Raw genomic sequence first — 72,089 nt, 5'->3', positions numbered from 1 at the left:
AGCAAATAACAAATATCTTCCAAATTATGATCCAACGAAAGAGAGTTCTTACTTGATGTACTATGACGCGAACAACCTGTATGGCTGGGCAATGTCTCAGGCTCTTCCTTATGGAAAACTTAGATGGGTAAAGGAAAAAGACTACAAAAACGTTTTACAAGATGTATGTATCTCTACACAAAAAGAATTGGATGAAGAAAAAGTTGGTTATTATTTTGAAATTGATTTAAAATATCCAGAGGAACTCCATAACCTACACAAAGATCTCCCATTTGCTTGTGAGAAAGAAAGTCCAAAGAAAGAATGGTTGAGTGATTATCAACGATCGTTTGATATAGGTGAATCAACAGAAAAATTACTTACTACATTATATAACAAGAAAAATTATGTTCTACACCAAAGAAATTTGCGACAATATTTATCAAAAGGTCTAAGAGTAGAGAAGATCCATAGGGTTCTAAAGTTCAATCAAAGTCATTGGTTAAAGGGGTACATTGATTTTAATACACAAAGAAGAACAGAGTCAAAAACAGATTTTGAGAAAGCCTTTTATAAATTGATGAATAATGCGGTCTTTGGTAAGACTATGGAGAATGTGAGGAAAAGACAAAATATCTGACTATCAACATCTTGGGAACAAGCATCAAAATTAATTAATAGACCGAGTTTTACTCGAGCTGAGGTCTTTACTGAGAACTTTTGTGCGATCCATTTGATTAAAGAGAGTATTGAAATGAACAAACCTATTTATTTTGGAACATCAATTCTTGATTTATCAAAGTCATTAATGTATGATTACTTTTATAATAACTTGAGGAAGAAATATCAAAATGATGTTAATCTACTTTATATGGATACAGATAGTTTTATTTTGAAAATTAATACCAACGATGTTTATTCAGACATGAAAAGAGACATTAATATCTATGACACGAGTAATTACAGTCCAGAGAGTGAGTTGTTCTCTTCTAAAAATAAAAAGGTGATTGGAAAGTTCAAGGATGAATTAGGAGGAAATGTTATGAGTGAATTTGTGGGATTGAGGTCAAAGGCTTATGCTTATAAATACATTGTGAATAACGTTGAAAAGACTGATAAGAAGTTAAAAGGTGTAAAGAAAAATGTTATTAAAGAAACAATAAACTTTAAGGATTATTATAACTGTTTAACAACAAAGAAAGAAGAGTTTAGAAAGATTAATGGAATAATAAGTTATAAACATCAATTATATTCAGAAGAGATAAATAAGAAAGCATTGGGGGCTTTTGATGATAAGAGGTTTATTTTAGAAAATGGAATTGATAGTCTCCCTTATGGTTATATAAGTATATAAGTGATAAGATATATATAAGTGATAAGATATATATAAGTGATAAGATATACATAAGTGATAAGATATATATAAGTGATAAGATATATATAAGTGATAAGTTAAAAAGGGGGGGTTGGGGATTTTAATGGGCTACCGCCGCCTTTTTTACTATTATATAAATGATAGAACCAAGTATCAACAAGACTAAAGAGTGGAGGTGTAATCAACCTTGGTATATAAATGGAAAACATAATGAATGTGAAAAATATCAAATAGGTATAATTGAAAAGGCAACTGGTAAAAAAGTTCACAAAACAAATAAGAGAATTAATTTAAATACCGGTGAGTTGGGTAAAAAAGATAAAAATATTTTTGAGTGGACGGAAAACTTTGATGGTTGTCAGGAAAATCTATACATTAATTTTAAAATGGTATGTGGGAGAGGAGGCGCTCAGACAAGAACATTGAGGGAGGTTTATCATTTTATTTTAGCTCAGTTCAAATATCTTGATAAAGAACCAAACTCAAACATATTTTTTGTTAATGTATTAGACGGTGAGGAGAGTTGTAGGAGAATTAAATTATTTCCCACACATAAACAAATATTTGTAGGGTCGTTGTTTGAGTGGGTCAAAGATGATTCACCAGATGATATTAAGAGTAAAAGGTTAAAAGGTCCATAAGGTCAGAAGGATCACAGGTTCACACAGAAGGACCATTGTTTAAGTGGTCTAATGAATAAGGATAACATGTCAAAAGGTTAGAAGGTTCGTAAAGAACAGGGTGAGAGAAATAGAGGTGTTTAGGGGCAATGAGGGAATGGAAAAATTAACATGTAAGTGAATGGGGATTTGGGGTGTCCCAGAACCAACATTATTACACTACTCACAACGCTTTGGTTATCATCGAGCTCTTTATTCATTGCTCACTCATCCGCACTGGAGCGCTCCGGGCTGCGCACCCGGTGTATATCCCGCGGCCACGCCTACCCCTCGGGCGTGGCCGCCGCCCACTTGGTGCATGGAATGATGCCCTCACGCCAGTGAGCTTTCGTGTCCGCCACACGCGCCCCCCCAGAATTCCCACGCACCTGGGGGGCCAGTTTGCGGGGCAACTGGATGACCCGGCCGAAGCGCCCTCTGGCGACTGGCGGCATCCGGGGTGTAGGGATGCCTCCGGTTGCACCCGTGATGGGTGCAGGACCGGGGGGCGGCGTGCCGGCGGGCCTGGGCGGTGCCGGGGGTCCGCCCGCAGGGGGGCGGCCCCGACGCAGGGGCCGAGCCACCGGCGGTGGGTGGTCCACGTCGAGGTGGGCCGGCTTGAGGCGATCCACCGAGACGCGGTCGGGAGTGCCGCCGATGTCCAAGGTGAAATGTTTCACCCCGGTCTCCAGCACGTGGAAAGGCCCGTCGTACGGGGGCCGCAGTGGTGTCCGGTGGGCGTCGTGCCGGACGAAGACGTACTCCACGGTGCGAATCTCCGGGGCGACGTGCGTAGGCGGGTGCCCGTGGTGCGCCGTCGGCACCGGGGCGAACCTCCCGGCGGTCTCCTGCAGCGCGGAGCGCTCCTGCGCCGCGGACCATGGTACCGTGGGGTCGGGGAGGAACTCGCCCGGCACCCGCAGCGGCTGTCCGAAGACCAACTCCGCCGCGGATGCGCGCAGGTCGTCCTTGGGCGCTGTCCGGAGGCCCAGCAGGATCCAGGGGAACCTGTCGACCCAGCCGCCGTCACGGAGGGTGGCCCGGAGCGCGGACTTCAACGAGCGGTGGAACCGCTCGCACAGGCCGTTGGCCTGGGGGTGGTAGGCCGTGGTTCGGTGCAGCTGGACCCCGAGCCCCCGCACGACCGCCCCCCCAGAGCTCCGAGGTGAACTGGGGGCCGCGGTCGGACGAGATGTCTGAGGGGGCGCCGAACCGGGCGACCCAGGTGGCGATGAACGCCTGCGCGATGTCCGCCGCCGTCGTCGCCGCCAAAGGCACGGCCTCCGGCCACCGGGTGGTGCGGTCCACCATGGTGAGGACGTGGGTGAAGCCCCGCGAGGGGGGCAGAGGTCCCACCAGGTCCACGTGCACGTGGTCGAACCTACGTGTCGGCACCATAAACGGGGCCAATGGGGCCTGGGTGTGCCGGTGCACCTTCGCGCGCTGGCAAGCGAGGCACGTCCTGGTCCAGCCACGGACGGCCTTCCGGAGGCCATGCCAGACAAACTTGTCGGCGACCAACCTCTGGGAGGCCTTCGTGCCCGGGTGGGACAGGCCGTGGATGGCGTCAAAAACCTGGCGCTGCCAGCCTGCGGGCACGATGGGGCGAGGCCGCCCGAGGGAGCCGTCGCACAAGAGGGCCGCGCCGTCAAACGGCACCTCGGTGACGCGGAGGCCCATGACGGCGGTCCGCAAGGCCTGGATGCTGGGGTTGCCGGCCTGGTCCGCCGCCATCCGGGCATAGTCGATGCCAAGGTGGACTGCGTGGGCGACGGACCGGGAAAGGCAATCCTCCACCGGGTTGTCCTTCCCCGCGACGTGCCGGATGTCCGTCGTGTACTTGGACACGGCCGAGAGGTGACGCTGCTGCCAGGCCGACCACGGCTCGGCGACCTTGCCCATCGCGAAAACCAGTGGCTTGTGGTCGACGAAGGCCGTGAACGCACGGCCCGCGAGCAGATGGCGGAAGTGCCTGACCGCCAGGTGAAGCCCGAGCAACTCGCGGTCGAAGGTACTATAGCGGCGTTCGGGCGGGCGAAGCTGCCGGCTGAAGAACGCCAACGGTTGCCAGGCACCACGCACCCATTGCTCGTGCACCGCGCCCACCGCGTAGTCCGAGGGTCGGTGGTGAGGGCGATCGGTGCATCGGGCGCCGGGTGCGCAAGCATGGTGGCGTTAGCCAAGGCGAGCTTCGCGCCCGCGAACGCGGCGTCCATCTGCTCGGTCCAGGTAACGTCACCTTTGCCCGGCTTGCCCCGGAGGGCCTCGTGCAAGGGGCGCAGGAGCTCGGCGATGCGGGGCAGGAACCGATGGTAAACGTTTACCATGCCCAGGAACTCCTGGAGCCCCTTGATCGTGCGGGGGCGCGAAAACCCCTTCACCGCCTCCACCTTGGCCGGTAGGGGGACGGCCCCGTGCCTGGTGACTCGGTGCCCCAAAAAGTCGATGTCGGCGACGTCGAACCGGCACTTGGCGGGGTTCACGATGAGGCCATGCTGGCCCAGACGTTCGAAGAGCGTGCGGAGATGGTGTAGGTGCTCTTCGCGGGACGCGCTGGCGACGAGGATGTCGTCCAGGTACACGTAGACGAAATCCAAGTCGCGCAAGACGCTGTCCATTAGGCGCTGGAACGCCTGAGCCGCATTCTTCAAACCAAAGGGCATCCGAAGAAATTCGAAAAGGCCAAACGGCGTGATGACCGCCGTCTTCGGGATGTCCTCCGGCCTGACGTGGACCTGATGGTAGCCGCGTATGAGGTCCACCTTCGAAAAGAAGGACATGCCCACCAACCGGGCGGAGAAGTCCTGGATGTGGGGGACGGGGTAGCGGTCGGGGGTGGTGGCGTCGTTGAGCCGCCGGTAGTCCCCGCATGGTCGCCATCCCCCGCCGGGCTTTGGCACGATGTGAAGCGGCGACGCCCAAGCACTCTCGGAGCGCCGCACGATGCCGAGCCGCTCCAGCGTAGCGAACTCCGCTTTAGCTACGGCGAGCTTCGTCGGCTCGAGGTGGCGTGCCCGGGCGTAGACCGGTGGCCCCTGCGGTGGGGATGTGGTGTTCCACCCCATGCTTGACGGCCCCCGCCGAGAAGGTGGGCTGCGTGAGGGCCGGGAAACCCGCGAGGAGGCGGGTGAATTCGTTCGCTGCCGGAAGCGTACAGATGAACCTGGCCGGAACCGAACCGCTCAGCAAGCTACTCGGCGAGCCGCTCGATGAGCCGCTCAGGGAGCTGCTCAACGACGCGGGCAGCGCGCAAGCGAGCGAGCTGAACGTCTCAGCCTGGACAAGCCTTCTGTGCTTGACGTCCACCAGTAGACCATTGGCACACATGAAGTCCGCGCCGAGCAGTGCCATAGGCACGTCGGCAGTGACGAACGACCATCAGAAAACCTGCCCTCCGAACCGCAGAGAAAGGCAGCGTTTTCCGTACGTGCGAATGGACGTACCGTTTGCGGCAAGCAGCGCGGGGCCCCGGCCCGCGGACTGCTTGTCGGATGTACCGGTGGGAACGACACTCACCTGCGCTCCCGTGTCGCACAGGTAACGGCGCCCGGATAAGGTGTCCGTGATAAACAACAGGCTGCCAGTATGGCCGACGCTCATGGCAGGAAGCGAGCGCCGGCCTGGTCGTTTCCCGACCTGCCAAAAGTACAAGGCGGGCGACAGGACCTGGCCTTGTGGCCGAACCTGGCATGGAAATGGCACCAGGTCTGGCCCGGTGGTGGTCGCCGCACCGGTTGCGACGACGGTGGTGGGCGGGGCGTGGCGGCGGCCACGCACGGATCCGCCAAACCTACGCCGCGCTCGGAAGGAACCGAACGCCATGCCACGCGGCGATCCGTCAAACCTACGCCGTATTCGGGAGGATCCGAACGCCATGCCACGCGGCGATCCGCCAAACCTACGCCGTGCTCGGAAGAATCCGAACCACCCACGCCGTGCGCGGCGCCGGACCTACGACGGCCATGCTATATGCCGGCTGCACGTCGTGGGCTGCGAAGTACTTGTCCGCCTCCCTGGCCAGGGCCCGCGGTTCCGTAATGGTCGACCCGGCCAACGCGAGCCGCACCTGTACAGGCAGCGCGCGGAGGAAGAGAGCACGGAACAGGAAATCCGCTCGGCCGTCGCCGAGCAGGGCTAGCATGTAATCCATGCGGGCGGACGGGCGTGTGTCGCCGAGGGCGGGAAGGTGCAAAAGACGGTCGGCGCGGTCGGCCTCTGGGAGGCCAAACGTATCGAGGAGCAGCTGCTTGAGCGCCGCGTACTTGCCCTCGTCCGGCGGGTGCCGGAGGAAGGACACGACACGCGCGGCCGTACCGGAGCGAAGGGCAGCGACCACGTAGACGTACCTCGTGTCATCCGCCGTGACGCCCCGGAGCTGGAATTGGGCCTCGGCTTGAAGAAACCAGGTGTCGGCCTGCGTTTCCCAGAACTCCGGCAGCTTGATCGCGTTGATGGCCATTGCACGTTCGGGGGTTCAACTACGGTTGAACCAGTCGGAGGTCACCAATGTGGTGCGGGAGCACACACGTTGAACAAAGGTAGGCCACAACGCTTTGGTTATCATCGAGCTCTTTATTCATTGCTCACTCATCCGCACTGGAGCGCTCCGGGCTGCGCGCCCGGTGTATATCCCGCGGCCACGCCTACCCCTCGGGTGTGGCCGCCGCCCACTTGGTGCGTGGAATGATGCCCTCACACCAGTGAGCTTTCGTGTCCGCCACAGAACATTAATATTACTGTTTCTTTTCATGAGGACAATGAGAAAATCTGTGGGCATGTTTTTTTCTTGCAGCTCCTGAAAGTTAAAATCCAAGATGGCAGCCAGGATGGCCCCGGAGACTACGTATACTACAGCATAATATCGACGGTGAAAGCGTTGGAAAGATCAGTTGATGGATCAAAACATGTTTGGTGGTTGAGAAATCAGAGGTTGGCATATTTGGTTTGACATCCGCATGCCAAGATTGATTTCTATCTTCCTTTCTAAGCCACCCATAGTTAGGGTGCCGGCTTGGCGGTTAGAGTGTCGACTTAGCGGTTAGAGTGCCGGCTTAGCGGTTAGGGTGCCCGCTTAGTGGTTAGGGCGCCGGCTTAGCGGTTAGGGTGCCGGCTTAGCGGTTAGAGTTCCGGCTTAGCGGTTAGGGTGCCGGCTTAACGGTTAGAGCGCCGGCTTAGCGGTTAGGGTGCTGGCCTAGCGGTTAGAGTGCCGGCTTAGCGGTTAGAGTGCCGGCTTTGCGGTTAGGGTGCCGGCTTTGCGGTTAGGGTGCTGGCTTTGCGGTTAGAGTGCCGGCTTAGCGGTTAGGGTGCCGGCTTAGCGGTTAGGGCACCGGCTTAGCAGTTAGGGCGCCGGCTTAGTGGTTAGGGTGCCGGCTTAGCTGTTAGTGTGCCGGCTTAGCGGTTATGGCGCCGGCTTAGCGGTTAGGGCATCGGCTTAGCGGTTAGGGTGCCGGCTTAGCGGTTAGGGTGCCGGCTTAGCGGTTAGGGTGCCGTCTTAGCGGTTAGGGCGCCGGCTTTGCGGTTAGGGTGCAGGGTTAGCAGTTAGGGTGCCAGCTTGGGATCCGAGGATCCTGGGTTCGAATCCCGGTCGATCGCTGAATTAACACCAGGGAGGTTGACTCAGCCTGTCATCCTTCCGAGGTCGGCAAATTGAGTTCCAGCTTGCTGGTAATTTCCTGTGTCGCAAGAGGCGACTAACAGGGTTGGTGGCAGGAAGAGCATCCGCCCATAAAACATTGCTTCAAAAAGGGGACCATGGTGCCCGAAAAAGGCCAACCCCTACTCTGTGGGGAAAAATGGCCTCTAAAGGTGGTTCTGCTTTTCTTTCTCGGCCACCCACAATGATGTTCTGTGCCCGCTTTAAAACAGTTGAACATGTCTGCCATTCATGGGCTGGTTTAGGTAATAGTGGACGTGTACCAACCACAGTGACGGGTTTTGGGAATCAGTAATCAAGTTGTCAGATAACCATGTTGGTATGCTTTGTTGACTAACATCTAGCACTTCCTTTGCTGAAGCCACTAAATAATCTTTGGGCTCAGTATCTGCCAGCATCTCGTTATCTGTCGATTGGCATCTGCAGCAATCTCTCGTTCCTCGGCGGTGCGTACACTGCGCTCAGCGATGCGATACACATACAGGTAACGCTGAATGAGCAACCACCCAAGCAGTGTCCTTCAGATCATATGGAACCTGAACTGGGGTGTTCTCAATTTGTTTGAATGCCATGCCTCATATCCAGTCGAGTGGGACTTGTGAGTCACAGGTGTGCAAAATTGGAGAGGTTCTATTGATGACCGAGCTTTGAATGATTTCGCTCTTGCTTTCCCAATTACTTCAATTTGTAATGCTGCTTGCAGCACCGTTATCCTGCCATCTTTGATAGACGGCAGTCAATGTCCAACGTAATGTTCACTCACCATCTGGCATGTCCTCACGGAAGTCTGTGTTATCAATTGCAAAGCACATCAACTGTCGTTTTTATTACAATTGTAATTTTATTACAATTTTATTACAATTAAACTGCCAAAATCAAGACTCTCTATTCACCTTCGCTCTTTCATCCTTCATTCCTCTTTTCTCCCACCTCTGGAACAAACTCCCTCACTCTCTTCAATCCCACTCCTCCCTCCAGGTCTTTAAAACAGCTGTCCACCACCATCTCTTATCTTCCCCCTTCCAAAACCTTGATCTTTTCTACCCCCGCTAATTCACCCCAGATCCACTTTTTTGAAATTCCAACTTCTTTCCTGGAAGTCCAAGCAGTGTCCATGTGTTTTTTTTGTTTGTTTTTTTACTCCATGTTGTTTTTTGCTTTTTACCTCCCCTCCCCCCCCCTCTTCCCGCGGCTCCTCCCCCCAAGCTCTCTCCCTCCCACAGATCTCCCGATGTCCCTGCTCTCAAATGTTGTGCTCGTGTGCTTCCCCCTCTCTCCCCATCTTGTCTTCCGCTCCCTTTATTTTGTCTTATGTGTCCGTTTCTTTTTTTTTTGTCATTAATGTTAGCTCTTACACGAGCCTCGATCTTGTATATATATATTTTTAAATCCTTGGAGGTACTGTATGTAAGCTCCATAATCTTGAGCTTCATACCAATCTGCACTTGTCAACTGCACGTATTTAATTATACTGTGAGCGACAGATAATACAAAGGTATGAAGTTACGTGACGACTTTCTTGCTACATGTTTCTTGGTGAGAGAGGAACGGTATGACGTCTTGTGATTTTGGGTTTTGTACTTTACTTGCTTTTCGGAATGAAGTGACGAAGTCGGTCCTTGCAGAAGCAATCACAAGAAACTATATGGACCCTGTGGAGCGTGCTCTTGAGCATCAATATTTGACAAGGTCCCTTTAAATTCCTCGGGTTTGTTTTCTGATATTGTTTTTCGCAGTATTTGAGCACACTTGAAAAAGCACTAAAGTGTCTTCGTCTGCATTCTTAGACAGAGCCTTTTCCATAGCAACCACTCTCGATGTTTTTAGGAATACTTTCTGAGACTCATTGCGGCGTATCGCCTTGGCAAGTTCTAGCCCTGGTATATCTTTTGATATTTATCTCACATGTCACGTTCACTCTTTCATTCCTCTTTTCTCCCGCTTCTGGAACAAACTCCCTCACGCTCTTCAATCCCACTCCTCCCTCCAGGTCTTTAAAACAGCTGTTCACCACCATCTCTTATCTTCCCCCATCCAAAACCTTGATCCTTTCTACCCCCATGAATTCACCCCAGATCCACTTTTCCGAAATACCAACTTCTTTCCTAGAAGTCCTAGCTGTGTCAATGTGTTGTTGTTTTTTTACCTCTCCCATCCCACCTCCCCTTCCCACGCCTCCTCCCCTCAAGCCTTCTCCCTCCCACAGATCTCCCGATGTCCCTGCTCTCAAATGTTGTGCTCGTGTGCTTCCCCCTCTCTCCCCATCTTGTCTGCCGCTCCCTTTATTTTGTCTTATGTGTCCATTTTTTTTTTGGCATTAATGTTAGCTCTTACACGAGCCTCGATCTTGTATACAAAAACAAATAATAAATGTCTGCAATCGCATGAGAAACTGTCGATTTATTTTGTGGATAGAATAATAATAATAATAATAATTCATTTATTTTGTATAGCGCTTTTCATGGTCCATGTGTAGGTTGTGTGAAGGTGTGATTGGCAGCACAGACTCGGCCTCCAGCAAAGTTCATGGATAATGCAAATTCCATATTTGCATGCAGAGATTTCTTTCATGGAATGTGACACTGGGCTTGATTCACCTGCAGCCGAACCGATTCCCCTGAACTTGTGCAAGTCTGGCTCTGTATGTGTTGCACCGAGTCTGGTAGGTCCATGATACTAGACATCACTTGCGTGGGCGTCACTGCAGTCTACAGCTATGCTCAATTGGACTCTCGATGTATGTTTTGAACTTTCCTCTCCAGCTTTTGAGAGTTTTTAATTAAATGATGTAATCTCATTGAGCTGTCTACTTGGATTGTTTTACTGGCAAAAAAGCCCAAGTTCTTATTAAATTGATGGATGTCAGATCAGGTGCAGACTCGGACAAAAGTTTCATCAATGTCGGGAATTTGAGCAACATTACCGGGCGGTTTTCTACGTCGCGTTTATTTGGTGCCAACAGAAGAATTGGCAATCTTTGAGATTACCAACACGGCATGATTTATTTCCACAGCATCAATGATAAATGGAGTGAGCAGCAAGCAAAGTAGCAGAGGTTCAACCTTCTAATATATTGATAATGTTCATTGTCTGTGTGTCTTTAACAGAACAGTTTGTTCATTGTCTGTGTGTCTTTAACAGAACAGTTTGTTCATTGTCTGTGAGTCTTTAACAGAACAGTTTGTTCATTGTCTGTGAGTCTTTAACAGAACAGTTTGTTCATTGTCTGTGAGTCTTTAACAGAACAGTTTGTTCATTGTCTGTGAGTCTTTAACAGAACAGTTTGTTCATTGTCTGTGAGTCTTTAACAGAACAGTTTGTTCATTGTCTGTGCATCTTCAACAGACAGTTTGTTCATTGTCTGTGTGTCTTTAACAGAACAGTTTGTTCATTGTCTGTGAGTCTTTAACAGAACAGTTTGATCATTGTCTGTGTGTCTTTAACAGAACAGTTTGTTCATTGTCTTTGAGTCTTTAACAGAACAGTTTATTCATTGTCTGTGAGTCTTTAACAGAACAGTTTGTTCATTATCTGTGCGTCTTTAACAGAACAGTTTGTTCATTGTCTGTGCGTCTTTAACAGAACAGTTTGTTCATTATCTGTGAGTCTTTAACAGAACAGTTTGTTCATTGTCTGTGAGTCTTTAACAGAACAGTGTGATCATTGTCTGTGAGTCTTAACAGAACAGTGTGATCATTGTCTGTGAGTCTTTAACAGAACAGTTTGTTCATTGTCTGTGAGTCTTTAACAGAACAGTTTGTTCATTGTCTGTGAGTCTTTAATAGAACAGTGTGATCATTGTCTGCGCATCTTTAACAGAACAGTTTGATCATTGTCTGTGAGTCTTTAACAGAACAGTTTGTTCATTGTCTGTGAGTCTTTAACAGAACAGTTTGTTCATTGTCTGTGAGTCTTTAACAGAACAGTGTGATCATTGTCTGTGAGTCTTAACAGAACAGTGTGATCATTGTCTGTAAGTCTTTAACAGAACAGTTTGTTCATTGTCTGTGAGTCTTTAACAGAACAGTGTGATCATTGTCTGTGCGTCTTTAACAGAACAGTTTGATCATTGTCTGTGCGTCTTTAACAGAACAGTTTGATCATTGTCTGTGCGTCTTTAACAGAACAGTTTGTTCATTGTCTGTGAGTCTTTAACAGAACAGTTTGTTCATTATCTGTGAGTCTTTAACAGAACAGTTTGTTCATTGTCTGTGAGTCTTTAACAGAACAGTTTGTTCATTATCTGTGAGTCTTTAACAGAACAGTTTGTTCATTATCTGTGAGTCTTTAACAGAACAGTTTGATCATTGTCTGTGAGTCTTTAACAGAACAGTTTGATCATTGTCTGTGAGTCTTTAACAGAACAGTTTGTTCATTGTCTGTGCGTCTTTAACAGAACAGTTTGTTCATTGTCTGTGCGTCTTTAACAGAACAGTTTGTTCATTGTCTGTGAGACTTTAACAGAATAGTTTGATCATTGTCTGTGCGTCTTTAACAGAACAGTTTGATCATTGTCTGTGAGTCTTTAACAGAACAGTTTATTCATTGTCTGTGAGTCTTTAACAGAACAGTTTGTTCATTGTCTTTGAGTCTTTAACAGAACAGTTTATTCATTGTCTGTGTGTCTTTAACAGAACAGTTTGTTCATTGACTGTGCGTCTTTAACAGAACAGTTTGTTCATTGACTGTGCGTCTTTAACAGAACAGTTTGTTCATTATCTGTGCGTCTTTAACAGAACAGTTTGTTCATTGTCTGTGCGTCTTTAACAGAACAGTTTGTTCATTGTCTGTGAGTCTTTAACAGAACAGTGTGATCATTGTCTGTGAGTCTTTAACAGAACAGTTTGTTCATTGTCTGTGAGTCTTTAACAGAACAGTTTGTTCATTGTCTGTGAGTCTTTAACAGAACAGTGTGATCATTGTCTGTGAGTCTTAACAGAACAGTGTGATCATTGTCTGTGAGTCTTTAACAGAACAGTTTGTTCATTGTCTGTGAGTCTTTAACAGAACAGTGTGATCATTGTCTGTGCGTCTTTAACAGAACAGTTTGATCATTGTCTGTGCGTCTTTAACAGAACAGTTTGATCATTGTCTGTGCCTCTTTAACAGAACAGTTTGTTCATTGTCTGTGCGTCTTTAACAGAACAGTTTGTTCATTGTCTGTGAGTCTTTAACAGAACAGTTTGTTCATTATCTGTGAGTCTTTAACAGAACAGTTTGTTCATTGTCTGTGAGTCTTTAACAGAACAGTTTGTTCATTATCTGTGAGTCTTTAACAGAACAGTTTGTTCATTGTCTGTGAGTCTTTAACAGAACAGTTTGTTCATTGTCTGTGAGTCTTTAACAGAACAGTTTGATCATTGTCTGTGAGTCTTTAACAGAACAGTTTGTTCATTATCTGTGAGTCTTTAACAGAAAAATTTGATCATTGTCTGTGAGTCTTTAACAGAACAGTTTGATCATTGTCTGTGAGTCTTTAACAGAACAGTTTGATCATTGTCTGTGAGTCTTTAACAGAATAGTTTGATCATTGTCTGTGAATCTTTAACAGGAAAGTTTGATCATTATCTGTGAGTCTTTAACAGAAAAGTTTGTTCATTGTCTGTGAGTCTTTAACAAAACAGTTTGTTCATTGTCTGTAAATCTCGACCAGGACGTTGTGTTCATTACCTGTGAATCCCAACCAGGACGCTGTGTTCATTACCTGTGAATCCCAACCAGGACGTTGTGTTCATTACCTCCGCCTTCAAAGGTGGATGGAGGTTATGTTTTCACCTTTGTTTGTCTGTTTGTTTGTTGGTTACTTGCCCCAAATTTTTTTTTTTGGACAAGTATGTTCATCGCTCTGGTTTGTGTGTGTGTTTTTTTTGTCTGTCCGCTCACTTATACTTGCCTTCAGGTCGCAATTTTAAACCGAATTTCACGAAACTTCACCAAATGGTCAACAACTTTTTTCAAATTTCTATAATCCTAAATTTTCATCCGATTGACTTCAAATTTGAATGGGATTTTCATATCAGAGAACTGAAGTCAAGCACCAACTATTTTTGAGATCAACATTGGCCATAATGTCAACATAGGCCAAAGGTCAACCACTTTTTTTCCAATTTCTAAAATCCTCAATTTTCATCCGATTGCCTTGAAATTTGAATAGGATTTTCACATCAGCTAACTGAATTCAACCACCAGCTATTTTTGAGATCAGCATAGGCCAAAAGGTCAACATAGGCCAATGATCAACAATTTCAGATTTCTAAAATCGTTAATTTTCATCTGACTGACTTGAAAACTGAATAGGATTTCCATATCAGCTAACTGAAACCAACCACCAACTATTTTGGAGATCAACATTGGCCAAAAGGTCAACATCGGCCAAAGGTCAACCACTTTTTTTCAAATGTTTAAAATCCTCAATTTTCATCCGATTGACTTGAAATTTGAATAGGATTTTCATAGCAGCGAACTGAATTCAACCACCAACTACTTTTGAGAACAGCGTAGGCCAAAAGGTCAACATAGGCCCAAGGTCAACCACTATTATCAAATTTCTAAAATCCTCAATTTTCATCCGATTGACTTGAAATCTGAATAGGATTTGCATATCAGCTTACTGGAACCAACCACCAACTACTTTTGAGGTCAACATTGGCCAAAAGGTCAACATAAGCCACATTTCTAAAATTGTCAATTTTCATCCGATTAACTAAAAATTTGAAGACGATTTGCATATCATGTCACTGAATTCAACCACCAATTATTTTTGGGTCAAAAAGGATGCTCTACTGAGTGCAATTCTACTTTGTTCTCTTTTGCCAAGTGTTGCTCTATGAGTGATTTTTCATCTGTCTGTCCGTTTGTGAACAAAATATCTCAATAAGTTGTGGACGGATTCGAATGAAATTTGGCAGAGATGTAGCGTATGTGACAAGGACGAAATGATTAGATTTTGGTGAAGATCTGGATTCGGATCCGGCTAGTATAATTTTTTAAGTCATTCTTCACCATTGGGAGATAGGGCCAAAAACGATACATAGCAGGATATCTGAAAAAGTTATGGATGGATTTGGACGAAACTTGGTCGACTGGTTGGGTGTCTGACAAGGACGATTCGATGAGATCTGGGTGAAGATATGAATATGCATTCGGATATGATAATTATTTAATTCTTAAGTGAATCTTCACCATTGGGAGATGGGCACAAAAACGATACATAGCAGGATAACGCAAAAAGTTATGGATGGATTTGGACAAAACTTGTTGGCCCTGTTGGGTGTCTGACAAGGACGATTCGATTCGATTTTGGTGAAGATCTGGATATGGATTCAGATATGAGAATTATTTAATTCTTAAGTGATACTTCACCATTGGGAGATAGGGCCAAAACGATACATACCAGGTTAGATCAAAAAAGTTATGGATGGATTCTTGTTGGACATGTATTGTGTGTGCGACAAGGAAGAATCGATTCAATTTAGATGAAGATTTTGGATCCGGATCCGGCTCGTAGAATTTTTTAAGTGGTTCTTCACCATTGAGTGATATGGCCAACCAGGCGGAGGTATACTCTCTACTGAGTGCAGTCTAGTTGCCTTTGAATCCCTACCAGGACGTGGTGTTCATTTCCTGTGAATCTTTACCGGGCCGATGTGTTCACCTTTAACGAGACTGCCGTTCATTGGTTCTTTCTGGTGTCCCTCCTTGGAAACGTCACAATCAGCTGGCGCAGTCGAGCCGCTTCCTCGTTCCATGCTCGGGCGGAGACGCGGGAAAAGAAGGCTCGTGTCCATGTCGGTAAGGACATCCAGATGGCTTACTTTTGGTTTTCTCGCTTCTCCTTACAACTCGATTCAAAACTTTGTTGGATACCACTTGCCGAAGGTGATCTTGTGCCTCTCTTGTCTCGCCGGCACATCCACCATAGCATAGGTTAACTTTCTTAACCATTCACTAAGATGACTTTATAAACGTCAACCTTGTCGGATCACTGCATTTAGCAGGATCTCCAATGTTCCTGCTCAATCCTCAGGGCCGACCAACTCTTGGTCGCTGTTTAAACTTGTAGGTCATGTGATCCACAAGCGAAGGTAGACCCAACACCTGGATTACCTTCATGAAGGATGTTGTTCCCCACAATGCAGCTTTGTCTGTGCGGTAACCACAGATCGCATTCTTAGCCAGAGGTTTTGAAGCCAAAAGGAAAACCTTTTAGTCCGATTTGGTTGGAGCAGCCGTCAATGAATTCACCTTTAACCTGGGTTTGATTCCAAATTCACGATAAACGATTACCCTGCATTTTGTGAAAGTCGCCATCGTATTAGTAAGTGTACCATGCCTAGGATGGGATGTTATTAGCAATGGACACCTTTGCCAGCATCTGCTGGTGGATGTTAAAGATCTTATACCAGGGCGTATGCGAAGAAGAGTAGGTCATCGTCCGTCTTACCTGGAAACAAATTATATTTGCCGCCAAAACAAACTCTGCTCCTTATGGCGGTCTTCATTCAGTGGTGGGCAAAGGGATCCCCCTTCCCACCCATGGTACAATCTTCCGCCATACATGACAATTCTGCACTTGTCCTTCAGTGGACTAAATCAATACAGCAGACACAGAAATGAAATGACACGACACACACACACACACACACACACACACACACACACACACACACACACACACACACATATTCACACACACACACACACACACACACACATATATATATATATATATATATATATACACACACACACATACACACACACACACACATATATATACACACACACACACACACACACATATTAAATATCGACCGCCGTGTATAAGTTAAGGTGTATAAGCAAGCAGTTTCGGCGCAGTTCGGAGTAACTTGTTACGCAACCGTGATTAACACCACAGTTACGGATGGCCGATTTGCGAGACTTTACACTCCCGAGGCGAAAACTCAATGGCGGATTCAAGCTCAACACAAAGTTAAACGCGCGGAATGGCGGACACAGCAAAGCTCCGCCCGCCGCCTTATCTACTAAAATCAAACACCCAGGAAAACTGCGTTCAGATATGTACAGAAAATAATATAAGGATTTATTATTTATAAGTAAAGACAGTGAAAAAGCCCGCGCCGGTAATCTATCTATAATTCCACTAATCTCTGTCTGTACGTTTGTACGTCTGTACGTCTGTTTGTCTGTGACCGCTGTTTCTCGACAACCACGGGTCCGATATACTTTTAACTTGCCAGGTATATTGCTGGGGACCCGAGGATGTGCCTTTTCAAGGTTTCATATTAATCGGACAATTACTTACCGAGCTATGTCCAAAAAACGATTCAACCAATCAGAGAGCAGCGAACGATCGCGTGTGCCGAACGTGGAGGACACACTCTGCCTCGGATGGCACATTTGAGAGCGTATTCATTTATTTCACGTTTGCAAACTATGTTGGCGCTATGTTGGCGTTAAACTATGTTTTAAAACTAATAACAACGAATTTGCGATTCATTCGCTTTCCTGCGCGTTTGTGCACGCGATGGCGATTTCTTTACCAAACTCCGGAAGCCGTTCGCTTTGGACCAAACCATTGCATGTAAATAGAGGGGGGGGATTGTCACCGTACTCGCAAGCCGTTCGCTTTGGACCAAACCATTTCATGTAAATAGAGGGGGGGGGGGATATAATTTTAGATATAGATATAGTACGGGCAATGCCCTAGTACTAATAAATCGAATAAGCCTAAATTGGGATCCCAGACACAACAGATATCAAACACGATACGAGGGAGGTGAATACGAAAATAACACGTCTTTTTGGTTTATGCACAGTGTATTCGCGGGTACGGCCTTATCTCGTCCTTGTCGTCTTGGTGACCGCCGTCCAACACCCGGCTCCTTTCGGCCCCGATGTACCCACGAGGCCTCGCTCCAAGTTCCACAAGCCCCGATCGCACACCACGAGGTCCCTCGCTCCAAGTTCCACAAGGCCTCGCTCCAAGCACCACGCGTCTGACGCGTGGCCAGCGGCTCCACACGAGGTCGATCTCCACAAGGTCCGTGCACCAAAGGTTCAACGTAAGCTGCACAAAGCAAGCGAACTCCACTTGACTCGACTCTCTTTTGGGAGTGCTGGCAGCCAAGTGCCAACTGTTCGGTGCCAACTGCCAACTCCGACGAACTCTCCTGCTGTGTGCCAACTGCCAACGAACTGCTCCGAACTCCTCACGAACTGCTGCGAACTGCCACGAAATGGCGTCCGACCGTCCTAATATCTCTGGCCGATGACGTCACATTGGCGCACTCCTCAGCCAATCATAGCCTCCCAACTCGCCGGCTCGCCCAGGTCACGCCCTCTGCGGCATGCTCCACTCTCCCGTCCCCGACCCCGCGGTGCTTGTGTTATAACACGTGCCAGGCGAGGTTTGTAGGCCTTGGAGGTGTAAACGGTGGCGGCCAATTGTGGCGGTGTTTTTGGCCTGGTTTCCTGTCCATTTATTCCGAAGTCATTGTCAGGGAAAGGAATTATTTAATGTTGCGCTAAGGACCTAACTAATGTTTATGTGGTTTGCAGTGCCATAATGGACAAAGGTTTGACTACTAGGTGAGACTCACAGGGGCGTTACCTTTAATCCCTCACTATTTAACACTCGAACCTCCAGGTAGGTCCACAATCATACATCTTCCCCCGACAACGCCTAAACATCAAGAACTTATTACATGTAGAGTCCCTGTCACGACAGCCGAATACCTACCTATTCAGATCTACCTAGCTCTAGATGTTGCTCTACCAAATTCATAACACAGCCCCCCCCCCTGGAACCGTAGCTCCTGCAAGGTTCACCGCAGGCGCTACCATTCCAGCCTTAACACTTACTGTCACACACTTAATTAACCTATGAAATAAATCAGGAAGGGCTGTGGGAAGTGAGTCGGACTACCTACCTACACTTCCTTAACATGCTGAACCCCTTAACCATCATGCAAGTATGTACATTTTCTTCGTTGTTCCTGTGGAGGGAGGAAACAAACAACACACAACACTAACTTAACCACAAAACTTAACCATCTTTCCAAACTCAAAACTCTAACCTTTGTACATACCCCGGTCTACAGACCGCGTCCCCCGGTGGATGCCACAAGACACAACCTTACCTGCGGGGCCATCCCCAATGCATCCCCCTAAATAAATGCATCCCCCAACACCCTAACCCTAACACACACACACACACACACACACACACACACACACACACACACACACACACACACACACACACACACACACACATATATTGTTACGGTTATCACCGACCTTCCTGCCCTTACCAAGGGGAGATTAAGCCCCTTGTTCTTTTTGGGCCGGCGCAACCGAGAGACTTGAATCGCCCCTCCTGGGCAAACGCAAGGTAGGGTTTCGGGACAATTCTCGCACGTACCTAAATACCTGCGCCGCCGCAGAAGCGGGGAATCAAGCCTCGCATGAGCCACGTGTAATTTGAGTATACCGAGCGGATTGCGTACCACGTGATCCGTGCAGTTTTCTAGTATTGGAACCCGATTAGAGCGGTTATATTCGTACCACGCTTAGTCAATGATGGAAAAGACGAGACGGTCGAATAAGGGAAGAACACAGGTTTAATTATTATTATGTACAATTATCGGAAGAAGCACAGAGACACAGAGCAGTCTTAATCAGTCTTATGTTAACCCCAGACACGGGCCCGATCACATTCACAAGGGGGAACTGAAGGTAGGATGATGTTCACTCGCTGCCTTGGTCGTCCAGGAACAGCTTCGCCCGGCGTGGCTCTCCACGGTCACAGCACGTCCCACGATGAAGGCAAGCAGGCGGTCGGAGGGATCCTTGTAGCACGTCTCTCGAACAAAGGGCACAGCAGGCAGGAGGGAAAATGTACGCATCTCTCGCCAGGCTTGGCGGTTTTCCACAGCGCGTTTAGTTGCCGGCGCGCTATCACTCGCGTAACCCAATAGAGGCTCTGCCTCAAGCTCAACCGAGCATTTAATTGGTAAGAGCGCTTATAGCTTGGTTCATGCGCGTCTTCTCTCAGAACTCGTAACTTGCTCAACACTCGAGTGCCTTTCCCATAAGAACTTTCAGAACTCCGAACTTGTTCAAGCGCCTTCCTCCACAGAACTACTCAAGCTCAACACCCAGCGCATGCCCTTCTCACAACTTCTCAAGCTCACCACCCCGCAGAACTGTGGTGGGGGCTTCGCACAACGGGTTATATTGCCAACCCCCTTAGCCCTCTCGAATGTTCTAACCACGCCTTGTGCCGCAGTGCCGCAGCCACTCCCTTCGAGCCCTGATTGGCGGCTCACTCTTACCGTCTGCTTCTCCTCCGCCCTCCTTCGGTCTTGCCTCGATTTGCTAGGCCTGCCTCGTGTTAATTTGCGCCAAAAGTCAAAAGCGGCATAAGACGGCATAAGGCAATGAAAGGGACCTAAATCTCATTATTCTACTCAACGCAAGACTAACACAGGAAAAGGACTATGCTTATATTTACTATGAAATAACTGAACTATCGCGAGGCTACATGTTGTAGTGTGACTAAACTATGAGGGGGAAATTTAACCTTTATTGTACAAACTCAAAACCGCAACACTATATAAACACACACACACACACACACACACACACACACACACTCATATACACACACTCATATACACACACACATATACACACACATACACACACACCACCTTCATATTGTTGAGTAATCTACAGTAGGGCAAAAAATGTGTCTCTTTATTCCACACGTACATATGGAGGGAATTTTGAATACGCCTTTCTATCTACACAGCCAGGAACACCCCCTCCCCACAAAACCACCTGGTAGGACTACAAAGTGCATGCTTTGAACCCTGCCTCCACCATTTAATAGCATTGCCAGAGTAACATCTGCCTCTACAATCACAACCTTATGCCAAAGATAGAGAGTTGTTTCTAAAAACAGAGCGGAGTATGAGGTAGGTTTGGAATTCTGCTGGATAGAAAAAAAGGATTGTGGAAATAAATGAACTGATACATTTGCGTTGATCAATAAGGTTTGATAAATCGATCATTGATGAATACTTTCAGTTTTCATGCAGAAGACATTGGCTTCGGCAATGCAGAACACTACGGAAAACTTAGCAAATGTCACTCTGTCTCTTCCAAAGTACCATCGATCAAGCAAACCCTCCCATCTACTTCCATAACAAATCTCTCGAGGTTCATTCAGCCCCTCAAAACGTTGGGCCTCACCATCATCCTTGATCCTTCATGGGCAAACTATGTATCTAAGTTGGCCTCAAAGGTAGCTGCCAACTGGGCATCTTCAGTCGAGCATCGTCTTTTTCTGAACTTTTACTTACAAGGTCTTCATCCACAGCTCGTTGGAGTACTGCCCTCCACTCTAGGCTGGCGCACCTGCCTCATACCTTGGACTTCTTGATGCCATGGAAACGAGGACCCTCAAAATCATCGGAGTCTCATGTGAAGGAACTGAATCTCTGGGCCTATCATTCCCGCATCGCAGATACCTCGGAGGCCTTTGGTGTCTACCACCACCTATCTGATGTTGCACCATCTGCCATTACCTGCCTAGCCCCACCCCCTCCCCCATTGCCCCCCCCCCCTCCACAAGGTTTCTGCAGGGCACACACAATCTGCTAGTAACTTGCTTCTGGTTAAACTCCTAAATTCCAGTCGCACTACCCACCACCACTCATTTATTCCTTGATCTTTTTTCTCACCTGTGGAACCAACTTCCTATGTCTACAACTATTGAGGATGCCTCTTCGTGGTGGTTGTACCCCCCAAAGCAAGTCGGAGGCCAAATCTTCCCCATTCTTTCCTGCTGCCCGGATTGGTCAGGGCAGGGCGGTCACGGTCAGAGTGCCGATCAGTCCCCATGGACCAGCCCGTTCCCTCTTGTGTCTCTCTCTTTCTCTCCTTCTTTCTCGATTGTGATTCGTACAAATGAAATGTAACCAACCTTAAACCGCCCCCCCTCTGTACAGACCATGTACACGCCAGCCCCAACCCTCTACCTTTCCTTCATGCATCTATACTATTAGAGATGTCTGTCTGTCTTTGTTGCCGTTTTTCTCTGAGATGACCGAACTGATCTTTGGAAACCTGTCAGAGGTTCATCAGTGAGTGCCATGAAGTGTTTAAGGCAAACTAGAATGACACTCTTCGATGTCACGACGTCAACTGATATGCCTCCACCCACATTATTACATCATTATAATACTTAATAATAATAATAATAATTCATTTATTTTGTATAGCGCTTTTCCAGAAGCCCAAAGGCGCTTTGACAGAGTGGAAAACATAATGCATAACAATACATGAAAACAACAATTGCAAAAAGACAAGAATCAAGAAAACAAACAGCAGCGATATACGGCATATATATAAGACAAGAATCAAAAAGACAAGACAAGAATCAATAGGGAAATATTTAAAGCAAAAGGAGGGAGAAGGAGAAGAGATAGTCAGGGGTTAAATGCTGTGGGTTGAATGTTGAATGCAGCGTTGAACAGGTGGGTCTTTAGTGATGTTTTGAATGTGGTGAGTGAGGAGGAGTCTCTGATGGTGTGAGGTAGTGAGTTCCAGAGGGTGGGAGCAGCGATGGAGAAGGCCCTGTCCCCCCAGGATCTGAATTTGGTCCGGATGGAGGGGGTCAGGAGGTTGGTACCAGCAGAGCGGAGGTTGCGGGTGGGAGTGTGTCTGGAGAGGAGGTCAGCCAGGTAGGATGGGGCCAGGTTATGGAGGGCTTTGTATGTCAAGAGGAGGATTTTGTATTGGATTCTCTGGGGGATGGGGAGCCAGTGAAGCTTGTAAAGGACGGGGGTGATGTGGTCACGGGTCCGGGAATGAGTGAGTAGACGGGCAGCGGAGTTCTGAATGTATTGGAGTTTATTGGTGATTTTTGAGGGTGATACTTGTATCAAGTTTGATTTAAATCCATTCAGCTGTGCCCAAGTTAGCACATTGTTACCTGACATGACCTCTGAACTTTGACCAATTGAACCCAAAATGTAATCAGTTCATGCTTACAACATTATACAAACCTGTACCAAGTTTGAATTAGATCACTTCAGCCATTCTCAAGTTAAAGACCAATTACAGATTTGACCTTTGACCCCAAAATCTAAATAAGTTAATCTTTACATCATTATACATGCCTGTACTAAGTTTGAATTGGACCACTTCAGCTGTGCTCAAGTTATAGACCTATTACAGACTTTGACCTTTGACCTATGACCCCAAAATCTAATCAGTTAATCTTTACATCATTATACATGCCTGTACTAAGTTTGAATTGGATCACTTCAGCTGTTCTCAAGTTATAGACCTATTACAGACTTTGACCTTTGACCTATGACCCCAAAATCTAATCACTTAAAATTTACATCATTATACATACCTGTACTTAGTTGGAATGAGATCACTTCAGCCGTTCTCAAGTTATAGACCTATTACAGATTTGACCTTTGACCTCTTGACCTCAAAATCTAATCAGTTCATCTTTGCATCATTCTACATAAGTGTACCAAATTTGGTCTGAATCCCATCAATGGTTCACAAGTTATCACGGTAACAGGATTTGTACCTAACATGACCTCTGACCTTTGGCCTTTGACCTCATGACCCCAAAATGTAAGTTCATCTTTACCTCGTTATGCACACCTGCTCCAAGTTTGACTGAGATCCCTTTCGCTGTTCTCAAGTTATCGCGGTAACCAAAACTTATCACGGACAGACGGACGGACAGACAGACGGACGGCCGGACAGACGGACGGACAGCCGGACGGACAACCCGAAAACATAATGCCTTCGTCGGCGGAGGCACAAAAACATTTTTTGGGGGTAATTTCGAAAAAAAGGTTGCTTTTTAAAAATCACTTTATAGTGCCTAAGCCTTTGTAGCTCAGCAAAAGGTAATACTGGTATTACATGATCCCTGACTCCATTCCTCAGCGGGTGTAGGGAAGTGTTTTTAGGCCCCCACAAAAAAATGGGAAAAATACAAAATTCAATTTCTTCAAATACCAATAGGATGACAACAGCACTGGGCAACGCTGGGTACCCCTGCTAGTATTAATTAAATAGGTGACCATTTCTCACATCCATAGCGAGGGACATGAGTGACACATACCAGGAGGGACATCACCTGCAAATAAAGAGCAAAAGACAAAATGTCACATCCCCCGTAGTTGTAGTAAATATTGGGTTCTTTACAAATAAAATGGCTGCCAGTCGGCCATCTTTGATCGCATCGCGATACAAAATGATGTGCCTATGTATTCCATCATGTGTTGCCTTTGTGCCAAGTATGAACAAAATCGATCCACACATGTCCGACATATGGTTGCAGATGGACGGCCCAGTCCACAAGCCTCCGTTTTGGACTAAAGTCCAACAGGGACTAATAATAACGCGCTGCACACGCCTAATGTATCAATTTTGATTTTGGGAGCAAAATAAATAGTGTACAGAATGCGGAGACCATACTAACTGTACACCAACCTGATGTATAATGTATCCTGGTATTCCAAGGTTTGCGTATATTGTGGAACACGTTCCAAGAAGGATCGGATGAAGCATTCTCAATGTCGCCTGCACCAAGTCAGGTGCAGCACGAACAGTATATCTAAATTGTCACCAAAGGGTCCATTTTGTACATTTGGTAAATATGTACTCGGGACGATCAACACGGATCAATGAGTAACCCAGGTCGGCCTTCAGGCACAGGGAGGGGGTAACGACCGTCAGTGGTAACTCGTTTCTATTTCAGCAGGAATAAAGCTCTTGAGCGTTATCATGGTAATTGGATTATTGGCCGTGCTAACATTTATGTTTATCTTTACTGCCGAGGGCTTGGCACCTCAAGGCAGCGATCCTCGCCGGGTCTTCACCACGGGATGGCCGTGCAACCTGCGAGCCATGGAGCAGGTCCGTGCGGCGCGAGCGGCGCGTTATGCCGTGGACTTCATGAACGCACAGCACGGCTCTCCACTGCGCTCTTATGACCAAGGCAAACTGCACTCCTGGAAACGAAACGTAAGGTCTTTTTACCTTGAAACACCGGTGTGCAGGTTGAGAGTCCGTTTTGATGAATCGATTTGGGAGCGACAATGCTGAACTTGTTAAAAAAATATTTATACTAGCTCTTTGATCCCAAAGTTCTAAGAAAAAAAAACATTTATCTTCTACAAATGTCTAATTCTTTCACAAATATTAAGTACTGTAGTTTCTCGATCATAGACTGACGTATGTCGATAGACAGACAAAGTTAACCAATACATAATTTTCAAAATGACGGATGAATGCTAATGAGGCTCTAAGCGCATGCGCGCTGTGTGTGTGTTTACACTGAATCGGTTCTGCTCGACGGGCGTTTTTAAACTGCCGTTGCGAGCACAAAATCTGGAATTCAAATCGTCTTTTAAACGTAATTTTGTGCATTTAGATGAAGAGTGGAAATTTTGAAATGGTTTCCCATTAAATGTTCTTTGCCGAAATGCAAATATGACTCGCAGGAAAATAGGAATACGAGAAATATCTGCGTATGAGTAGTCGGGTTCATGCCATTTGCTGTTAATACAACCACCTAGTGGCGGCTGTGATTATAACACACACAAACACATGCAAACATTCAATTTGAAGATGGCGGTGATGGGGATGCTGCATTTTGTGCCGCCTCCCTCTCGCTTGGGATAAAAAGTACCGAGGCCAGCGTCAAATTCATCAGTATTGAAAGCAATGAAGAAAGAGCTGAAAACTTCAGGTTTGATGCGACGACATGTGCACTCCGCTCCGCCCAATGCTGTTCAGCATGCATTTGTGACGCGGCCTGGCCCTGCAGCTTGATGGGACTTGTGGTCCCCGTGCTTCTGGGAGACAAGGCCCGAGCTTTTGCTAACTCCCTTTTTTCAAAGTTTCACCTGTTGAGGATGAGAGAGACCAAGTTTTGTGGAATCTAGGACCAAATACAATGGCTTTGATGTGAGTGAGAACCAAGCCGGTGCGGCAGCTTTGATGGGGCAAACGGCCACGCACATTGCGCCCAGAGTTGAGCCGATCGATAGGCGTATGGGATGCGGACTGGTGCAGCACGGATAAGGAGACAGCTTGGTCCATGGCGATTAAGGCTCGTTGCTGTGATTAAGCTGGATACTCCAGTACTGGGAATGGCTCCGTTGGGCACAGCACAGATAGGGAGACGGCTTGGTCCATGTGGCATGGTTCATGGCTGTGGTGAAGCTGGATACTCCAGTACTGGGAAGGGCTCCATTGGGCACAGCACAGATAGGGAGACGGTTTGGTCCATCTGGCATGGTTCATGGCTGTGGTGAAGCTGGATGCTCCAGTACCAGGAAAGGCTTCGTGGGGTGACAACTTGGTCCGTGCATGGGTCGTGGTTCCTTGCTTTGATGATTGGTGGCGGTGACACACACACACACACACACACACACACACACACACACACACACACACACACACACACACACATGAATCATGATTTACACATACACATGCACTATTGTGATTTACAAACGTTATGTAATGACATATTATACTGTATAATTATATTCACACATATACTTGACATTGTTATGGATTCGTCACTTCCGCCTTTGTTGTTATTATATACTTGTCGAATTTTTAGTTTCAGGTAATATTGTTGTTAAGGTTTTTGTGTGAAATGGAGATGACTTCAGTAAAAGGTAAAACTAAATGTTTGTGAAGGACAAAGGAAAACGCGGCAAAGAAACTGGAAGAGAAGAGAGGAGGAGATTGTCAGGGAGAGGAGGAGACAGCTGTGAGTAGCATCCAGGCTGCGAGCGGACTTTTTTTTGATATTGGTCCGAATGAGTTGAGGCTTCTGTGAAAGGGATTGCCTGCGACATCGTCACATATTGCGATTGCAATTAAACCTACTTCTCAGGTTTTATCACCAAGTGTGAGCTATTTTTGGAGGGAAAGCAAGCGCCTCCATTACAGGCCGATACACCATTTACCATTTACCCTCGAGGAGACCGTCCGCCTGGTGCATAGTGTTTGTCGTTGGGATTTCCATATCAACCTCATCGTGTTGATTGCAATTGGTTTCCATATCGGCTCAATTCTCATATCAATCTCTCACCTCGTAACTCCTCATCCACAGCCACGCCAATACGTGCCTATTGATTTGCCATTCTGCATGACTTAAACCTTCAACCAGCGTGGGGATTTGTGCACGGACTTTGGGGAATGTTACCTTCCACTCACGTTTGGTGTATCATGAGTTTATTGCTTTGAGAGCATTGGGGAATGATGGTACCATCACATGTATTGTTCATTTGATCCCAGTGATATTTTCATTGTACTTTCTTTAAGAGTGTTATTATTGTGTATGTGAGAGTTCTTAATACAATTACTTGTTTTGTTCTACAATTGCATTGGTGTGGTTTTACCATGGTTTATTAGAACACTCAAAATAACAAATCTTTCTGCCGCGTTCCCTCTTAAGACTCTGAGGGGCACCGTAACCAGAGTTTGGGAAGGGAACACGTGACAACATGTACTTTTTAAATGACATTTTGCCTGCCACAAAGCCGAAGGCCGCTCGAGGTGGGGGCTACACAAAGGAAAGTATAGACAATGAACAGAAAGAAGGAATCTATTGACAATCCTCTTGAATTGAGGAAGGTTGGGATAGAGGGGAACGCAGGATTCATTATGGTATTTTCATTATTGTATTATTGTATGCAGGACTGTGTGTTATAAGTGACATGTTGTAGTGTATATTATGTTGTACTGTATTATTAAGTACACTTGGAGATATTACTGAACTTTTAATTGCAAGGACATTAGGAGATATTAATGCACTTTTAATTTATCAGGCCAGTAAGTAGGAGCTACTAATGTACTTATAATTATAAGGACAAGAGGAGATATTAGTGTACTTTAGCTACTTCACATGGTGGGCTTCAAGTGATGGAATGGTGGACCTACCATGTCTCAAATTATCCACCTGTGAGTGTGTGTGTGTGTGTGTGTGTGTGTGTGTGTGTGTGTGTGTGTGTGTGTGTGTGTGTGTGTGTGTGTGTGTGTGTGTGTGTGTCGCAAAAACCAAAACAAAATTTGATTTCTTCGAAATGCGAACAGTATTAGAACAGCACCCGGAAACTAGTCCCTGCTAGTCCTTTATATAACAAACATACTGACCAATTGAAAACTACAAAGAATGTTGGTGTTCCCATGTATACACTTAGCTAACAATGCTGCGATCCCAGATTTAAATCCCATTCATTGTCCATTGTCTACCATTGTCCATGCAATTCATGTAAAGCTACACTGATGTCACATAATGTCTTTGTCCCACAAGTAATGCATGTACAAGTTCCCTCATGAGCCTTATAACATTGCTAAAAACAAATAAATAGACAATTATATAAAAGTGTGAATTTGAATTGGTCACGAGACGTTCCACCTCACCAAGTTTATTTATTTATAGAGAGGATGTTGTGTTATTATCGCTACACAACACGAGTCTGCATAATGGTCTGAGTGACTTCATAAATGACATGGGATGTCAAACCACTGTGCAATTTCACAAAGAAACAAACTGAATAACAAAAACTTGGAAATAACATCCACAATTAAGCATAAACATGGGCATTCAAGACAATATGACCGAAAGATCTTAAACAAAATAAATGAATTGTGGGAAATTACAGGCATGCCAACATGCCTATTGCAGGAATCGAGGAAATGGACAGCAGTAGACAAGATCACAACATTAGAAAAACAAGGAGCAAACGGAGATTACAGACATGGTTGTGTGGTGTATTTTGTGTGGTGTTTGTTTCGTGTTTCAGATAAGGTTCGTTTTTCTCTCCAAGATGGCTGCAAAACCACGTGATCTATGACATTTTTTTTTTTTTTTTTTTTGTATACTGAATCGAGGCTCGTGAAAGAGCTGACATTTACTTCACAAACAAATCAACCAGACAAACAAAATATATAAAAAGAGGGAGCAGAAGACAAGAGAAGGGGAAGCACACAAACACTTGAGAGCACACAACATTTAAGAGCAGGGAGATGTGTGGGAGGGAGAGGGCTTGGGGGGAGGAGGCGTGGGAAGGGGGGGGGGGGGTTATTGGAACTATCACTATATTGATAGTTGAACTATATTGAACTATCACTATTTTCACAACATATGCAGCATGATGATATTTGGAAAACTTTGCATCATTAGGGTAAGAGCTTTCAGAGAAACATTTAAAAATATATATTTTCCTTAAATCCAATATGGCTGCCAAACCATGTGACCAATGACATTTTTATTTCAACACTATATCTCCATGGGTAGTTGAACATATGGTTAAATTTCGCATTGATCTGTTCAGTGCTTTCAGAGAAGAACAATTATTTAATTTGTGCAGTTTTGTGTAAAATCCAATATGATTGCCTCACCATGTGACCTTTGACTTAATTACTTTCAAACTTTATTCCCCAAGGCTAATGGATCATGTGTGTGGAGTTTTGCATCAATCTAGTAAGCCGTTCTGAGAAAAGAAGATTTTTGAAGGTTTTCATTTTCATTCCAATATGGCTGTTAAACCACCATCAATGATGATATCATCATTCCAATATGGCTTTTACACCACCCTCAATGATGACATCATCATTACAATATGGCTTTTACACCACCATCAATGATGACATCATCATTCAATATGGCTGTTAAACCACCATCAATGATGACATCATCATTCCAACATGGCTTTTACACCACCATCAATGATGACATCATCATTCCAATATGGCTTTTACACCACCATCAATGATGACATCATCATTCCAATATGGCTGTTAAACCACCATCAATGATGACATCATCATTCCAATATGGCTTTTACACCACCATCAATGATGACATTGTGGCGGTACCTTATGTGCAGGTAACCGCATGTGGCGGTTACCTTATGTGATTACCTTATTTGGGCATAATACACGTGCACGAGCCTGTTGGACTTGTGGTTGTGCGGACGTGATGCACGCGCGGTTGCCGGAGCCACGCCCTCCGAAGAGGGCTTTTGGCTTTATATAAGCGTGCTGACTTCCGTTCGAGTTTAGTGTGCTGGATCTTGCTTTTACAATAAACCAACTTCGAACCCTACGAATGGCCTCGTTCTCTCGCCTTCCGCGACTCCTAAACTGGTGACCTCCGACTGCCCCCGAACGGATTCGGGGGCTGCGAACGAACATGGCAAGCGCGCCCTAGCCAGGGAAGCCACCTAAGCTGGTGACGCTGGCTTCTCCCGCACGACTTCGGGCACAGTTTCGAATGCGGTTTCGAAATGCCGGAGTTTCGGTAACGACGACGGCCATGACTATGAGGTTCGCGCACCGCGCTCGGCTCCTCCTCTACGACCGGAGGGGTGAACCTATTCCAAGACCCTCCGAAGGCACGGCTGCTTCATCACCTTCGCACGCACTGACGTTGGCGGAACGGCTGCTTCGTCACCTTCGCGCGCGCTGACGTTAGCGGCACGGCCGCTTCGTCACCCTCGCGCAACTACAACTACAACCGCAACAACTTCTCCGACCCTGCATCCTCGGGAGGCCCGCGAGAAACCTCGGCAGCCTCCCCCGAGGCCTTGACCAGCCCCTCGGTTGGCTCACCCGCTTTTCGCGTGCACCGCTCGAGCCTTCTCGGCACTGCACCCGCGACCTGCAACCTCGGGAGGCCCGCGGGGAACCTTGGCGGCCTCCCCCGAGGACTTGCCCAGCCCCCCGGTCGCCTCGGCCTACGCATAGGCCCGTGGAGTGCATTCTGGGGGGACATATGTGGCGGTTACCTTATGTGCAGGTAACCGCATGTGGCGGTTACCTTATGTGATTACCTTATTTGGGCATAATACACGTGCACGGGCCTGTTGGACTTGTGGTTGTGCGGACGTGATGCACGCGCGGTTGCCGGAGCCACGCCCTCCGAAGAGGGCTTTTGGCTTTATATAAGCGTGCTGACTTCCGTTCGAGTTTGGTTTGCTGGATCTTGCTGTTACAATAAACCAACTTCGAACCCTACGAATGGCCTCGTTCTCTCGCCTTCCGCGACTCCTAAAACATCATCATTCCAATATGGCTGTTAAACCACCATCAATGATGACATCATCATTCCAATATGGCTTTTACACCACCATCAATGATGACATTGTAGCGGTTGCCGCTGAGCATACACAATCACCTTACACCTGCCGATGACGCAACCAGGGAGCGATCACTGTACCGGGCTCGCCCAGGCCGCCCGGGCATGCCCAGACTCGCCTTTCCCGGGCAAACGCTCCGATCGGCATGCCGCGCCCGGCTTGGGAGGCATGGCTTCCGGCATGACGTGTTTGATTGTGCTTATAATAATAATAATAATAATTCATTTATTTTGTATAGCGCTTTTCCAGAAGCCCAAAGGCGCTTTGACAGAGTGGCAAACATAATGCATAACAATACATGAAAACAACAATTGCAAAAAGACCAGAATCAATAGGGAAATATTTAAAGCAAAAGGAGGGAGAAGGAGAAGAGATAGTCAGGGGTTAAATGCTGTGGGTTGAATGTTGAATGCAGTGTTGAACAGGTGGGTCTTTAGTGATGTTTTGAATGTGGTGAGTGAGGAGGAGTCTCTGATGGTGTGAGGTAGTGAGTTCCAGAGGGTGGAGCAGCGATGGAGAAGGCCCTGTCCCCCCAGGATCTGAATTTGGTCCGGATGGAGGGGGTCAGGAGGTTGGTACCAGCAGAGCGGAGGTTGCGGGTGGGAGTGTGTCTGGAGAGGAGGTCAGCCAGGTAGGATGGGGCCAGGTTATGGAGGGCTTTGTATGTCAAGAGGAGGATTTTGTACTGGATTCTCTGGGGGATGGGGAGCCAGTGAAGCTTGTAAAGGATTGGGGTGATGTGGTCACGGGTCCGGGAATGGGTGAGTAGACGGGCAGCGGAGTTCTGAATGTATTGGAGTTTATTGGTGATTTTTGAGGGTGAACCATAGAGGAGGCTATTGCAGTAGTCCAGACGGGAGGTGATGAAGGCGTGGATGAGGGTTTCTGCAGCCGTGGAGGAGAGGGATGAGCGGAGACGGGCAATGTTTTTCAGGTGAAAGAACGCTGACTTTGTGATCTGTTTAGTGTATTTGTCGAAGGAAAGGGTTTGGTCAAAGATGACGCCAAGATTCCGGATGTGAGGGGAGGTGGATACTGGGATACCGTCGATGTTGAGGGCAAAGTTATGGGTGGATTTTGTGAGCGTTTTTGGGCCAATGATGATTATTTCAGATTTATCACAGTTAAGCTTGAGGAAGTTGATTTGAAGCCAGGATTTTATTTCAGTGATGCAGTTTGTCAGGATAGAGTGGGTGTCGGTGGAGACGGACTTGGTGTAGATGAAAAGCTGGATGTCATCGGCGAAGCAGTGGAATTGGAGACCATGATGGTGGATTAAGTGACCGAGGGGGGACAGGTAAAGGATGAAGAGGAGGGGGCCAAGAACTGAACCTTGGGGGACACCTTGGGGGAGGGGAGCAGTGGGGGATTTGCAGTTATTGATGGAGATGAACTGGCATCTGTCAGAGAGGTATGATTTAATCCAAGAGAGGGCAGTGCCGGTAACGTTAAAGGTGGATTCAAGTCGGGTGAGGAGGATAGTGTGATCGATGGTGTCAAAGGCAGCGCTGAGGTCGAGGAGGACGAGAATGTTGAGGTTGCCAGCGTCAGAGGAGAGGAGAAGGTCGTTGGTGATTTTGAGGAGAGCAGTTTCAGTACTGTGGTTGGAGCGGAATCCGGATTGGAATGTTTCATACAGGTTATTGGCAGAGAGGTGATGTTTGAGTTGAGTGGCTACAGCGCGTTCCAAAACTTTTGACAGAAAGGGTAGGTTGGAGATGGGTCTGAAGTTGTTTAGGGTGTCAGGGTTTAGACCAGGTTTTTTTTAGAATGGGGGTAACAGCAGCAATTTTGAGGGAAGGTGGGACGATGCCTGTAGACAGGGAGGAGTTTATTGTTGCAATGATAAGTGGAGAGAGAGCAGGGAGGGAGGCTTTGACAAAGCTGGAGGGGATGGGGTCAAGAGTGCAGGTGGCAGTTTTCATTCCTATGAGGAGTTCAGAGAGGTCAGTAGGGGAGATTGGGGAGAACCGAGACAGGGGATGGCAGGACAAGGGGGGGCAGGTGGTTGGAGGGGGGAGCGGGTGCAGCGGTGGTCAAGCTGTTGTAGATGTTGTCAATTTTGCGTTGGAAGAAAGAGAGGAAGGAGATGCAGTTGTCTACTGTGAATGACTGGGTGGTGGTGTTCAGGGGGCGGAGGAGTTTGTTTATTGTCGAGAAGAGTGCTTTTGGGTTTCCTGAGCCAGAGTGGATAATTTGAGAGTAGTAGGCAGAGCGGGCGCGGGAGAGGGCATCTTTGTAGTGTTGTAGGTGGTCCTTGTAGGCTTGGGAGTGAACTGTGAGACCCGTTTTATTGCAGAGTCTTTCAAGTTGGCGAGCACGAGTTTTCATCAGGCGGAGTTCAGGGGTAAACCAGGGAGCAGAATGGGTGAAAGAAACTGTTTTGGTTTTTACAGGCGCAAGCTGGTCAAGGCAGGAGGAGAGAGTGTGGTTGTAGTAGTCAGTGAGGTCGGAAGGGGTGTGGAGGTCAATGAAGGGAGAAGTGGACATTTTTTCAGAGAGGGTGGATGAGAATGAGGTAGGTGAAAGAGCGTTTAGCTTACGGAAGTTGATTGTGCGATAATGCCTTGGTGTTGGGGCGGGGATGTTGATGGTCAGAGTGATGGCTATGTGGTCAGAGAGGGTGAGGTCGGAGCCAGAGAGATGGTGCAAATTTAATCCAGTGGAGCAGACAAGGTCCAAAATGTGACCACGGATATGGGTAGGAAAGTCGACATGTTGAGTGAGGTTAAAGCAGGTGAGTAAATCAGTGAAGTCAGTGGTTATTGTGGAGTCAGTGGAGTCCATGTGGATTTTGAAATCACCAAGGAGGAGGATTGAGGGGGAGAGGGAACATAGCTGGGTCAGAAAGTAGGAGAAGTCAGACAGGAATGATGGGTGTGGTTTGGGAGGGCGGTAGACGACAGCCATGACTGACTGCATGCGACCAGAGAGTTTAAAAGCCAGGTGTTCAAATGATGGAGCAGATGATATGGAGATGAGGTTGGTCTTGATGTCTTGACGGTGGATAACGGCAATTCCACCACCTCGGCCCTCCGAGCGTGGTTTATTGACGTAGGAATATCCATTGGGTGTGGTGAGGTTGAGCGTGTAGTAGTCCAGAGGTTGTTGCCAGGTTTCGGTGAGACAGAGAAAGTCCAGTTTGTTATCCAGGATGTATTCGTTCAGGATGAGGCATTTGTTGTTGAGGGACCGGGTGTTGAACAGGGTGAGCTTGATGTTGTTTTGAACAGCAGGGATGAATTCAGGTGATGAATTATATATATTGCTACCCGATAAACGGGCTTTTCAGAGTACCCGAGTTTTCGTTTTACCAATAAAGGAGCTCGGACGAATTCCCGTCTTTTGTCGCGTCAATCCTTTCGACTCGCGTAGGAGCACAGCTCCTCACTGGTGACCCCCGACATGGACACGGCAGTTACCCTTAAACTGCCTACCTTCTGGGAGGCTCACACGGCGGTTTGGTTCGCCCAGGCAGACTCCTAGTTTGCCCTGCGACGCATTACTGCAGACGACACCCGCTTCCATCATGTGGTAGCGGCACTCAGCTCCGCCACTGCGGCCCGCGCCCTGAGCCTCCTCCAGCACCCGCCAGCCGCTGACAAATATGGCGCGATCAAGACGCTCCTCCTCGACGCATTTGCCCTCTCACCGGCAGAACGCGCACGACGCCTGCTCGACCTGCCCGAGCTCGGCGACACGCGCCCATCCGAGCGGATGGACTACATGCTCTCGCTGCTAGGTGAGCACTCCTCGGATTTTCTTTTCCGGGAGCTGTTCCTCCGCCAGCTACCTGGCCAGGTACGCTTCGCCCTGGCAGGCACGCAGATCACGGATCCCCGCGCCCTCGCCAGGGAAGCCGACAAGATCTCCTCGGCAGGCCAGCACATCGGGGCAGCTACCTGGAGCCCGCCACCATCCGAGGTGACGCCCATGGCGCCCGAGCACCCGGTGCGGTTGGAGGCCGAACTGCCAGTGCGACTGGCGGCCGCCACGCCGCGCCGACCAATTCCAACACGACGGCCAGGGCCTCCACCTGACCAGGCATGGTGTTATTACCACGCTAGGTTCGGACAAAAGGCTCGGACATGCCGACCCCCGTGCACTTTCGGCGAGTCGGGAAACGGCCGGGCCGGCGTTCATTACCAGCCATGAGCGCCAGCCACTCGGGCAACTTGCTTTTCATCAAGGACAAAGCGTCCGGGCAGCGTTTTCTTTGTGACACCGGCGCCCAACTGAGCGTCATACCCGCCTCCGAGCAGGACAGGCAGACCGCGGTTTGCGGCCCCTCCTTGGTTGCTGCCAACGGATCGGCCATCCGCACCATCGGCCCGCGCAACGTCACCCTCTGCTTCGGCAGCCAGCGCTTTAATTGGACCTTTGTGACGGCAAGCGTGCCCATGGCTTTGCTAGGCACCGATTTCCTCTGCGCGCACGGGCTGCTAGTCGACGTAAAACGGCGTCGCCTCGTCAACGCCGAGACTTTCAGCTCCCTGGCATGCACAATGAGCAGCTCCGTGCCGACCGAACTATCATGCGCCCTCCCGGCGGCGAACGAGTTCGCTCGCCTGCTCGCAGAGTTCCCGGCCCTCACGCGGCCGACGTTTTCGGCCGTCGCAGTGAGACATGGTATCGAGCACCACATACTAACTACGGGCCCACCGGTCTACGCCAGAGCCCGCCGCCTCGACCCGGCCAAGCTCGCCGTGGCAAAGGCCGAGTTCTACGCGTTGGAGCACCTCGGCATCGTGTGGCGCTCCGATAGTGCGTGGGCCTCACCTCTGCACATCGTGCCGAAGCCGGGGGGAGGCTGGCGCCCATGTGGCGACTACCGCCGCCTCAATGACGTTACCACCCCCGACAGGTATCCTGTCCCGCATATCCAGGACTTTTCCACCCGTTTGGCAGGGCGGGTCATTTTCTCGAAAATTGACCTGATACGGGGATACCACCAAGTACCTGTCAGGCCGGCCGACGTCCCCAAAACGGCCGTCATCACACCTTTCAGCCTGTTCGAATTCCTGAGGATGCCGTTTGGCCTCAAGAACGCGGCCCAGGCGTTCCAGCGCTTGATGGATGGCGTGCTGCGCGACCTGCCGTTCCTCTTCATCTACCTGGACGACATCCTCGTCGCCAGCACGTCCCGGGCCGAGTACCTCCTCCACCTCCGAACACTGTTCGGACGCCTCAGCGAGCACGGCTTAATCGTCAACCCGGCCAAATGCCACTTCGGCACGACGGCCGTTGACTTTTTGGGCCACCACATCACCAAGAACGGGGCCGTGCCGCTGCCAACCAAGGTCGAGGCCATCACCAAGTTCCCGCGTCCCCGCTCCATCAAGGCCCTCCAAGAGTTCCTCGGCATGGTGAATTTTTATCACCGTTTAGTGCCCCGCGCTGCTCAGCTCATGCGGCCCCTTTACGAAGCCCTCCGGGGCAAGCCGGCCAAGCATGACGTCGTCTGGTCCGCAGACATGGATGCGGCATTCACTGGCGCAAAGCTGGCCCTCGCCGACGCAATGCTGCTTGCTCACCCGGTGCTCGACGCTCCTATCGCCCTCACTACGGACGCCTCCGACTACGCGGTGGGCACCGTACATGAACAATGGGTGAACTGGGTTTGGCAGCCACTCGCTTTTTTTAGCCGGCAACTCCGGCCGAACGAGCTAAAATATAGCACATTTGACCGCGAGCTCCTCGGTCTATACCTGGCCGTTCGCCACTCCGCCACCTCCTGGAGGGCCGCCCGTTCACGGCTTTCGTCGACCACAAGCCGTTGGTTTACGCGATGGCCAAAGTCATGGAGCCATGGTCGGCCCGCCAGCAGCGCCACCTCTCCGCCGTGTCGGAGTTTACCACGGACATCCGGCACGTCGCCGGAAAAGACAATGCCGTGGCCGACTGTCTTTCTCGGGCCAGTGCGAACGCGGTCCACCTGGGTGTGGACTTCGCGCTTATGACGGCCGACCAGACCGCCGACACCACGGTGCAAGCCCTCCGGGTGGCGGACACGGGCCTCCGCCTGGCCGACGTCCCCTTCACGGACACTGTCCTGCTCTGCGACGTCTCCCAAGGCCAGCCTCGCCCCGTCGTGCCCGTTAGCTGGCAGCGCCGCATTTTCGCCTCCCTCTACGGCCTTTCTAACCCGGGCCGGAAAGCTTCCCAGAAGCTGGTGTCAGCGCGTTTCGTCTGGCACGGACTTCGACGGGACGTCCGCAACTGGGCCAACGCCTGCACGGCCTGCCAGCGGGCCAAGGTCCACCGCCACACCCAGGCCCCGCTGGCACCTTTCACCGTGCCCGAACGGCGTTTCGACCACGTCAACGTGGACATGGTGGGCCCCCTTCCCCCATCATGAGGTTTCACACACCTGCTCACCATGGTGGACAGGACCACCAGGTGGCCGGAGGCTGCTCCCCTTGCTTCCACCACAACCGCCGACGTGGCGCAGGCTTTCATCGCCACCTGGGTCGCCCGTTTCGGCGCACCGGCAGACATCTCTTCGGACGTCCGCAGTTCGCAGTTCGTAGTTCGCAGGTCCGCAGTTCACCTCCGAGCTTTGGGGCGCGGTCGCCCGCAACCTGGGGGTCAAGCTCCACCGTACCACGGCCTACCACCCCCAAGCCAACGGGTTGTGCGAGCGTTTTCACCGCTCCATGAAGGCCGCGCTCATGGCCGGCCTTCAGGACGGCGGTTGGGCCGAGCGGCTGCCGTGGGTCCTTTTGGGCCTCCGCACGGCCCCCAAGGAGGACCTCCAGGCGTCCACCGCCGAGCTCGTCTACGGCCAGCCGCTACGCGTCCCGGGCGAGTTCGTGCCCGACGCTACCAGTCCCTGGTCCGCAACTCACCAGCGCTCGGACCTCCAGGAGGCCGCCCGACGGTTTGCCCCCATGCCAACGTCCCACCACGGTGGCCCCCAGTCCTACGTCCCCCCAGCGCTTCGCACAGCGGAGTACATTTTTGTGCATCATGACGCACACCGGGGGCCACTCAGGCCGCCGTACGACGGGCCCTTCCGGGTCCTGCGACGGGACGACAAGTCCTTCGTCGTCAACGTCGGCGGCAGGTCGGACCGGATTTCGGTGGACCGCCTCAAGCCGGCGCACTTGGACGTCGACCAACCACCACGGTTGGCCCTTCCTCCACAGCGAGGCCGCCCCCCGTCCACGGTCCCCCCCGCTCGACCACCCACCACCACACCGGACCTCCCCCCCCCCCCCCCCACGACCCTCCAGGGGTCGCTTCGGTCGGGTCATCAGGACCCCCCTTAAATTGACCCTGCCGGTGCAAGTCGATTCTGGGGGGGCGCGTGTAGCGGTTGCCGCTGAGCATACACAATCGCCTTACACCTGCCGATGACGCAACCAGGGAGCGATCACTGTACCGGGCTCGCCCAGGCCGCCCGGGCATGCCCAGACTCGCCTTTCCCGGGCTCGCCCAGGCCGCCCGGGCATGCCCAGACTCGCCTTTCCCTGGCAAACGCTCCGATCGGCATGCCGCGCCCGGCTTGGGAGGCGTGGCTTCTGGCATGACGTGTTTGATTGTGCTTATATATGTTGCTACCCCGATAAACGGGCTTTTCAGAGTACCCGAGTTTTCGTTTTACCAATAAAGGAGCTCGGACGAATTCCCGTCTTTTGTCGCGTCAATCCTTTCGACTCGCGTAGGAGCACAGCTCCTCAACATCATCATTCCAATATGGCTGTTAAACCACCATCAATGATGACATCATCATTAATATATTTTGTTCCCCATTTCCCCATGGGGAATACTTGACAATGACCCATGTTTCCATTTTTTCCATGTAGCCCAGGAGCATTAGGTTAGGACCTCGAAGAAATTAGTAGAAAGCTGCACAGAGCTTCAGAATACCATGTGGATGCCCACAATATAAAGTCCCACGAGTCCCACCTTGTGGCATTTACAAAATTCAAGATGGCCGCCGGTTGGATGGAAAATACATAAATATGGATAACTTCTGCCTAGAACCTCATAAAAGTGTACTTTTCGTGGCTAAATATATGTTTTAGCACACTAGGATTTTAATAGAATATATTTCAGGGACCTCAGATAATGATATGTAGATATAATCCAAGATGGCTGACAAAATTGCCGCTGCTGTAATGCAAAAAAACATCAAAATCATGATAAGTTTCATTTGCTATTATTTTATTTAATGCAAAATGTTTCACATTGTGACCACAAGGCCTGCAAGAGGTAAACAACACATGGGGTTTTGACATTTAATTACAATACGACACAAAAGCAGACCAACTCTTATTGTATATACAGACTTGGCATTTAATATGGAATTTTTTTTTGTGGGGGTGAACTTACTTTTCAAGATGTCTTAGAACCAAAAGTTCATTGGAATTATGTTGAAATTATTTTAGATTTTGTTAATGTGACCTTCAAAAGAAACAAAAACCACATTTGACATTTCGAAACAAATAAATTGATCCTTGAAAGTGATGTAAACTGATATAGAACTCAATTCATGGACAGTACTGTGTTAAACTTCTGTACGTTTTCCAGAAGTATCTCTTTATTTTGCACATTTGCCAATTTTTTTTTTAACAAAAACAAAAGTTAAATTACGACTGGGATTACGGACAGTAAAATTACATTTCAGTACTTCGTGTAACCCCCACAAGCATTCAGGAGAGCACGTACACGTTGAGGCATGCTGTTCACGAGATTTGCCAAGGTTTGGACAGGAATCGCTTGCCATGCAGTGACAATAGCCTGCTGCAATTCACGCACAGAGGTCGGCTGCTGGTCCAAGTGGTCGATTTGACGCGTTAATTCTGCCCACAGGTTCTCTATCGGATTCATATCTGGGGACATGGCAGGCCACTCCATATGCTCTACACCATGGTCAGCAAGAAAGTTTTGGATCATGCGAGCACGATGAGGCCGTGCATTGTCATCTTGGAAGACAAAGTTTCCTCGAAAGGCTGTACGAGCAAATAGAAGCAATGTTTCTTCCAGAATGGCCCTGTACTTAAACTGGTTCAGGTTTCCATTCAGAACAACCAGGTCAGTTTTGCCCCCTGCATGAAAAGCAGCCCAAACGGTCACCCCACCACCTCCAGCTTGGACTCTTGGCACTAAACAATCTTTGTTGTAGGCTTCATGCACTTGTCTGCGCATTCGGACGTGGCCATCTTGACGATAGACCAGAAATCTAGACTCGTCACTGAAGATCACATGATTCCAATGTCCTGGCTGCCATTGACGGTGCTCTCTGGCCCACTGCAATCGGCGCTGGCGGTGTTGTCTGGTCAGGCGTGGCTTTCTCAGGGGACACCTGGCACGATAGCCTGCTTGAACCAGTCGTTGGTTGACTAGCCTTCTGGATACAGGCACATTTGTCAGTTGCTGCCACTCAGCCCTAAGCCGATTAGCTGACTTGATATGGCCATTGCGGACTAACCGGTGCAGCTGGCGATCATCCCTCCTTGTGGTTCTGCGGAACGTCCTGGCCTCGGTATTGGAGTAGGGACACCCCTCTGAGCATTTCGTTTCAGGATCTTTGACACCTGACCTTGAGTGATGCCATACTGCCGAGCAATAGCACGCTGTTTCATGCCGTAATTTCGTAAAGCCACCACTCCATGACAAACAGCATTGTCGAGTTGACGGACCATCTCCAGAGGAAGCGGCAATAACTTTTGGAGACGTGCAGCAGTTGTTTTCCACTAATACAGAACGCAACAACCCTTGTATACCCGACTGTGAAGCCAATCATCAAATGCACCTGTCCGTACATTATGCCACGCCACCTGTGATATAATCCTGTTGTTGACTTCTTGCTGCGACAGACAATCAGTGACATGGTTCTTTTAACAAATAAATCACCAAAGTGTAAAAGAAACTCACCAGATTGATATACTGAGTTAAGAAAGTAAACCCAAGTCAAGAAAAATAAAATATTCCGTATTAAATGCCAAGTCTGTATATATATATATATATATATTCTCTTTCAAATTAAGACTACATATGTATGTCAAAGGGACAGTGGGATAATTAAATAATATGAAGGAGACACTGTCTGGATTCGAGAGACAGAAAAAAGTCGCTCGATCTCGAACAAAAACATCGAGCACAATGATCAAAGCCATTTGTGCCGGCAAAGGATAAACACCTTCGTCCAAGTGATAAAGTTGTATGAGGGAGTTCCAAAGTAGAACACACCAATCAGGGATAGTCCTGAGTTCTGATAAAACTCCTCCTCTCGCTTTGACGTCTTGCTTCATCCGCCTATACTCATACGTTTTCCCTTGAATGTCATGGTGCATTGCTGACGCAAGATGTCACCTCGAAAAAAGATAGGATGGCTCATCCCTAGATGATGGTCAATAAATTTCATTCTGATCGGATGAAGTTTTTTACATGTCGAATTATGACGTCATAATTGACGCACCGATGACATCATCATTAACATATTTTATTCCCCCATGGAGAGTTCTTTACAATGAGCCACTTTTCAATTTTTTCCTTGAAGCGGTTTTGGAGATATAGAGGTGCAATGTTTTTCGGTTTTTCCAAGATGGTGGCCGAACCACGTGACCTATGACATGACAATTATCATTGCACCTGTGGAGAAAATTTCCTGTCAATCGGACCAATGGTAGCAGAGAAAAATCATATTTATTCTGCACAGACAAACAAACACAGATGAAAATTCACTCATAGAGCGACACTTAGCAAAACAGAACAAAGTCGAATGGTACTCGGTAGAGCATCCTTTTGACCTCAAAAAGAATTAGTGGTTGAATTCAGTGACCTGATATGCAAATCGCCTTCAAAGTTTAACTTAATCTGATGAAAATTGACAATTTTAGAAATTTGGCTTATGTTGACCTTTTGGCCAAAGTTTACCTCAAAAATAGTTGGTGGTTGGTTTCAGTAAGCTGATATGCAAATCATATTCAAATTTCAAGTCAATTGGATGAATCAAATCGGATCGAATCGGATGAAATCGGATGAATCGGATCAATCCCATTCATTTCAACTCAATCGGATGAAAATTGACAATTTTAGAAATTTGGCCTATGTTGACCTTTTGGCCAAAGTTTACCTCAAAAATAGTTGGTGGTTGGTTTCAGTAAGCTGATATGGAAATCATATTCAAATTTCAAGTCAATCGGATGAATCAAATCGGATCGAATCGGATGAATCGGATCAATCCCATTCATTTCAAGTCAATGGGATGAAAATTGAGGATTTTAGAAATTTTAAATTGTTGTTGATCTTTGGCCTATGTTGACCGCTTGGCCTATGCTGATCTCAAAAATAGTTGGTGGTTGAATTCAGTTCGCTGATTTGAAAATCATATTCAAATTTCAAGTCAATCGGATGAAAATTGAGAATTTTAGAAATTCGAAATTGTTGTTGAGCTCTGGCCTATGTTGACCTTTTGGCCTATGCTGATCTCAAAAATAGTTGGTTGTTGAATTCAGTTAGCTGATGTGAAAATCATATTAGAGAGGTGTAGGAAGCTCATTCATGGCTATAGAAAGTGCTCGACTGCAGTTATTTTGTCCAAAGGCTGTGCTACCAAATATTAAGTCTCGGGTGTCAATAGTTTTGTCAATGCCATTTATTGTTATTTTCGGATTTAAAAGGATATATTAAGTTCTGAATCAAAAACAAAGGTTCTGTAATATTAACAGTGAAATAACGAATTGTGGAGACCAAATACTTTTGTTAATTTACACTTATTTTTCATAAAATTTGTGAGTTATTTGAAAAAAGTGAAAGGGTGTCATTATTTTTGGCCACGACTGTATATATATATATATTTGAAGAAGACGACGACGTTTGCTCACAAATATCCATGTATATACATACATACATGCATACATAACCATGAGTGTTTGCTGCATTATACAATAAAGATAAGATATGATGTTATAACAACAGGTGTAAAATCACCTGTATTTACGTGTATGATAAAGTCTGCCCAGAATGTGTCTAGAGCAGCAGCTGGAGCTCTCCTGGGGTCTGTGTGCCTGTTTTTTGTACATAGGAGGATGATAAAGGAGCAGATTACCAGGTGGAGTTTGAGGTTGAAGAACAGCCCAGCAAGGTATGATTGATGTTGAACACAAAGATCATTCAGACCATTTTGTGGAAAATGAGTAAGGAACAGCTAATGAGCTTCCTGATTCTCTCCATAATCCTTCAGAACCGATCAAGTCTCATCTCCACTCCAACTCTCACCTTGCATAGAGGAAACTCAAATTGGCCGCCACTGTGCTGTTCCCCCATGGCCGTGAGACTCCCAGAGTGAACATTACCTCTGAGATGTCTCCATGTGAGGAAGTCGGTGATGAGGCATGGGAGGAAATTCTCAGGAAGTATCCTGGAGAGCCACTCGGGGAGACTATACCAGGTATGTTGGCACAGAGATGATGCATTTTCATTTACAATCCTCAGGTGAGGAGAAATAACTATTTAAACTCTCCCTGTGATGTTGGAACATCTCCGATAGAAATGGTGGATTTGTATCTCTGATGGAAATGGTGTATTTGTATCTCTGATATAAATGGTGTATATTCCAATCAGCTTGCTCCCAATCATCAGCAATGTCATGGAATCCATCATTGCTTCTGAAATCAAATCTTTCCTCTTCTCCAATGGCTTTATCTCGGATCATCAATTTGGTTTCAGACCAGGTCACTCTACTCTGGACATGCTGCTTCTGCTGTCTCAACAATGTATGGAGGTCCTCAATGCCAAACAGGAAATCAGAGCTGTCTCCCTTGACATGTCTCATGCCTTCGATACGGTCTGGCACCCCGCTCTGCTCACCAAACTCTCCTCTTATGGTATCCATGGAAACCTACACGCATTGCTTGCGGACTTCCTCTCTGGTCGCAGTCAACATGTGGCCCTGAATGGGTTCCTCTCATCTCCCCTTCCTGTTCAGGCTGGAGTTTCCCAAGGCAGTGTTCTGGGCCCTGTGCTTTTCCTGGCCTTCATCAATGATCTCTCCGACTCTCTGGAAAATCCTCTCTATCTCTTTGCTGATGACTCCACTCTCTGCCGCTCCATATCCCAACCCTCAGATTGGCAGGCAGCACCCACTTCACTCTCTGCAGACATGGACAATATCACAAACTGGTCAAACAAGTGGAACATGTCCTTCAATCCTGACAAATCTCACACTCTCTCTTTGTCTCTCCGAAAAGACCATCTGGACAACCCTCCCATCTATCCCATCTACTTTATGAACAACCCTCTTGAAGAGGTTCTGTCACTCAAGCTTTTGGGTCTCTATATCTTCCATGATCTTTCCTGGGAAAACCACATTTCCAAGCTGGCCTCCAAAGCCAGTCGCCGACTGGGCACCCTCCGTCGTGCGAAGTCCTTTCTGGGCACTTCTGAGCTCCTCAGCACATACAAGGCTTTCATCCGCAGCTCAAGGGAATGCTGTTCTCCCCTCTGGGCCGGTGCTCCTGCCTCACACCTAGCTCGGCTTCATGCAGTTGAAAGCAAAGCTTTCAGAATCATTGGAATCTCCTGCGATTAAGCTGATTCTGAGGGCCTTTCTCTCTCTCACCATTCAGCCAGGTAGGTGGTCTTTCTGTCTCCTACCGACTCCTCTCCGGCCTTGCTCCCCCTACTCTGTCTGTGTTCTGTCCCCCTAATATTCCTGCAGAAAACACAAGATCTGCCAGCGACCCTCTTCTGGTGAACTGCCAAAATCAAGACTCTCTGCTCACCTTCACTCTTTCATGCCTCTTTTCTCCCACCACTGGAACAAACTCCCACACTCTCTTCAATCCCTCTCCTTCCTCCAGGTCTTTAAAACAGCAGTTCACCACAATCTCTTATCTTCCCCCATCCAAAACCTTGATATTTTCTACCCCCGTTAAAACGCCCCAAATCCACCTCTTTGAATCCCCAACTTCTTTCCTGGGGTTTCTAGAAGTGTTCATTTGCTTTGTACTGTGTACCCCTCCCTCCTCCCCAAGCCCTCCCTCTTCCACAGATCTACTGACGTCCCTGTTCCCTTCATTGCATGTTTTGTGTGTCTGCGCATGTTTTCATGTTCAATGAGTTAGCTCTTACACGAGCCTCGATTCTGTATGCCAAATAAAAAATAAAAAATAGAAATTGTGTATTTGTGTCTCTAATAGAAACGGTGTATTTGTCTCTCTGATATAAAATGTGTATTTGTTTATCTGATAGAAATGGTGTATTTGTATCTCTGATAGAAATGGTGTATTTGTATCTCTGATAGAAATGGTGTATTTGTATATCTGATAGAAATTGTGTATTTGTGTCTCTAAAGGAAACGGTGTATTTGTATCCCTGATAGAAACTGTGTATTTGTTTACTGATAGAAATGGTGTATTTGTATCTCTGATAGAAACGGTGTATTTGTATCTCTAATAGAAATGGTGTATTTGTATCTCTGATAGAAATGGTGTATTTGTATCTCTGATAGAAACGGTGTATTTGTATCTCTGATAGAAACGGTGTATTTGTATCTCTAATAGAAATGGTGTATTTGTATCTCTGATAGAAATGGTGTATTTGTATCTCTGATAGAAACGGTGTATTTGTATCTCTGATAGAAATGGTGTATTTGTATCTCTAATAGAAATGGTGTATTTGTATCTCTGATAGAAATGGTGTATTTGTATCTCTGATAGAAAATTTGTATTTGTCTCTTCGATATAAATGGTGTATTTGTCTCTCCGATATAAATGGTGTATTTGTCTCTCCAATATAAATGGTGTATTTGTCTCTCCGATATAAATGGTGTATTTGTCTCTCCGATATAAATGGTGTATTTGTCTCTCCGATATAAATGGTGTATTTGTCTCTCCGATATAAATGGTGTATTTGTCTCTCTGATATAAATGGTGTATTTGTCTCTCCGATATAAATGGTGTATTTGTCTCTCCGATATAAATGGTGTATTTGTCTCTCCGATATAAATGGTGTATTTGTCTCTCCGATAGAAATGGTGTATTTGTCTCTCCGATATAAATGGTGTATTTGTCTCTCCGATAGAAATGGTGTATTTGTCTCTCCGATATAAATGGTGTATTTGTCTCTCCGATATAAATGGTGTATTTGTCTCTCCGATAGAAATGGTGTATTTGTCTCTCTGATAGAAATGGTGTATTTGTCTCTCTGATAGAAATTGTGTATTTGAATGTCTGATGGAAATACCGTATTTGCACCTCTCATCGAAAGGATGTATTAATTCACCTCTCATAAAAATGATGTATTTTGTGCGTTACCTGCTGAACCTTTGTTTTATTTATATTATTGCTTCTCACATTAATAATGTGTTTGGAAAACTCAACGGTATGTTTAACTAATCAATCAAGGTGACAATATTTATATTAAAAAGTTTAATGAAATGCATCTCGCATCCTCTTCATAAAACCGTCAATCACTTCATCAATTAACATCTAATGTCAGAAAAGTAATTTGCTTGATGTATATTATTGTGTACTCATGAAATTTTGATGATATCCTGATTGTTTTCAGTTGAGTGGTCCTTGTGCCTTATTGTGACAATTCCGATGTTTTTGTCAATCAAGTCCTGACAAATCAATCAAGTGTGAGATCCTGACAAATCTCACACTCTTACTATGTCTCTCCGAAAAGATCGACTGCACAACCCTCCCATCTACTTTCTCAACAATCCTCTCCAAGAAGTTCTGTCGCTCAAGCTTTTGGGTCTCACCATCTGCCATGATCTTTCTTGGGAAAACCACATTTCCAAGCTGGCCTCCAAAGCCAGTCGCCGACTGGGCATCCTCCGTCGTGCGAAGTCCTTCCTAGGCACACCTGAGCTCCTCACCACATACAAGGCTTTCATCCGCAGCTCAATGGAATACTGTTCTCCCCTATGGGCTGGTGCTCCTGCCTCACACCTGGCTCGGCTTCACGCTGTTGAATCCAAAGCTTTCAGAATCATTGGAATCTCCCGCGATGAAGCTATCTCTGAGGGCCTTTCACTCACTCACCGCAGGCAGGTAGGTGGTCTTTCTGTCTTCTACCGACTCCTCTCCGGCCTTGCTCCCCCAGCTCTCTCTGTGCTCTGTCCCCCAAATATTCCTACAGGTCGCACAAGATCTGCCAGCCACCCTCTGATGGTTAAACTGCCGAAATCTCGGCTCTCTGCTCACCTTCACTCTTTCATTCCTCTTTTCTCCCGCCTCTGGAACAAACTCCCACACTCACTTCAATCACACTCCTCCCTCCAGGTCTTCAAAACAGCTGTTCACCACCATCTCTTTTCTTCCCCCATCCAAAACCTTGATCTTTTCTACCCCCACTAATTCACCCCAGATCCACCTTGTTTGAAATTCCAACTTCTTTCCTGGAAGTCTTGGCAGTGTCCATATGTTTTATACCTCTCCCACCCCCCCCCCCCCCCCCTTCCCATGCCTTCCCCCCAAAGCCCTCTCCCTCCCACAGTTCTCTCGATGTCTCCATGTCTCTCGGTCCCTGCTCTCAAATGTTGTGTTTGTGTCCTTCCCCCTCTCTCCCCATCTTGTCTACCGCTCCCGATGTTATTTGTTTTGTGTGTCTGTTTGTCTTTCTGTGTGATTAATGTTCGCTCTTTCACGAGCCTCGATCTTGTATACAAAAAAAAAGAAAAAAAAAGTCATATTCTTGAGAATACAAGGTGTCAAACACATTTGTTCACTCGCAAATAGCAAGTCAGAACTGTTTTTTTTACTGATCATTCATCCAAGTCTAAACATTTAAAAGTTCCATAGTGCAGATATGAACTGTCACCTATTCAAACATTTAATCTGCACCTTCCCTCTGATTATTGCTGAATTCCAACACGTGAGAGCAGCAGGTGTGCAAATAACAATGGCAGCTAGGAGTGAAAAGCATTGGAAGCAAAGAACCGCTTACGTTTCTCATACCTGTATCACTGAATCATATTCACCTTGGGCTGAAAGGTAACCTCGAGGGACGCACACTTGCCTCGCTGAGCTATCTACCCTGGGGTTGAATACTGACCCAGCTGTAAACTGTCATCCCAGTGTTCCACAGGTTGTGCGATTCATCATTGCGTGTGCCATCCCTCGGATGGATGTTAAGTTGGGTTGGGAATAGGACGTCTGCCGACATACGTTACAAATCTCGCGGTGTCCTTCACTAAAAGTAGGTGAGTTATCACCGGCACCCCAGACAAATTAATAATCCTTGGTCTAACTTACAAGGGCTACTGCATCAGCGGCCGAGCACATCCCCAGAACATTATGCTACCTGCAGCTATTTGCTGCACATGAAAGAAGAAGATATTCACCATCACATAATGTTCCTTTTAGCCGGGTGTTGGCTTAGTGCAGTGGTTCTTAACCTTTTTAAAGGCGCCGAACCCTAACGAAACCCACCAAACACTCGCGGAACCCCTCAAATTCGACCAAAAAATTAAGAAGAATTGCATCTTAATGCGTTTTCTGTTCTTCTTTTCGGGAGGCGATCTGGGAAATGCGTGGTTTTGTTTTGACAAGGGCCACCCTCAATGGGGTGGGAATACAATTACAAATAACATTTCCATTCATTCGTAACATACATAGCAAAATAATAATAATATTAATAATAAGCGTAGTTACACATAGATTCTAAATTGATACAAAACTAAAAAAAAAAAAAAAAATAATTGCAATGCGTTTCGGTGGACCTCCGCCGAACCCCTGAGACCGGCTCACTGAACCACTGGGGTTCGGTCGAACCCAGGTTAAGAACCACGGCCTTAGCGGTTAGGGTGCCAGCTTGGGATCCTAGGATCCTGGGTTCCAATCCCGGTCGATTGCCGAATTAACGCCAGGGGGGTTGACTCAGCCTGTCATCCTTCTGAGGGCGGAAAATTGAGTACCAGCTCACTGGTAATTCCCTGTGTGTCGCAAGAGGCGACTAACAGAGTTGGTGGCAGGAAGGGCATCCGGCCGTAAAACATTGCTTCAAAAAAAGGGGACCATGGTGCCAGAAAAAGGCCAACCCCTGCTCTGTGGAGGAAATGGCCTCTAAAGGTGGTTCTATAATGTTCCTTTTGTCGTCTTGTACAGTACAATATGGTGCATGAACTTTGAAGTAATGGCCATATTTGTTTGCAGACAATTTTGGACATGTCCCAGACAACAAGACAGCTCTGCTCAGGTTGGCTCGGATAGCTGGCAGCGTTATCAACCTTGAAAATGGCGGAGAGCACAAGACTTATGACGTGCAGCGCATCAACCTTGTTGCCTTGTCGGTACGAGACGCATTACCCCAGCATGTCTCCGAGAGATGTGTCAATTTCTTTTTATCCATTTTGTTTGGTGTTGCCCATCGATCAGTCTGTGTGGGTATGAGAGCCCTGTAAGCCCAAGCGTTGTGACCTTAAACAATGAAAAGCTTCATCAGAACCATGAAGGTAGGTAGACCCTTTTGGAATACTGTTCATGATGGTTTTTGTTTCCTGTTGATAACTCTTCAGGTTTATGTTCATAAATTTGTCAGTTTGAGTGGAGGGGAGAGGGGGGATTGCGGGAAAAGTAGGGGGGAAGGAGGGGGAAAGAGGGGGCAGATAGGGGGGAAGGAAGGGGGGGAAGAGGGGGTGAGGGAGGTTGAGAAGGGGGGAGGGGAAGGAAAGAGGAGGAACGAGCGGGAGACAGAAAGGGCCGGTCCATCGGGACCAATTGGCACTCTGACCGTCACCACATCGCCCTCACGAATTCGGGCATCAGGGAAGAATGGGGGAAGATTTGGCTCCCGACTTGCGTTGGGGTGGGGGTGGGGGGTGGAGGGTAGAACCACCACTTGGAGGCATCCCGGATAGTTGTATGGTATACAGTATACTCACTATGTGAAGGATCTGCTGTAGATTTGTTTTTGTTTTTGTTCAGAATTCATGAGGACTTCCACCTTGCATCATATTCATCTCTCTAGTCATTTGAGGAGTGAACTTGTCATGAGCGCGCATCAAATCCTGTGCCTTCCATGTCAGTCCTTCCATCCGAGTACTCCTTCTCTTTTGTCCTTTATCTATTTGTTGAGGCCAAATATCTGTAATAAATTATTTTAGGTCAAATATTATTTCAAATATGAGTTTATGAATCACCATTGATTCGGGATGCAAGAATAAAACAAATGTTTGTTGCAATAATAAAACAAGACAAAGGGCATTTTCGGTTTGAAAAAGGGACCAAAGTTCACTGTTAGCAAACTTAGGAAACCTTTGTGGACAAACTCAGGTTAAAATAAGAATGTTCATAGAACTCTCACTGTGAGGTTCGGCATCTGTCGCACCAGATGGGAGATGCACAGCTGGTTTGCCCTTTGGAAATACAGCAGGCCCTCACTTTGAGGGAAGGACAAACCGGGCTGACATCTTCGGGGGGGAAACATACGAGCTTGGCAGTGGGAACGAGGTCTAGAAGAGTGATAAAGAATGGTAACTACCCACTCTTCAGCGTGGAGGGGAAAGCCTTCAAGGTTGTGATCGCTTGAAGCGGTCAGGGTGTGATCAACGGTCAAAGCTACTTTGGTGATGGACGTCAAAAAGGCCTCGGATGTGTTTATCTGTCAGTTTGTGAAGGTGTTCTTGCAAAGTGTAAATAACCAAAACCTACAGTTGTAATTTGGCCGAGACAGGTTCATGCAGTTCATTACCCGTCGCAATTTCCATGAGAATAAATTACCTGGCCAATAAGCTGTGTACATGATTCACCTGATGCACACTGGAGGCAGACATGATGTATCGATTTCCTTTGCAGCTGCTGAGTCGAGATTCTTTGCGGATATTCGATTACGAGGTGATCGCTGTCGAGATGCCCACTCAGGTATCCTTTAAAGCTTTCTTTTCATCTTTTAATAATGTATGATCCTTTTCATAATTTCAAAGCTCTGTATATGCACATGTATACATACAAGAATACATATGGTGTGATTATGACACGATATGTACCATACTCCTGACGTAGTGTCTTTGCTGCTGAAGCAGTTTCTTGGAAAGGGGTATGATGGGTAGTTTTCCGTTTCCTTGCCAGCAGAAAGTCAATCATGGCAGAAATTTGGAATTTGTTCATGGTGTAGAATAAAACCCACCTACTCATCAAGAAGAACACCTTGGGATCTTTACCGTCCACCAACTAATGCTAGCAATTGAGACACCCAGTTAAACATCCATCCGATGGACAGCGCACACCTTGATGCCTACCACTGCCTACAAAACACCAGCATGAGAGTTTATAGATGGGTCATGATTTAAAACAAGGATAGACAGCTAGCTCAGAAGGGAGTGATCATACATCTAGGCTATCCTGCCAGCCCTTGCATATGGAATATATACATATTAATGTATGGAGACTCTGGCTATCCTCATGAGGGCCCTCAAGGCACTGTTTGAGGAGTCGGAGCTACTGAGAATATGGGTGTCCTGGCTCAAGACTAAGATCCAGGCTTTCTATGATATCGTTTATGCTGCTATGCTGCTATGCTGCCTGTAACTGTCTGTGGCGAGGATGCTGACTGAGGTCAGAGAGCTTCACTTACCTTGGCAGTGACGTTCATGTCTCTGAATGTTGTGAGCTCAAAGTCATTAGACGTCTAGGTTGGGCCTGGGGAGTCATGGATTCACTTTTTTTTGTATATTTAATTGAGACTCAAAAGAGCGAACACATCGAAGTGGGAGCGGTAGACAAGAGGGGGCGAGGGAGTGGGTGAGAACAGGGACATAAGGAGATCCGCTGGGTGGGGTACACTGGATAAACAAGATAGGACACTACAGGGACTTTCAGGAAATAAAACGGAATTTGAAGGATGTGGGTTTGGGGTGGATTAATGAGGGTAGAAAAGATTGGTTTTGGATGGGGGAAGCTGTGAGATGGTGGTGAACAGCTGTTGTAAAGACCTGGAGGGAAGAGTGGGATTGAACAGAGTGTGGGAGTTTGGTCCAAAGATGGGAAAAAGGGGAATGAAAGAGTGAAGGTGAGCAGAGAGTCTTGTGAAAGACCCTACCAACCTGCCTGCAGTGAGAGAATGAAAGACCATCAGAATCAGCTTCATCGCTGGAGATAACAATGATTCTAAAAGCCTAGGTTTCAACTTGGACCATGGGGTGTGGTGCTTGTACCTATGCAGGAGGATGAAAGCTTGGTGCTTCCAATCTTCTCTCTGGATCTGGGATCTTAACTCTGACCAGTGATCTGAGACAAAGATTTAACTCCGGTACCAGGTCTCTTCAGAGAATCCTTGGCTATCGCTGGTCAGACTTTGTGTCTCCTAGCAATTGCTTAGAGAGACGATGAGAGTTGTTACCTGTACAATTTGTGAGCGTCAGCTGCGGCTGTATGGACATGTGGCTCGTTTTCCTGATGCTGATCCTGCTCACCAGATTATCTCAGTGAAGGAGCCTCATTGGCGAAGACCAACGTGCTGACCACGTACCTCATGGTTGCAGCAGGTTGAGTGATATCTCGAGGAGATGGAGATGGGTTAGGCACATGACCTGACTCACTATCAGCGGAGTGTAATCGACAAGCATGTAACCACAAACTGTAACCTTCAGTAGTTACGAATATGATGCGCTGCCCTGATGATGGCCCAACAAGGCAAAACCTTCACATATTTACCCACTGGTGACAATCATCATTTTAACTCCGAGCCCACAGAGGGTGAATTGTGTTCCTCGTTTACAAAAAAAAAGATGCCACAGTATTGATGATGCGTGTCATGCCATTAAATCACCTTACCATCATAAATATCAAACTGCATCACTCCCTAATGGGGACTGATGGGGAAAGAATGTGCTCATGTGGCAGACAGGTCATGCTTCCCTGGGTTTGTTTTCGGACCTCAACTCTTGATTGGGGTGCCATTGTCAAGTATATACATACACAATGACTTTACCAGGCTGACCGACCAGATGTTGAGTTGAGCACGAATATTCAATAGAAGGTAAGGGTTTTATGTATTGCCATTTATTGTATTTGCTTTGTGTTTATTCCCTCCCCATTACCATAGGCCTACATATGAGGTCTGACAATAAAGTTCCAGGATTGAAGCAAAAGATAATTTTATTGTAAACGTAACAATTATATGTTTAGAGGTCACCTTCAAAGTAATCTCCCTGGGAGTCTATACATGCTTGCCAACATCGCTGCCATGCTTCAAAGAACCTTTGGAAGTCGTCGCCTCGAAGGTAATTTAGCTCATTGTTCATGGCACTCTGGATCTCTTCTGTAAATGCAAAATGAGTTCCTTTCATTGGAGTTTTGGATGTTGGTAAGATTGGACTAACATTCTCACCCTTTTGACATTTATGTCCATTTTGGAAATTGGTGGGTGTCCCGACTGCGATTCATCATGCACGTCCATTCTCCCTTCCGCACAACTCTTAGTCCACTCAAACACATGTGATATTGAAATTGCGTCTTCCCCATGCACCAGCTCCAACTTGTCGTAAATGTCCTTGACACTCTCGTTTAGTTTTTTACCAAAAACTTGATCAACGATGGTTCTCTGTTCCAGAACTTTGTCATTCATCTTCAGAACACGATTGCAACACTTATAGTTTCAACAAAACTCCAGTCCCATCACTAAACACAACTAGCCGACACAACAGCTAACACAGTATTGACAGAAAGATTCCGATGCACGTCCAATTACGAAACCCAAGTCAGTGCTGCCACCTGTCGAGAACAAACATGCATGTATATTTTTCGAAATGTATATGTGTATGTATATGTACATGTGCAGTCATGGCCAAAAATATTTGCACCATTGCACTTTTTTCAAATAATGCACCATTTCTTCCAGAAAATTGTTGAAATTTTAAAAATCTTTTCGTATCCACATATGTATTTTTTTGGTTTGCAGTGGAATAAAACAAAGAAAGCTGAAAAATTACTAAATCTTAGCTTATTCCACACAGAAATCCTAAAATGGCCCAGACAATATTGGTACCTTTTAGAAGTTGTTGGAAATAATTAGATTTCAAGCAGGTGATTCTCCTCTACTTTGGAATTGAACTCACCTGTGGTGATTTGCAGGTGCCTGCAATATAAAAATAAATAGCACCGCAAAGCGGGCGTAACCCCGCAGCCCATGCATGGTGGAAACCACTTTCAAGATGGCTGCCGTGGCGGCTATATTGAAAATCGCAGCGTGCCCATTTTCGAAAGGCACCTTCCTCTACCCAACCCCAACACACACTGCAAAAATGGATTTAATCGGACAAGCCATTCTGCTAGAAATTGACGGAAACCAATTTCAAGATGGCTGCTGTGGCGGCCATATTGAAAATCGCAGCACGCCCATTTTCGAAAGGCACCTTCCTCTACCCAACCCCAACACACACTGCAAAAATGGATTTAATCGGACAAGCCATTCTGCTAGAAATTGATGGAAACCAATTTCAAGATGGCTGCCGCGGCGGCTATATTGAAAATCGCAGGGCGCCCATTTTCGAAAGGAACCTTCCTCTACTCAACCCCAACACACACTGCAAAAATGGATTTAATCGGACAAGCCGTTCTGCTCGAAATTGACGGAAACCAAAAGTTGACGGACGCCCGGATGGCTGCCGTGGCGGACATATTGAAATTCGCAGCGCGCCCATTTTCGAAAGGAACCTTCATCTTCTCAACCCCAACACACACTGCAAAAATGGATTTAATCGGACAAGCCGTTCTCCTTGAAATTGAAGGAAACCAAAAGTTGACGGATGCCCGGACGCCCGCCCGGACGACGCCCGTGACGACAATACCCCTTAGCCCAATTTGGGCTGAGGGGTGATCACTCATTCAACCTGTATGAATAGAGAAAAGGAGTCATTCTGCTGTTTTGTGTCACTGTGTGTACCACAATGAGCATGGAGAAAAGAAAGAAAACCAGAGAATTGTCTGAGGAGGTCAGACACAAGATTGTATTGTAGTATGGACAATCTCATGGCTAGAAGTCCATCTCCAGAGACATTTATGTTGCTGTGTCCACTGTAAGCAATGTAATCAGGAGGTTTAAGGCCCATGGCACTGTAGCCAACCTCCTTGGACGTGGCTGCAAGAGAAAACTTGATCGAAGATTGTAGCGAAGGATTGTTTGAATGGTGGAGAAAGCACCTCGATCAACTGCCAAACAGATTCAAGCTGACCTTCAGACACAATGTACAACAGTTTCAACTCGCACCATCCGTCGCCAACTCAATGAAAGGGGGTTCCATGCTAGGAGACCCAAGAGGACCCCACTGTTGAGAAAGAGATGTAAGAAAGCCTGGCTGGAGTTTTCCAAAACATACCTTAACAAGCCAAAATCCTTCTGGGAGAATGTCCTGTGGACAGATGAGATCAAATTAGAGCTTTTTGGGAAAGCACATCATCTCTATGTTTACAGAAAACAAAATGAAGACTTCAAAGAAAAGAACGTCTTCCTTACAATCAAACATGGAGGAGGTTCAGTGATGTATTGGGGTTGCTGTGCTGCCTCTGGCACTGAGTGCCTTGAATGTGTGCATGGCATCATGAAATCAGGAGATTACCAAGGCATATTGGCGCACAATGTTCAACCCAGTGTTAGAAAGCAGGGTTTCCGTCGAAGGTCATGGGTCTTGCAGCAGGATAATGACCCAAAACACACTTCAAAAAACACCCAGGAATGGCTCAAGACCAAACGCTGGATTGTTCTGAAGTGGCCAGCAATGAGTCCAGATCTAAATCGCATTGAACACCTGTGGGGAGACCGGAAAACAGCAGTTGGGAGAAGGCACCCTTCAAATCTGGGAGAACTGGAGCAGTTTGCACAACAAGAGTGGGCCAAACTGCTAGTAGAGAGGTGTAGGAAGCTCATTCATGGCAATAGGAAGTGCTTGTCTGCAGTTATTTTGTCGAAGGCTGCACTGTCAAATATTACGTCTTGGGTGTCAATCATTTTGTCAATGCCATTTCTATGTATTTTCTGATTTAAAAGGATATATTAAGTTCTAAATCCAAAACATAGGTTTTGTAATTTTTAACAGAGAAATAAATAATTGTGGAGACCAAATACTTTTGTGAATGTCAACTTATTTTTAGAGAAAATTGTGAATCATTTGAAAAAAAAGGTGCAAGGGTGGCAATATTTTTGGCCACGACTGTGTATAAGTATATATATATATATATATATATATATATATATATATATATATATATATATATATATATATATATATATATATATATATATAGTAGCGAAGGTAACCATGCCTTGTGCAGAATAATTTAGTTTCTAAAAAGAAAGCCAGTTGCTATGTGCGAGTATAATTCCAATTATTTAATCACATATAATTTAGCAGGCAAAAAAGAATAATGGAACGATTGATGAATACAATTAATACAACATCTTTATATATGTATATACAGACTTGGCATTTAATATGGAATATTTTTTTTTTCTTGACTTGGGTTTACTTTCTTAACTCAGTATATCAATCTGGTGAGTTTCTTTTACACTTTGGTGATTTATTTGTTAAAAGAACCATGTCACTGATTGTCTGTCACAGCAAGAAGTCAACAACAGGATTATATCACAGGTGGCGTGGCAAAATGTACGGACAGGTGCATTTGACGATTGGCTTCACAGTCGAGTATACAAGGGTTGTTGCGTTCGGAATTAGTGGAAAACAACTGCTGCACGTCTCCAAAAGTTATTGCCGCTTCCTCTGGAGATGGTCCGTCAACTCGACAATGCTGTTTGTCATGGAGTGGTGGCTTTACGAAATTACAGCATGAAAGAGCGTGCTATTGCTCGGCAGTATGGCATCACTCAAGGTCAGGTGTCAAAGATCCTGAAACGAAATGCTCAGAGGGGTGTCCCTACTCCAATACCGAGGCCAGGACGTCCCCGCAGAACCACAAGGAGGGATGATCGCCAGCTGAACCGGTTAGTCCGCAATGGCCGTACCAAGTCAGCTTATCGGCTTATGGCTGAGTGGCAGCAACTGACAAATGTGCCTGTATCCAGAAGGCGAGTCAACCAACAACTGGTTCAAGCAGGCTATCGTGCCAGGCGTCCCCTGAGAAAGCCACGCCTGACCAGACAACACTGCCAGCGCCGATTGCAGTGGGCCAGAGAGCACCGTCAATGGCAGCTAGGACACTGGAATCATGTGATCTTCAGTGACGAGTCTAGATTTCTGGTCTATCGTGAAGATGGCCGCGTCCGAGTGCGCAGAAAAGTGCATGAAGCCCTCAACAAAGATTGTATCGTGCCAAGAGTCCAAGCTGGAGGTGGTGCGGTGACCGTTTGGGCTGCTTTTCATGCAGGGGGCAAAACTGACCTGGTTGTTCTGAATGGAAACCTGAACCAGTTCAAGTACAGGGCCATTCTGGAACAAACATTGCTTCCATTTGCTCGTGCAGCCTTTCGAGGAAACTTTGTCTTCCAAGATGACAATGCACGGCCTCATCGTGCTCGCATGATCCAACACTTTCTTGCTGACTGTGGTGTGGAGCATATGGAGTGGCTTGCCATGTCCCCGGATATGAATCCGATAGAGAACTTGTGGGCAGAATTAACGCGTCAAATCGACCACTTGGACCAGCAGCCTGCATCTGTGCGTGAATTGCAGCAGACTATTGTCACTGCATGGCAAGCGATTCCTGTCCAAACCTTGGCAAATCTCGTGAACAGCATGCCTCAACGTGTACGTGCTATCCTGAATGCTTGTGGGGGTTACACAAAGTACTGAACTGTAATTTTACTGTCGGTAATCCCAGTCGTAATTTAACTTTTGTTTTTGTTAAAAAAAATTTTGGCTAATGTGCAAAATAAAGAGATACTTCTGGAAAATGTACAGAGGTTTAACACAGTCCTGTCCATGAATTGAGTTCGATATCAGTTTACATCACTTTCAAGGATCAATTTATTTGTTTCGAAATGTCAAATGTGGTTTTTGTTTCTTTTAAAGGTCACATTAACAAAATCTAGAATAATTTCAACATAATTCCAATGAACTTTTGGTTCTAAGACATCTTGTAAAAGTAAGTTCACCCCCACAAAAAAATATTCCATATTAAATGCCAAGTCTGTATATATATATATATATATATTTAAATAAAAAAAAATATATATATATTAAAATATATATCTATATATATATATATATGTATATATATACGTATATATATATATATATATATATATATATTTATATATATATATACAGTATATATATATATATATATGTATATATATATATATATATATTTAAAAAGTTGTTCTGCTTCTATCATAGACTCCTTTAGAGTCTATCATAGACTCCTTTATCATAGACTCTCTAAAGGAGTCTATGGCTTCTATATAACGCAAACGATGCAGATTTACATAGAGGGAATTGGGGTCTTCCACCCACCCTGATCCAACGGCATGCAATATGATATGGTTATTATTACCAGAGGGACCGATTCTACACACACAGTACATGTAAACAGGAAACCTCAGTTGGTAGTATGAAAAGGTAACAATGCAACAAACAAACTAAATATTTCTACATCCTTGTAGGAGATTGTCCTCTGCTACCTTACCGTGGCTTGGCAGAAAGGAGAGCCCATTCGAGTGAAGTATCTGTGCCCCAAGCTGGCAGCTCTGGAGATGTTGGGTGGTAAAGAAGAGGACAGCATTTAAATTGGGCCTAATCAACAAGGAATTACCGTACTCAAGATTGTTTTTGAATGCTACAAGATGAGCTTCCACATCTGTGCTAGGGAGTGGTGAGGATACAATGAACGATGAGTGGCGGGTGAGAGTGGTGCTGATTATGTTAAAACACAAAACTCTGATTTATCAAATTAATACCTCCACAATGTTTGTGCTTTGTGCTTTTGATGTGGTGGAAAATAACAAATATTTGCTGTTAGTTTTACAGCACAATGTGATGATGACAATGATCTGTTTATTATTCCATTAAAAGGACTTTCGGACCAACCTCGTTGTGAAAGATTTTATCTGCTTAATTCTGAAATACACATCCTGTTTATGGTTAATGTCTCATACATTTCAATCCCTTATGGGATTTTAATGGGTTCATGAGGCTTGCACAAGAGGTCCTCAAATTATAGTATGTGTTGTTGCTCAAATACACTTTTGTTTCCTTCAACCAGTTTTTTGCCATTTCATGTATTTCTGGAAATGCATCACTTGTAAATTTTGCTGTTTTGAAGTCAAGATGTTAAGTCTTTTGGTGAGAGCCTCGTCACAGTTTTGTGTATTTGAGGAGTATAGTTTCCTATCGGCATGGCTGTTGGGACTCGTGATATGAAATACTTTACAAATCCCATAACACGTTCCAGTCGAGGCAATGGCCGAGTCTTGAAGCGCTGCACGGAGCCCGCGATGCGATGCCATCAGGAATTAGTGAGCTTGATCATCCTTTACAGAAGCAAATTGCTTTTTTGTGAACATCATTGAATTATAATTCACTTTTCATCCCGAACAAAGACTTCACGGACGTCATACTTGTGCTTTATACAAGGTTTTTCGTGTCAAACACTCTGTCCACCATCTTGAGAAAGATTAAAGACGTAATTAATAACCTTATCGTACTAGCAGTATGTATTTTAAATTATCCACGACTTGTAGTCTTTACACTTGTCCTGCAAGGGGCACCATCCGCACTTGATGAAATAGTTGGAAGGTATGGAAATCCTACATTATATGTAATTGCGCAAGAGCTCGGCAATTTGTAAAATTGCTCCGCATGTACGCGGTGCGGTTATGCTGTAAATGGTACATAGGGATCCAGATTGTACAATTCGTTTGCAAATCACACTTGTAACATTTGCTCAGTGTGAGAAATGAAACATCTCGGTGGGTTTTTGTATTTTTTTTTAACTAGCCGAATTGCTGTGCTCGGAGGATGCGGGCAACGAAAGGCGTATGTCGGTTCCTTGCCATTGCCAAATCGACCGCAGTGTGGCAGGCAAGCACCACCAGGTCCTTTTCTTGTAAAACGAGATGCAACACTATCTCAGGGGTCCAAGGAGGTCCTCAAGGTAAACGCGTCGCACGAATGTCATCCGCGAGCCCATGTTTCGATGTCACGCGGACCTCTGTTGCGGCGTCGTGCAGATCTATGTGACCAAACGGAAGGTCTCCATCAACGTTGTCCCTGAACCTAACGACCACCCTCTAAGATTGACGTTCTGGCTCAAGGAATGGAGATTAAGAAACGGGCTGTTCGAGAAGCTCGAGAAAACACCGTATCGATCCACTCGGCATGAGAGATGATACGGAAAACAATTCCAAATTAAAAAATGCAAAATTGCCTTTGTCATTCATCACACAATTCAGGTTCCTCTTTGGTCAAATATTTATGGAGCATTCCCTCAGTACCTCACTTGTCTTACTTTCGGTGGATCGAGACGACGCTGGGGTCAAGCACTCGTTCAAAGGGTTCAGGTGCCTTTCATCGTTTGTCCTTTTTCGTTTAATTTGGGACACACAACACACTTCCTCTTTGTCTCTTTCTTTGTGTAATCTTTAGGGAAGCACTTTACTCGGGTGTTACTTGTGGTCTTGGTCTGCAGCATGCCACTTATTTGAGTCTCTCCTTCTGTCTTCATCAGCACAGTAAAGAGTTAACCTTTTTTTTCTACGCAGAAGAATTTGCATTTTGACAGCCTGTTATGTTACAATGTATTCTGACTTATATTACAATGCATACATTAAATATGATCCTTATATTAAGCTTACATTTCTCTCGTATTGATGGAACCATCTCGTTTTGCTTATGAAGACAATGAGGTGCAGGTAACGTGCACAGAAGACTTGTATTTCCTTTGCGTATTGTGTTGTGAAAATTTATGCAATGGCACTATTCCATTATACAGTGCATTCAGAAAGTATTCACACCCCTTGACTATTTCACATTTTGTTATTTTACAGCCTGAATTTCAAATGGATTAAATTGAGATTTTTTTTTGTCACTGATCTATACAAAATACGCCATGACGTCAAAGTGGAATTTTTTTTTTTTAGAATTTTTTACAAAATAATTAAAAATGAAATGCAGAAATATCGAATTACCTCCGCCACCAAAGGTGGATGACAGTTATGTTTTCACCCCTGTCTGTCCGTTTGTGAACAAAATATCTCAAAAAGTTGTGGACGGATTCCGACGAAATTTGGCAGAAATGTAGCGTATGTGACAAGGACGAAATGGTTAGATTTTGGTGAAGATCCGGATTCGGATACGGCTACTAGAATTTATTAAGTGATTCTTCACCATTGGGAGATAGGGCCAAAAACGATACATAGCAGGATATCTCAAAAAGTTGTGGACTTTTTTGAACTAAACTTTGTGGACCGGTTGGGTGTCTGACAAGGACGATTCGATTCGATGTTGGTGAAGATCTGAATATGTATTCGGATATGAGAATTATTTGATTATTTCAAGTGATTATGCACCACTGTGAGATAAGGCCAAAAACGATACATAGCAGGATATCTCAAAAAGTTATGGATGGATTTGGACGAAACTTGTTGCACAGGTTGTGTGTGTGAAAAGGAAGAATCGTTTAAATTTTAATGAAGATCCGGATCCAGCTAGTATAATTTTTGAAGTGATTCTTCACCATTGAGTGATATGGCCAACCATGTGGAGGTATGCTCTCTACTGAGTGTCGTTCTAGTTTACATAAGTATTCAACCCCATGAGTCAGTTCTTCATAGAAGCACCTTTAGCAGCGATTACAGCTTCAGGTCTTCTAGGATATGTCTGTATCAGCTTTGCACATCTGGATTTGGGGAGTTTCTCCCATTCTTCCTTGCAAATTTGCTCAAGCTCTGTCCAATTGGTTGGGAGCGTCAGTGAACAGCAATTTTCAAATATATTTCAACAGATTCTCAATGGGACTCAAGTCTGGGCTTTGGCTGGGCCACACAAGGACTTTCACATTCTTGTTCTGAAGCCATTCTAGTGTTGCGTTGGTTGTATGCTTAGGGAGATTGTCCTGTAGGACATGTAAATCTTCGCCGCAGGCTCAGGTCTTTTACATTTCTGAAGCAGGTTATCCTCAAGGATTTGCCTGTATTTGGCATCCTCTCATTGTTCCATCTATCCTTTACAAGTCTCCAAGTCCCTGCCACTGAAAAGCATCCCCATAGCATGATGCTGTCACCACCATGCTTCGTGGTAGGGATAGTGTTTGATGGGTGATGAGTTGTGCTTAGTTTCTGCCAGATGTAGAGCTTTGCATTCAGGCCAAAGAGTTCAATTTCCATCTCATCAGACGTGAATATTTTGCCTCATGTTCTGAGTCTTTCACGTGTCTTTTTGCAAACACCAGGTGTGCTGTCATATGTCTTTTTCTCAGGAGTGCCTTCCATCTGACCACTCTCCCATAAAACTTAGATTTGTGAAGTACTGCAGAGAATGTTGTCCTTCCAGCAGGTTCTCCCATCAGCCAAAGAGCACTGTAGTTCTGTCAGAGTGGTCAGTGGGTTTACGGTCACCTCCCTGACCAAGGTCTTTCTTGCCCGGACCAAGGCCCCATTTTGAACACACACATATATGCTGCAACAATGAAATGTGTGTGTGTGTGTGTGTGTGTGTGTGTGTGTGTGTGTGTGTGTGTGTGTGTGTGTGTGTGTGTGTGTGTGTGTTCAAAATGTAGATTTGCCCCACTTTGCTGCTGTGGTCTCAGTTATAGCACAAGTGTAAAAAGAGTAGGAATGTAATATGTGAACATCCCAATGTGTGAACGCGGTTGATTCAGAGTTTGAATCACGTATTATGTGACTCATTTCATCTGTTTTATGATCTTTTTTGTGATCTAGGCTAAAGAGGATGAAAAATGAATGGCTTGTTGGAGAAATAGAAGGCAGGAGGATTGAGGGTTGCACACGAATCATCATTGGGCCAATCCCTCCATAAAACCGATCCACATCAAGTATTTAAAGTAGGCCATGTGAATAGAACCTCCAGATTTGTAAAGAGCAACAGCTGGAAGGCAAGTAGAATACCACAGGGGGGAGAGATCTGTATTACAAAGCAGTTTTGCGATCTCAAAGGTATATGGACCATGATCTTGCAAATGTATTTGTTGGAGTTTATTAGAGTGCAATGAAAGAACTTGAGCTTTTCCTTTTGCATTTGCTTGAAGATGCAGAGAGACATGTTTGACAAGAATAATGTCTGCAGTGAACACAATGAAGAGATGAGCATTCAGAATGGGATTTCAGGCCCTGGTTTCAGCCAGATCATATTCACCCCCAAGAGTGAGTGCCTTTGGGGATTAGTAGAAAGAGGTAATGTACTTGCGCACTGGTGGATAAACGTTTGCACACCCACTGAAAGGAGAAGGGAACTTGCTGTCATCCCCATGGTGAAGCACTGTGGTGGATCAGCCATGATTATGGCCTGTTTGAGAAGACAAGGCACAGAACAGCAATGCATTATAGAAAATTGTATGGATTATGTTTTATGATCGGGATATTTGGAAACAGTGCAAGTTTCCTTCTGCAAAAAAGCTCGAATGGTCCAAATTTTGGTCAGGTCAGTCTTTTGGGACATTCTGGTAACACATAACCCGCATGTAACCTACCTGCCGCATGGTCGGGTTGTCGGCGACTAAGCCGACACCCCTCACTGGCTTTGCTCGTGGGGAAGGTGACTGTGTCATTCTGCCAGGACCAAAAACAACACCTGGCAAAGGGCGGATGAGCTCCTATAGGGAGCCAACGGCCATCCAGTAAGGAGATGGTGTCTCCTAAAAAACACCCATCTGGTTTGTACCTGTTCAAGTCATGCTGAAGACTTCAAAAATGGTACGTGCTGCTTCCTTGCTTGAAAAGGACAGAGCACGGACAATCCCCATCGGTTGGCATCCATGGGGAGGAGGAAATTCCTCTTGAGGAAATGCCCCACTGAGTACGGTGATAAAAGCGGCGCCATTGTTATAACGTTGTTGGTACCCAGAGTATCCCCGGAAGTGACGGTAGTGACGGCACTTCCCCGAAGCTCAGTGGCTTTGTTAAGTGTTTGTCTCGTCAGTATGTCCATGTGTGTGTGTGTGTGTGTCCGTGTGTGTGTTTGTCAGCTCTATTACGAGCCTTAGTCCATGTATAAAAAAGGGAAAAAATAAATTGTTTCTCTACCACGACCACAATACACACGTGAAGAGGGCCTAGGTCAAAGACTTCAACCCCATGGAGATATCGGACAATGTCGGGGAAAAGATGATGTGAAACTATCATCATATAGAACACTCGGCTCCACGTATGGAAAACTCAGCAGGTGATGTTGTGTGTGTGTCTCACAATGGGGCAAAATCCAAAAGAAAGATTTATTCAAACTGGTGTGAGGTTTCAATTTGTTCTCTTCGGTAAGGGAAGCCATGGAATGGTCCTAAAGATCTCTCGTGTAAATGTTTTTTTGTGAAAAGTGGAATCTTATAGCAGTGTAATGTATCTTGATTAGTTTCATCTCCATTAGGCGACTCCGCAGAATGCTGACGAGAGGCTACAGAAGCAACGCAAGCACATCTCTAAGCAGAGATTGGCGAGAGATAAATGGAGGACCCAGAAATGTTTCTTGCCCAGCACGAAACTCAAAATGAAACTTCACCATTTTGATGTCAAAGCCAAATGACAAAGTACGACCGAGAAACATCCTGATTCCCCGGCCTTCTGTCGACCTTCACCTGGGAAGGTGAGAGCCGACACACTTTTCGATCGCAAAGCGGTGATTTTGATGGATTATTAAAATAAATAAAAAGATCAAATAACCGAGGCAGAATATTCTCGATTACTAATAATGTTTATGGATAATTGTTCATACTGGCATCGGCACTCCTGCTCTCCAGTTGGAAGTGCCCACCTCGGACCACCTTTGCTGGGAAATTTAAAGTGATGATCTTTCCACAAAGTGATACTTTCTTCTGGAACACACCGCACACTTAATTAAATAATTTGGATATACTGAAACCATATTGGCCTAGCTGGACCAAACTGTAATGTTTTTGTGAAATAAAATGAAAGCAATGATTTGACGGAGATTTCTTTACTTATGTACAGTGTTTCTAAATTTTCCTTTTTAAATTAAGAGTTATAAATATGGAGAAGAACGCAATTGACTCTGCGATGTGAACTATAAAGATAATAAAACTATTTGAATCATAAAAGGAATGAAATATTAAACTCGACATACTTTGACATCACGACGTCGACCGATCTGCCTCTGCCCACGTTTAGTCTTTGCTTCCTCTACATTTGACCAAAAACCACAAGAACATTTGACCTCAACATCTAATCTGTACATATGTATCATGGTACATGTAGCCCACTTAGTTTAGTTCAATTTCCATAACCAATGGTATCACATTAACAGGAGTTTTAAAGTGACCTCTGACCCTTGACCTTTTAGTAACAAATAATCTATCATGGATGGATCCACTGACGGAGGTTTATACATATTTGCTCCAAGTTTGATTAAAATCCCTTCAGCTATTCTCAAGTATCACATTTTTGCCTGTCTTGACCCCTGACCTTTGACCTTTAAAGTCTAAATCTAATCAGTTCATATTTGCATCATAATATATGCTTATACGAAGTTTGGTAAAAATCCCATCACTGGTTCACAAGTTAATGCGGTAACAGATTTTGTTTTAACCTAATAGGACCTTTGACCTCCTGACCATAATATTACCAGTTTATCTTTACATCATTATACATACATATTTGTACCATTTTTAAATGATCGCGGTAATCAAAACCTATCACGGATCGACAATCCAAGACTTTGTCGTGGAGGGATTAAAGTACCTCTGCATGCGCACTAAGCCAGAGCTTGTGTTAACACCGAGATATCAATATTATAAAAGGAGGAGTGTCTGTCTGTCTGTCTGTCTATCTGTCTGTTTGTTTGTCATGCTATAGCTTGACAACAGATTAACGCATCTGAATGAAACCAACAATGGTGGATACGGGGAACTTCCAGGAAAGTTTAAGATGCAAAAAAAAAGAAGGAAGTGCCGTTTGAATATGGGCACACGTGGTGAAACTGCAAATACCAACTTGTGAATTCCGACGCCTCTCTCTCCCTCCTCCTCTATCTCCCCTACCTCTCTCTCTCACACTTTCTCCCTCCCCTCCCCCCCTCCTGGTCCCCCAGCAATGAAAATTCCCATCAGCAAAATGACGGTTGATATGTCCTAGTACTTATGAGACTCAAGGGTCAAAGATTCCTTCAACTATAAATGCCGGTTGACTTTGTTGTTGTTGTTGTGTGAGTGGTTGTGGTTGGGGTCTCATGTCAGATATTCAGGGAATTGTATGTAGAGTTCAGGATGTGTCAAAATAAATAGATCGGCAATGTCAATCTCAGATTCTAGGCGGTGTTCAGCGACCTGTCCTATTTCTTGACATCAGTAACCTTTCTGCCACCCCTCGAGAACATCCTTTGTGCCCCCTACCTTTATACAATTTGCTTGTTGGTACGTTATCCCTTCAAGATACTTCTTCTCACAGCATACATCCAGTTACCTCATGTGTGGAGAGGGGGAGGCACCATGAGGGGAGGGGAATGGTATGCAGTGTGAGGGGAGGGGAATGGTAGGCAGCGTGAGGGGAGAAAGGAAGACAGCATGAGGAGAGGGGAGGGGAAGGCATTGTCGAGGAGGAGAGAAAGGAAGGCAGCATGAGGAGAGGGGAGGGGAAGGCATTGTGAGGAGGAAAGAAAGGAAGGCAGCATGAGGAGAGGGGAGGGGAAGGCATTGTGAGGAGAGAGGGGGGGGGGGAAGCAGTGTGCGGGGAGGGGAAAGCAGCATTAGAAGAGGGGAAGCGAAGGCAGTGTGAGGAGAGGGGAAGCGAAGGCAGTGTGAGGAGAGGGGAAGCGAAGGCAAGATGAGCGGTGCATCCACTTCCACATGAGCATCAAAGTCAAAAGACAAATAAAGCAAATGAAAGTTAAGAAAATGGTAACCAGCGGGGTGTTCCATTGCCAAGCTGTGTGTACAGCATTCGCCAAGTGGCTTAAGCACTCAAGCAAGTACCTCCAACAAAACTGTTGAGATGCCCGGAGTGGAACAATGTCTGAGTTGGACAAATGGACACTTTTTTTCGGAGTAGGAATCTGTTGGTATGGTCAATTCTGTTCAGGTGAAGAGATTATAAAGCTTATTGTGAAGGAGCCGGGGCTCCCACGTCGATCGGAAGAATGGACGCGACAAAAAGCTAGAATTCATCTGAGTTGCTTTAATGAAATCAAACACTCAGGCACTCTGAAAAACCGTTTATCAGTCAGCAATATATATCTATTCCGCCAGGGGGTTTGCCCAGGCCCGGCGCCAGGGGGCGTGGCCCAGCGTCCTGGCTGCGGCCTGGCAAGTTGAGCGCGGGCCTGGGCGTCCTGGACGAGCCCGGCATGGTGATCGCTCCGCGTCCTTGATAGGTGCAAGGCGATTGTGAAAACTCAGCGGCAGCCGCTACACACGTCCCCCCAGAATCGACTTGCACCGGCAGGGTCAATTTGAGGGGGGTCCTGATGACCCGGCCGAAGCGACCCCTGGCAGGTCGTGGGAGGGGGTCCGGTGAGGTGGTGGGCGGTCGAGTGGGGGGCACCGTGGACGGGGGACGGCCTCGCCGCGGCGGAAGGGCCACCCGTGGTGGGTGGTCGACGTCCACGTGCGCCGGCTTGAGGCGGTCCACAGCAATCCGGTCCGACCTGCCGCCGATGTCGATGACGAACGACTTGTCGTCCCGTCGCAGCACCCGGAAGGGCCCGTCGTACGGCGGCTGGAGTGGCCACCGATGTGCGTCGTGACGCACAAAAACATACTCCGCTGTGCGGAGTGCTGGGGGGACGTAGGACTGGGGGTCACCGTGGTGGGATGTTGGCACGGGGGCAAACCGTCGGGCGGCCTCCTGGAGGTCGGAGCGCTGGTGAGCTGCGGACCAGGGACTGGTAGCGTCGGGCACAAATTCGCCCGGGACGCGTAGCACCTGGCCATAGACAAGCTCGGCGGTGGATGCCTGGAGGTCCTCCTTGGGGGCCGTGCGAAGGCCCAAAAGGACCCACGGCAGCCGGTCGGCCCACCCGACGTCTTGAAGGCCGGCCATGAGCGCGGCCTTCATGGAGCGGTGGAATCGCTCGCACAACCCGTTTGCTTGGGGGTGGTAGGCCGTAGTACGGTGGAGCTTGACCCCCAGGTTGCGGGCGACCGCGCCCCACAGCTCGGAGGTGAACTGTGGACCGCGGTCTGACGAGATGTCCGCCGGTGCGCCGAAGCGGGCGACCCAGGTGGCGATGAAAGCCTGCGCCACGTCGGCGGTGGTGGTGGAGACGAGGGGAACGGCCTCCGGCCACCTGGTGGTCCTGTCCACCATGGTGAGCAGGTGTGTGAACCCCCGTGACGGGGGGAGGGGGCCCACCAGATCCACGTTGACGTGGTCGAAACGTCGTTCGGGCACGGTGAAAGGTGCCAGCGGGGCCTGGGTGTGTCGGTGGACCTTGGCCCGTTGGCAGGCCGTGCAGGCGCTGGTCCAATCGCGGACGTCCCGACGAAGGCCGTGCCAGACGAAACGCGCCGACACCAGCTTCTGGGAAGCTTTCCGGCCCGGGTGGGAAAGGCCGTGGAGGGAGGCGAAGATGCGGCGTTGCCAGGCGACGGGCACGATGGGGCGAGGCTGGCCTTGGGAGATGTCGCAGAGCAGGACAGTGTCCGCGCAGGGGATGTCGGCCAGGCGGAGGCCCGTGTCCGCCGCCCGGAGGGCTTGCACCGTGGTGTCGGTGGTTTGGTCCGCCGCCATAAGCGCAAAATCCACGCCCAGGTGGACCGCGTTCGCGCTGGCCCGGGAAAGACAGTCGGCCACGGCGTTGTTTTTGCCGGCGACGTGCCGGATGTCCGTGGTAAACTCCGACACGGCGGAGAGGTGGCGCTGTTGGCGGGCCGACCATGGCTCCGTGACCTTGGCCATGGCGTAAACCAACGGCTTGTGGTCGACGAACGCCGTGAAAGGTCGGCCCTCCAGGAGGTGGCGGAAATGGCGGACGGCCAGGTGTAGACCGAGGAGCTCCCGGTCAAACGTGCTGTATTTGAGCTCGTTCGGCCGGAGCTGCCGGCTGAAAAAAGCGAGTGGCTGCCAAACCCCGTTCACCCATTGCTCATGTACGGCGCCCACCGCGTAGTCAGAGGCATCCGTGGTGAGGGCGATGGGAGCGTTGAGCACCGGGTGAGCGAGCAGTGTTGCGTCGGCGAGGGCCCGCTTTGAGCCTTGGAAGGCCGCATCCATTGCTGCGGACCAGGCGATGTCGTGCTTGGCCGGCATGCCCCGGAGGGCTTCGTAGAGGGGCCGCATGAGCTGAGCAGCGCGGGGCACGAAGCGGTGATAAAAATTCACCATTCCCAGGAATTCCTGCAGGGCCTTTATGGTGCGGGGACGCGGGAACGTGGTGATGGCCTCGACCTTGGTTGGCAGCGGCACGGCCCCGTTCTTGGTGATGTGATGGCCCAAAAAATCAACGGCCGTCGTGCCGAAGTGGCATTTGGCCGGGTTGACGATGAGGCCGTGCTCGCTGAGGCGCTCGAACAGCGTCCGGAGGTGGAGGAGGTGCTCGGCCCGGGACGTGCTGGCGACGAGGATGTCGTCCAGGTAAACGAAAAGGAACGGCAGGTCACGCAGCACGCCGTCCATCAAGCGCTGGAACGCCTGAGCCGCGTTCTTGAGACCAAATGGCATCCGCAAGAATTCGAATAAGCCGAACGGCATGATGACTGCCGTTTTAGGGACGTCGGCCGCCCTGACAGGTACCTGGTGATATCCCCGTATGAGGTCAATTTTCGAAAAAATGACCCGTCCCGCCAGACGGGCGGAGAAGTCTTGGATATGCGGGATCGGGTACCTGTCAGGGGTGGTAGCGTCATTGAGACGGCGGTAATCGCCACACGGGCGCCATCCACCCCCCGGCTTTGGCACGATGTGCAGTGGCGAGGCCCACGCGCTATCGGAGCGCCGCACGATGCCGAGGTGCTCCAACGCGTCGAATTCGGCCTTCGCTACGGCGAGCTTGGCTGGGTCGAGGCGGCGGGCCCTGGCGTAGACCGGCGGGCCCGTGGTTGGTATGTGGTGCTCGATCCCATGCCGTACTGCGACGGCCGAAAACGTCGGCCGCGTGAGGGCCGGGAACTCCGTGAGCAGGCGAGCAAACTCGTTCGCCGCCGGGACGGCGCATGCCAGCTCGGTCGGCGCGGAGCTGCTCAATGTGCATACCAGGGAGCTGAAGGTTTCAGCGTTGATTAAACGACGCCGTTGGACGTCCACCAGCAGTCCGTGTGTGCAGAGGAAGTCGGCGCCTAGCAGAGCCACGGGCACGTTGGCGGTTACAAACGTCCAAGCAAAGCGTTGGCCGCCGAAGCAGAGGGTGACGTTGCGCGGGCCGAAGGTGCGGATAGTCGATCCGTTGGCCGCAACTAAGGAGGGGCCGCAAACCGCGGATTGCCTGTCCTGGTCAGAGGCGGGTATGACGCTCAGTTGGGCGCCGGTGTCGCACAGGAAGCGCCGTCCGGACGCTTTATCCGTGATGAACAGTAAGTTGCCCGTGTGGCCGGCGCTCATGGCTGGTAATGAACGCCGGCCCGGCCGTTTCCCGGCCTGCCGAAGGTGCACGGGGGTCGGCATGTCCGGGCCTTCTGTCCGAACCTGGCATGATAGTAACACCACGCTTGGTCAGGTGGAGGCCTCGGTCGTCATGCCGGAGGTGGTCGGCTCGGTAGAGCGGCCGCCAATGGCGTCGGCAGTTCGGCCGTCGACCGTGCCGGGTGCTCGGGCGCCCTGGGTGTTGCGTCGGACGGCGGTGGGTCCCATGTCGCCGCTACGATGCGCTGTCCTGCGGCGGAGATCTTGTCGGCTTCTCTGGCAAGGGCCCGGGGATCTGTGATCGTCGTGCTTGCCAGGGCGAGGCGTACCGGGTTAGGCAGCTGACGGAAGAACAGCTCCCGGAACAGGAATGCCGGAGAGTGCTCGCCGAGCAGTGAAAGCATGTAGTCCATGCGCTCGGAAGGGCGCGTGTCGCCGAGCTCAGGCAGATCGAGCAGGCGCCGTGCGCGTTCCGCCGATGGGAGGGCGAAAGCATCGAGGAGCAGCTTCTTAATCGCGCCGTATTTGTCAGCGGCTGGCGGGCTTTCGAGGAGGCTCAGGGCGCGGGCCGCGGTAACCGACCCGAGCGCAGCTACCACATGGTGGAAGCGGGTGTCGTCGGCCGTGATGCCTCGCAGGGCGAACAGGGACTCCGCCTGTGCGAACCAAACCGCCGCGTGAGCCTCCCAGAAGGTAGGCAGTTTAAGGGCGACTGCCGTGTCCATGTCGATAGGTCACCAATGAAGGAGCCGGGGCTCCCACGTCGATCGGAAGAATGGACGCGACAAAAAGCTAGAATTCATCTGAGTTGCTTTAATGAAATCAAACACTCAGGCACTCTGAAAAACCGTTTATCAGTCAGCAATATATATCTATTCCGCCAGGGGGTTTGCCCAGGCCCGGCGCCAGGGGGCGTGGCCCAGCGTCCTGGCTGCGGCCTGGCAAGTTGAGCGCGGGCCTGGGCGTCCTGGACGAGCCCGGCATGGTGATCGCTCCGCGTCCTTGATAGGTGCAAGGCGATTGTGAAAACTCAGCGGCAGCCGCTACAATTGCATGTTAGATGGAAAACGTGTGTGGAAATTAAATAAAGGCATGATCACTGGCATTTATAAGCATTACGATGTATGCAGGAATACAACGATTAGTAGGTATGATGATCGGCTCTTACGATTTGTAGATATGAAGCTGTATTGTACAGAAACTGGCCTGTTCTGAGGAGTGGGAATTTTGAGCTGAACGGGCAAAATGGCGGAATTAAGACCCTGAGCTGAGCATGCTGAACGCAGGCTGACCAAAGATAAGCCTGTTTCTAGTTTTAGTGTAAATTTTAGCGAAATGATCTTCAAAAAGGGGTATTTTAACATCCCCAACACACAGTTTTCATTTATGCACTTCCTTAGAGTTCGAGAAGTATGCTTGCAAAGTTTGGGGCCGCTAGGTTTCATGGTTTTAGGGTTATGGAGGAGACACACACACACACACACACACACACACACACACACACTGGCACACACACTCGCACACACACACTGACACACACGCACGAGAATGGATACACCGAGACTTGGGAGGGCTCCGTTACACCGTCTGTGACCCACATTAGAAGGTGGCAGCCAACGATAAAC

General features: G+C 47.3%; 1 protein-coding gene across 2 annotated transcripts; it reads left to right on the top strand.

The window, feature by feature from the left end:
• The first annotated feature begins 15,381 nt into the window (after positions 1–15,381).
• LOC137438998 (latexin) lies at positions 15,382–58,815 on the top strand. Of its 2 annotated transcripts, none has more exons than XM_068134546.2 (7): positions 15,382–15,457; positions 24,554–24,739; positions 42,914–42,973; positions 43,117–43,279; positions 48,993–49,129; positions 50,634–50,699; positions 58,393–58,815. In XM_068134546.2, exons 1-7 carry the CDS (start codon positions 15,413–15,415, stop codon positions 58,513–58,515), a joined length of 780 nt encoding a protein of 259 aa, XP_067990647.1. In that variant the 5' UTR covers positions 15,382–15,412; the 3' UTR covers positions 58,516–58,815. The 2 variants fall into 2 exon arrangements, with proteins under 2 accessions (XP_067990647.1, XP_067990646.1); XM_068134545.2 differs by having other exon boundaries at positions 15,424–15,544.
• The last annotated feature ends 13,274 nt before the right edge of the window (positions 58,816–72,089 follow it).

Source organism: Myxine glutinosa, chromosome 13 (assembly GCF_964187855.1).
Source record: "Myxine glutinosa chromosome 13, kmMyxGlut1.1, whole genome shotgun sequence".
NCBI lineage: Eukaryota > Metazoa > Chordata > Myxini > Myxiniformes > Myxinidae > Myxine > Myxine glutinosa.
This window is presented reverse-complemented; position numbering and strand designations above follow the sequence as displayed.

Bases quoted from the DNA above. Each gene is read 5' to 3' on its own strand.
- LOC137438998 (XM_068134545.2), top strand. From the start codon at position 15,452: ATGTCGGTAAGGACATCCAGATGGCTTACTTTTGGTTTTCTCGCTTCT. The intron at 15,545-24,553 runs GTGATCTTGTGC...TTTACTGCCGAG, and splicing joins TTGGATACCACTTGCCGAAG to GGCTTGGCACCTCAAGGCAG. The intron at 50,700-58,392 runs GTATCCTTTAAA...ACATCCTTGTAG, and splicing joins CTGTCGAGATGCCCACTCAG to GAGATTGTCCTCTGCTACCT.